Genomic DNA, 72089 nt, shown 5'->3' with positions numbered 1-72089 from the left:
CTTCCTATAGATACAGTCATTAATAAGCACTTTTTTTTTAACTTTCAAGGAGAGAAATAAAAATATATGCAGGGTCCATTTTCTATTACTATGTAAGAACAATAAGATGCCATAATGTAAGTTCTCAGCATTTTAACAATAAAAAGCAGTGAACAATAATAGTCACTGTAAACAGCAGTCCACTGGCCTATGATTCTTAATAGTTATTCGTAGGGTACAACAGAATACAGAATAGACTATTCTGGTAGAGAGATTCCTGTGATTCATTGTTCAAAACCAACATGGAGCGCAAAGTGAAGCTTGCTAGGCTGTAGTGGAAATAGCATAAGCAGATTCTATTGGCACTGGTTTAAAGAGGAGCAAGACATATCGGGATAGAGGCTTTAAGGATGGTCACACTTGCCCATGTGGGGTGCGAGAAGAGATTGGTTCTTAGAGGTAAAGTGTCTACCCTCTCATATCTGTGGGTCCAAAACCTTGAGAGATAACTTACTTAAGGATAATCGAGCCCATATAATTAGTTTAAAGCATTCTAAATCTGAACTGAACCAAAATCCAAACCTGGATGTCCTGTTTTCTATACAGGATAAATTCTTCTTTTGTTGTTGTTGTCGTTGTTCAGTAAATATTTATTAAGCATCAGTCTATGTCCTATGAATACAGAGTTAAGTCAGATGTACTTACTGCCCTTAAGGAGTTTAGTTTACTTAAAATAAGATAGAATATCATAGGCGTTATTACAAAGAACTAGAGATCTTCATAACTATAACTCTTTATCCTAAATCTCTAACATGAATTGCAGACAACTATTCCTTCAATTGTCTACCTAAGATCCCCACTGAAATACATAATGTGCAGCTCAAATTTAATATGTCCAAAACTGAGTTCCTTATTCACTGCTCAAAGCTGCTCCTTCTGCTGGATTCCACATGGCAAGAAATTGCAACTCCAATCTCCCAGATGTTCAATCTAAAACCTTGAAATTATTATTCTCCCTCTCTTCCTCACTTCTTTTTTGAACTTAACTTTATTGGGGTAACATTGGTTAACACAATTATATAATTTTCAGGTGTACATTGAAATTTGACATCTGTATATCCTATTGTGTTCACCACCCAAAGTCGAGTTTCCTTCAGCTACCATATATTTCATCACCTTTACCCACTTTACCCTCCCCCTGAACTCTATATTTGACCCGCTTTACACCATCTACCTCCCCAGTCCTAACCTACCCTGCTAGTAACCACTATAGTCTTTGGTAAACACTAGCCTATAGTCCATGTCCATGAGTCTCTGTTTGTCCTGCTCATTTGTTGCTTTTAGGTTTATATCCCACGTAGAAGTGATATCATATGATTTTCACTTTTTCTGTCTGGCTTATTTTGTTTAGCATGATATTCCCAAGATCCATCCATGTTGTCGCAAGTGGCAGCATTTCATCTCTTCTTATGGCTGAGTAATATTCCATTGAGCATATGTACCACTGCTTCTTTAGCCAATCATCTATCATAGGAAACTTCAGTTGCTTCCATGTACTGGCCACTGTGAATAATATTGCTATGAACATCGGTGTGCGAATATCTTTTCGGATATGGGTTTTCAAGACTTTGGGGTAAATACCTACTAGAGGGATTGCTAGATCATATGGTAGATCAATTCATAGTGTTTTGAGGAAACTCCATACTGATTTCCATACAGACCGTATTACCAGTAATTTATGAGGGTTTCTTTTTCTCCGCATCCTCTCCAACATTTGTTATTACTTGTCCTGTTGATTACAGCTATTCTAAAAGGTGTGAGATGGTATCACATTGTGGTTTTGATTTGCATTTCCCTAATAGCTACCGATGTTGAGCATCTTTTCATATATTTGTTAGTCATTTGTATGTCCTCCAAGGAGAATTGTCTGTTCAGGTCCTCTGCTATTTTTTGATTTGATCATTTGTGAGGTTTTTTTGTTGTTGTTGTTGCTGTTATTCATTTGTATGAGTTCTTTGTATATTTTGTATATTAGGCCCTTATTGGAGGTGTTGCTTGCAAATATATTTTCCAATTCGGACAGTTGTCTCTACCTTGTTGATGATTTCTTTTGCTGAGCAGAAGTATTTTAGTTTGATGTAGTCCCATTCATTAATTTTAGCTTTTACTTCCCTTGCTTTTGAGGTTAAATTCATAAAATCCGCTTTAAGTCCAAAGTCTTTTAGTTTCGTTTCTATGTTTTCCTCTATATATTTTATTGAATCAGGTCTTATGTTCAGGTCCTTAATCCATTCTGAGTTAATTTTTGTGTGTGGTGACAGACAACAATCTAGTTTCATTCCTTTGCAGGTGGCTATCCAGTTTTCCCAGAACCATTTACCGAAGAGGCTTTCCTTTCTCCGCTGTATGTTTTTGCCTTCTTTGCCGAAATTATTTGCCTGTATGAATATGGGTTTACTTCTGAACTCTCGATTCTGTTCCACTGGTCTGTGTGTCCGTTTTGCTGCCAATAACATATTGTTGTGATTATTGTCACTTTGTAGTATAATTTGAAGTCGGGCAGAGTAGTGCTTCCAGCCTTGTTCTTTTTTCTCAGGATGGCTTGACATTTCGGAATCTTTTGTGCTTCCATACAAATCTGATCATTTTCTGTTTTATTTCCTTAAGAAAATGCCGATGAGATTTTGATGGGGATTGCATTAAATTTGTATAATGATTTAGGTAATATGGTCGTTTTAACTACATTGCTTCTTCCAATCCAAGAACATGGAATATCTTTCCATTTATTGGTATCATCTTTGATTTCTTTTAATAGAGTCTTATAGTGTTCATTTTATAGGTCCTTCACTTGTTTCATTAAATTTATTCCTAGGTATTTTATTCTTTTTGTTGCGATTGCAAAAGAAATTATTTTTTCCACTTCCATTTCTGACATTTCATTATTAGAGTACAGGAACGCTATGGATTTTTGAATGTTGATTTTGTGTCCAGAGACTTTACTGTATTTGCTTCTTGCTTCTAGTGGTGTTCTTGTGGAGTCTTTAAGGTTTTCTATATAGATAATCATGTCATCTACAAATAGTGACAGTTTGACTTCTTCATTTCTTATTTGGATGCCTTTTATATCTTTCTCTTGTCTGATTGCACTCGCTAGGACCTCCAATGTTATATTGAATAACAGGAGCGATAGTGGACAGCCTTGTTCTTGATCTTAAAGAGATGGTTTCTAGATTTTTACCATTAAGTATAATGTTGGCTGAGGGTTTGTCATAGATGGCCTTTATTACATTAAGACATTTTCCTTCTATACTGATTTTGTTAAGTGTTTTGATCATAAATGGATGCTGTATCTTGACGAAGGCTTTTTCTGCATCTATCGATATGATCATATGATTCTTATTTTTTAATTTGTTTATGCAGTGTATTGCATTAATCAATTTGCGCATGTTGATCCATCCCTGTGCCCCTGGGATGAAGACCACTTGATCATAGTGTGTAATCTTCTTAATATGTTGCCGCATTCGGTTCGCTGGTATCTTAGGTAGGATTTTTGCGTCTGTGTTCAAGAGAGATATTGGTCTGTAGTTTTCTTTTTGTGTGTTATTTTTACCAGGTTTTGGTATCAGGGTAATATTGGCCTCATTGAATGAGTTGAGAAGTTTAAGTCTTCTTCGATTTTTTGGAAGAGTTTGAGAAAAATAGGTGTTAAATCTTTGAATGTTGGTACAATTCATTGGTGAAGCCATCTGGTCTTGAACTTTTGCTTTTTGGTAGGTTTTTGATGATTGTTTCAAATTCCATACTGCTGATTGGGCTGTGTTGATTATTCAGATCTTTTTGATTCAGTCTAGGAAGGTTTTATTTTTCTGTGTACTGCTCCATTTCTTCTAGGTTATTAAATTTGGTGTTATATAATTTTTTATATTATTCTTGTAAGATCCTTTGTATATCTGCGATGTTAGTCATAATTTCCTCTCTTTCATCACTGATTCTATTTATTTGTATCCTTTCTCTTGTTTCTTTAGTGGGTCTAGCCAGGGGTTTGTCAATTTTATTAACCTTCTCAAAGAACCAGCTCTTTGTTGCATTTAATTTTTCTATTGTTTGTTTTCAATTCATTTATTTCTGGTCTACTTGTGATTATTCTTTCCTTCTGCTGACTTTAATCTTAATTTGTTCTTCCTTTTCTAGTTTTTTAAGATGAAGTGTTAGGTGGTTTACTTGGGGTCGTTCTTGTTTTTGGAGATAGGCCTGTAATGATATGAACTTTCCTCTTATGATCACTTTTGCCATGTTCCAAATATTTTGATATGTTGTACTATCATTATCATTTGTTTCTATGTATCTCTTGATCTCTCTTTTTATTTCTTCTCTGACCCAGTTATTCTTCAGTAAGTAGCGCGTTGTCTAATCTCCATGTATTTGCGGTCCTTCCTGATTTCTTTCTGCAGTTGATCTCCAGTTTCAAAGCATTATGATCAGAGAATGTGGTTGGTATGATTTCAACCCTCTTATATTTGTTGACGACATCTCTGTGTCCCAGTATGTGGTCGATTCTTGAGAATGTTCCATGTACCTTAGAGAAGAATGTATAAGCAACTGTTTTAGGAGGGAAGGCTCTGTAAATGTCAACTATGTCCAGTTGGTCTAAAATGTCATTTAAGGATGCTATTTCCTTATTGATTTTCTGTTTAGATGATCTGTCCATATCTGAAAGTGTGGTATTTAGGTCCCCTACTACGATAGTGTTTTGGTCCGTTTCTCCCTTTAGTTCTGTTAGTAATTGCTTTACATATTTCAGGGCTTCCTGGCTGGGAGCATAGATATTAATAAGTGTTATGTCTTCTTGGTGCATGATTCCCATTATCATTTTGAAGTGTCCCTCAGCATCTTTCTTTACCTTTTTAATTTCGAAGTCTATTTTGTCTGAAATTAGTACTGCTACTCCCACTTTTCTCAGAATGCCATTTGCTTGAAATATCATTTTCCACCCATTCACTCTGAGTCTATATTTGTCTTTGGAGCTGAGATGTGTCTCCTGGAGGCAGCATATGGTTGGGTTTTGTTTTTTGATCCATTGTGCAACTCTGTGCCTTTTTATTAGTGAGTCCAATACATTTCCATTTAGGGTAATTATTGAAATATGAGGTCTTCTTATAGCCATTTTACCTTTTGATTTCTGGTAGCTCATTTTTTCCATTGCTTCCTTGTCCTTGTTCTTGTTTTCTTTATTTTGGTTGGCTTTTGGGGGTTTTCCCTCTGATCCTCCTTGTTTTATGTTACATACTTCAATCCTGAATCTTTGGCATGTGATTACCATTTGAATATGTAAAGGTTAGTTATATGTATACAGTCATCCATTTTCTTCTTTGCGTGCCTTATCTCCATTTCCCTTTGTGAATTTGGATCTTTGAGGCCTCCCCTTTTCAGTCATTGTTATCTTAATTTGTCCCTATGTAAGCTGAATGTTCATTACTATCTTCTTATAACAATTCTCTTCTTATTATTTAAGCTTATAATGCCCTCTTCTTAGTAAGGGTTGCATTCCTCTGCTTCTATTTGCCCAATAGTCACTTTTCTCCTTATTATGTATTTCTTTTTGTCATTTTGTTTTAGGTGAACTGACCCCTTTCAGTATTTCCTGTAGTGCAGGCCTCATAGTGGAGAATTTCCTCAATTTTCATATGTCTGAAAAACTCTTAATTTCTCCTTCATAGCTTAAGGAGAGTTTAGCTATATGCATTATTCTTGGCTGGTAGTTCCTTTCACTTAATAGTTTAAATATTTGATTCCATTCCTTCTAGCTTGTAGGTTTAGTGCTGAGAAGTCCGATGATGATCTATTGGGTTTACCTTTATATGTTGCCATTTTTTTTTCTCTCTGACTGCCTTGAGAATTCTGTCTTTGTCATTGATTTTTGATAATTTTAATACAATGTGCCTTGGTGAAGGCCTTTTTGGGTTGAGATAATTGGGTGTTCTGTTGACTTCTTGAATTTCAAGCTCCAGCTCATTCTTTGGTTTTGGAAAATACTCATCAACTATTTGTCTGAAAATCCTTTCTAATCCCGGTTCTTTTTCCTTGCCTTCGATAATGCCTATTATTCTTATGTTTCTTCTCTCGATGGTATCAGCTGGTACTTGAATTTCACTTTCATTATTTTTCATTCTTCGGTTTCTCTCTTCTTCCTTCTGATTTATTTCTAGATTTCTGTCTTCGATATCACTGATCCTTTCCTCCACTTGGTCCACTCTATTTCCCAAGCTTGCTTTTTCATTTTTCAACTCTTGAAGTGTGTTCTTCATCTCCAAATGTTCTTTTTGGTTCTTTTCAAGGGTTTCAATCTTCTTGCTTTGCCCATCTAGTTGTTTTTTCAATTCCTGAAATTGTTGATTTGTTTTGGATTTCACCGAGTTTTTTCAAAAGTACCATCTTGAATTCTCTGTCATTTAAGTCACATATTTTTATGTCTGTAAGCTTATTTTCTGGAGATTTTTCTCTTACTTTCTGAGATGCCATGTCATCTTGGTTGTTCATGGTGTTTAATGGACTATTTCTCTGCTTAGGCATTAATGGAAGTGTATTACTGTTTTTCCAGAAAGATTATATATAAAGGTCTCTCTTTTGCCTGTTGCAAAGATGGCACTTTTCTTTTGGTTTCCAGTAGGTGGCTGTCTAAGCCTCTCAGATCTCTGCTTTATATAAAATCTTAATAACGCTTTTTAAATTTTCTTGTAGATATTTAATCACGCTTGTTACTCTCAGTTTCAGTCCCTGTCAGTGTCAGTGACAGTCTCGGTAGCATTTGCTCAGGTTCCCCTGGGGCTCCGTGGTGATCTGTCTCGGAGGGTATGGGGAGAGGGGCCCCCTGGATTGGGGGTTCGAGGCTGTGGCTCAGCCTCAGGTTTGCAACCGCGGCTGGCAAAAATCAACTGTTGTTCCTCTGAGGTTCCATCCCACTTCTCTGCTTTCTTCCCTGATTACTGGGCCCTACAACTTTCCCAGGTAAGGCTGTTTGGAGAACTTGCCGCAGGAACTTGCCTCTCCTTCTCCTCTTCCCTTCATCCTGCTGGGAGTTCCAGGGGCTGCGAGATGCAGCTACTTCATTACTCCTGGTCCACCGCCCAACACCCAGGTTCTGACCTGTGGTAGCTCTTATGAACAGATCTCACGCTCAGACGTGCTGCATGCGGTTTGGGTATTTTTTGTTGTTGAGTTTTAGATACTCAGCTTATTGTTGTTTCAAGGGGAAAGATCTGGGGACGTCTCTCACTCTGTCTTATGTCTAAAGATCTCTCTTTATGTTTTAAAAGCACATACCATACCATAGCGTCTTTCACATAGTAGATGTAATGTGTGTTAATTCACTTCTGGTCTTATTAAACACAGGAAATATTTGGATAACCATAAGTCAGGGAGGTAAACAAAAGAGAGGAACTCAAATACTTAAACACAATTAAGTCATATTGAAGGGCAAACACAAAGTTAATATTACTATTCTTAATCACCTTCCCCACTTCTCACTCTCCTTCGTGTCCCCGCTCCACCTTTGAAAGTCATCCAGTTTGATCTTCAAATCAATGCATTAGAGCTGGCTGCCTTCCTGCCTTAGGACTCATCCAAACCTACACCCACACAAGCCACATGTGTCTACTCCCTCCTGTATCTTATTAAAGGTCATGTTGATGATCCAAATAGAATAGGAAATTTATGTTTGGGAAGAAGAGTGTATGCCTGGATACACTTGGCTAGGCCATAACTTGCTTATCTACAGAAGTTTTCTGAGGATCCCTCCAATAAAAGAGTGAATTCTGGTTCCTAGCCTCTCAGCATATAATCTGTAATAAAGTTGCATTTTGTTGCACTTTATACTCTCCAAAGAAGTTTTGAAGATGTTATCACATGTGATACTCACGAGAAATTTGTCAGCTAGACAGACCATTCATTCAGTGAGTATTTAAGGCATCCTACTATATGCCAGGCCTTATGCGAGGTCTTGGCTTAAGCATATAAATAAGGTTAACTGCTACTCGTCCTTCCAGTCTCAACACAAATGTCATTTTTTTCAGAGAGAACTTTGCTTCCCCCCCTCCACTTATCATATCTTGCTTGTATCCATCACAGGACTTATCATAATTTAACTATAGATTTATTTGTTTATTGTCTGGCTTCCCTATTTGCACTATTAACTTCAAGAAGGTTGAGACCGTCATATTCTCCACTGAATTCCCATACATAACACAGTGGAGAAGAGTTCAGAGTCTGGTAAAGAAAAACAGGCAAGCATACACATAAGTATAATAGACAAGTGCTGATGCCTTGGAAAATGACTGTTTAGAGTAGGGGCCTAATAACAGGAGGTACAAATTCTATTTTTATGTGTCAGAAAAAAACTTCCCTAATGGGGTTCAACTTGAGCTGAATGTTAAAAGATTATTAGAGAAAAAATGGGTAAATACTGAAAGCAACATAGACAATAGCTTGGAGGCATAAAGCAGCATGCCACATTCTAGGAACTATATATATTTTTGTTATGGCTAGAGCATGTAAGAATGGAGTTAAGAGTGTGAGATGGTGAGATGAGCTTGAAGAAGCAGGAGCCAGTTTAGCAAGAGGACCTTGAATGCTGTACCACCCAATTTGAACTTTATTCCATTCACAATAACAACAGCTGCTATTTGTTTACTACTTCCATTCATAATAATAATAGTTACTATTTATTGACTACTAATTTTGACCTGAGCACTTTATATTTTCTTTACAAAAGCTATTATGGAAAATTTGACACACATATAAAAGAAAGATATAATGAACTTCCGTGCATCTATTACCCAACTTTAACAATTATTAATTCATGCCAATTGTTCCAGTTATCCATTGCTGCATAAAGAACTATCTTTGAAACTTAGTATTATAAAAACAACCAGAAATTTGGGCAGAATGATTCTGCTCCTTGTAGTGCTAAGTTGGCTGATGGATGCACTAGTATGGAAGGTCCAAGACAGTTTCTCTCCTAGGTTTGGTGGCTGGAAGATTGAGATGAGTTAGAACATCAACTGGAAAACATAAATGTAGGTTCTCTGGTATGGCAGTCTCATGGTAGTCAGATTTCTTGCTAGTTTCTCCCTGAGCAAGTGTCCCAAGAGAAGGTGGAAGCTTCATGACCTTGTCTGACCTCACCTTAAAAGTCATAATATAGCATCACTTCTGCCATATTGGTGATGAGTGAGTTATAAGACTTGCTGAGATTTAAGGGTAGCAGAATTAGATGCAATAGCTTAATGGTTGCCTCTGGCAACCACCAATCTGCTTTCTGTGTCTATGGTTTTACCTATTCTGGATAATTCATAAAAATGGAATCACGTGGCCCTTTTTGTCTGGCTTCTTTCACTTAGCATAATGTTTTCAAGATTCATCCATCTTGTAGCATATATGAGTGCTTTATTCTTTTTTATAACAATAATATTCCATTGTATAGATGTATTACTTATCTATATTTTATCCATTTATCAGTTGATGGACATTTGGGGTTTTTTTTTCCACTTTTTGGTTATTATGAATAATGCTACTATGCTCATTTCTTCTATCTATTTTTTGTGACCTTTTGTGTCCGGCTCTTTCACTTACCATGTTTTATATATCCAATGTGTTTGTTTAGGCTCTCATCTTAAAGTAGAAAGATGGCAAGGTCACACTGTAGAAGAGCATGTGGAATGGGAGGTATCATTGCAGTAATATTTGGAAAACACAGTCTGCCACACCAATCTTGTTACATCTATACCCCTCTCCACACCCTATCACTGTCATGGATTATTGGGAAGTAAATCCCAGTTATCATATTTTCATCTTGAAATTTCTGCATATAAACACTCATTTAATCTTCACCCTGCCCCTATGAGGTTAGAAATTTGTATTGCCATTTTATGAATGAAAAAAACTGAAACAAGTTTGATTCACTTGCTAAAAATCACAAAACTAGTTAGTGGTCCGGGAAAGACTTGAACCCAATATGTTTGATTCTAGTACCTATGCTCTTACCGTATTGCTAGCTAAAAATCACAAAACTAGTTAGTGGTCCGGGAAAGACTTGAACCCAATATGTTTGATTCTAGTACCTATGCTCTTACCGTATTGCTATTTCATAATGGGAAGCTTCTGGGGGATTTTAAACAGAGAACATAATCAGCTTGGCCTATTGAAAAGATTTTCCTAGTCACAATGCAGAAGGTGGATTGGGAGGGGCCACAGCTGAGACAGAGAAACCAGCTAAGAGGCTGTAATCGGTCTAGGCCACTGCTTCTCCAATTTTAATGTTTATATGATTCACCTAAAGATGTTAAAAACGCAGATTTTGTTTTCATAGATCTGGGGTGGAGCCTGAGATTCTGAATTTCTAGCAAGCTGCTGCTTGGCTATAGACCATATTTTGGTTTGGAAGGGCCTAGGCTAAGGATGATGAGAGCCTGAGCTAGAGAAGTGATATTGGGAAAAAAAGGGGTAGCAGAAAAAAAAAATGGAATCTACAGAAATTTTTTATCAACAGGTAAAGCATCCCCATTTTCCAATTGATTCACTGGGAAAGTTAAGATAGCTCAAAAATTATATACCCAGTTAGCAATTAAAGCTATGACCAGACCTCAAACCTGCCAATTTCTCATCCCATTTATCTGGCCACCCAAGAGAAATCACACAATATAGCCACAAAGCATTAGTGCTCCAAGTAAAATCAAACAATGAATGTCTTTTATCAATGAATTACACACAAAATATAGTTTACATTTGTTCCATCTTAAATTCGTCTCCCTCAGAATGATTTATCATATGATTTACTTATCTATGTTAAATTAAAATACTGGAGCATTGTATGGTGTTTAATTAAGAGTACTATGATATCCAAGAGTTATGCTACTGAGTCACGGGGTGCTTCTATCCTGAGTTTGACGGAGGGAAGTCTTCACAAAGAGGGTAATATTTGACCTGGATCTCACAGGATGAGAAGGATCTAGACAAGACGAAAGTAATGAGGAAGGCATTTGCAGGGGCAGAATGGTGGGGATGAGATCCAGAGGAAGGAAAATAAATACTGTGAACTGTACATATAAGTTACATGGTAAGGCTATGTTCACTTTTCCAAAAACAAAATCAGTTATCACAAAAAGGTGAAATCACAGGTGGCTTTTTCTTCACCAGTTATTTGGGAGATAATTCCTATTGCAGTAGAATGCCTACTATTTAGAGAGGTGAGAGGTGAAGGTAGGGTTGGGGACAAGACAGGAAGCGACACCAAAGAGATGAATATCATATTCATATGTCTATCCGTCTATCTGAATGGGCGTGTGTTTAATGAATGACTAGCCCACCCCTGGGAGAGCGGGGAGGCCCTCTTTCTATTCTGTTCATACCCTAAAAACTCCCCACCCCAAGCCCAGGAAACATTAATAAATATAGGGGCTCTATGTTTAACTATCTGAGGAACTGCCAGACTGTTTTCAGAAGCATCTATACCATTTTGCAATCCCACTAGCAATGTATGAGGGCTCTCATTTCTCCACATCCTCACCAACACTTGTTATTGTCTTTTTGATTATATCCATCCTGGTGGATGTGAAGTATTATCTCACTGGGGTTTGCATTTACTGTTGGGTAAGGTCATTAAGACGTGACCACTGGTTTGACCCACAAGGTAGACCCAGGCAATTGGAAGCTCCCTACCCACTGCTCTGTGCTTGAAATGGACACTCTGCTTGCCTTCCTTGCTCCCAGAGGCTGCTCCAAGGACACAGCCTTGAGATAGAAATCTGGTGTTGAGACCATCTTGACTGCATATGTGATTAAATCCAGTTAAGGCCCTCTGTGTAAGTGACTGAACCAAGTTAAAGACTCTGTACAAACTTTTAAAATTTGGCCAGTGGATATGGAAAACTACATCTTAAAGTTGCCCAAGACAAAACTCGTAAGTTCCCTTGCTTATTAAAACTGCCACCTACCAATTTGAAGTGGTTTGCCTTTTTATTCAGTCTCTCCTTGACCTCAGCTATGGGGGCTGGTTTCAGATTACACCTAGAAAGCTCCCTGCCATGACACTGGGGCCCAACATTTGCATTTCCCTGATGGTTAATGATGTTGAAAACCTTTTAATGTGCTTATTTGCAACTGGCTCTTGAGAGCTGATTATAGGCATCTCTTCCCACTTCTGGTAACATGGAATTACCATGTGACCCAGCAACTCTACTCCTAGGTACATACCCAAAAGAACTGAAATGCCCACACACAAAAAAAATATATATACAGGAATGTTCATGGAAGTATTATTCATAATAACCAAAAATAGAAAAAGCCCACTCAAACATCCATTAACTGAAGAATGGATACAAAAAACTAAGGATTGAATTACCATATGATCCAGCAATCCCTCTACTGGGTATTTACCCAAAAACCTGAAAACATTTATCCACAAAGACATAATCATATCTGAATGTGATGTCAAAGCAGCATTATTCACAGTGGCCAAGACATGGAAGCAACTGAAGTGTCCTACAATAGATGATTGGTTTAAGAAGTGGTGGTACATATATACAATGGCATAATACTGTCATTTGCAACAAGATAGATGGACCTCAAGATAACCATGCTAAACGAAATAAGCCAGACAGAAAAAGTTGAAAATCACATGACATCACTTATATGTGGGATATAAAGCTAAAAGCAACAAGTAGACATGACAAACAAACAGATACTCACGGACATGGACAGTGGATTATTGGTAACCAGAGGAAAGGGAGACACGGGGGAGGTAGATATGAGTAAAAGGAGTCAAATATTTGGAAGGAAATCTATCTATTATCTATCTATCTATCTATCTATCTGCAATACATATATGACATGTGGTTGAATTGTACACTTGAAATTTATTGGATTTTGATCAATGTGACCCAAATAATTTTTAATTAAAAAAATGGATAAACAAAATGTAGTATGTGGCATATCTATCCAATGGAGTATTATTCAACCATAAAAAGGAATGAAGTACTGATATATACTATGAGATGGATGAATCCTATAAATATTATGCTAAGTGAAAGAAGCCAGACACAAAGGGTCACAGGATTCCATTTATATGAACTATCCAGAATATGTAAATTTATAGAAACAGAGAACAGATTGGTGGTTGCTAGAGGCTAGGGGTAGGCAAAAGTTAAGATAGCTCAAAAATTATATACCCAGTAAGCAATTAAAGCTAGACCCAAAACCTGCCAATTTCTCATCTCACTTATTTGGCCGCCCAAGGGAAGTCACACAATATAGCTACAAAGCTGGATGTGAGGTTTTATTTTGGAGCGATGGAAATATTTTGGAACTAGATACATGTGGCTGAATTGTTCACTTTAAAATGGTTAATTTTACATTAAATTCACTTTGAATACAGTTAAGAGCCAAGTGGAGCTGGCTTCAGCATACCACTGCCTAAAGACTTTGTCTCTCCAAAGTCAGGAAGATCCTACTGTTTATGCCTTATAAAAGATACATGTGGCTGCTTGAGGCAGTGAGTACAGAAATGACTAGCAACTTAAACAGGAAAAGGTGAACCTCTGGAGAGTAAAAATTCAATATTTCAAACATATTATTCCATAACTTCTGTGTCTATATTCCTACTCACATTTATTGTTCTTATTTCTTACAATTTTACACATGAAAAAATTGAGGACTAGATATAACCTAACCAAGACCATACACAGCTAAGAAGTGTTAGAGATGAGATTTAAACTTAGGTCTAATACGGCCTGTGTTCTTACATTCAAATGGAAGTCTAGGGAACCCACTGGGATGGCACACAACCATGCTCCTTTGGTAACCCCAGGCCATGCGGAGACCTCTACAGTGAGTATGGCTGCTTGCCAAAGACTTCGGTCTCATTCAAGAATTGGTGGCCTTGGGACCTTCTGAGGAACTGTAGGACTGTAGAGCTACTTAGCTGTAAGAAATGATGTGATCAGGACCATGGGGCTTGCTCTGAGTCTTCCTTTGGCATTTTTCAGAAAATTCAAAGAATTTAAATAGTTCAGGGTGTTGCAGGTAGCTGAAATATATATCACTTCCGGGGGCCTAAAAGACTATCTTTTCTAAAGAACTCACCTGATTAAGAAATGGAAGCTTATAGAAGGGAACTGACTTGCCTAAGATCACAGAGCTGGTTCAGTCAAGAACCAAGACTAAATGAAAAATAACTGGAAGAAGTTTGTCCTCATCCTCAATTCCCCATTTCCCATTTTTCCTTTTCTCATGCTCCTTCCTCAGTTCTCTAGTCTGGATATGCTTTAAATAGAGAGAGTCTAGTGTGCTTATTCAAATCAAGGTATAATAAGGTATGCCTAAAAAAAATCTTTATTATAGAATTTTCACGCATATTATTTATTTACAAGTTTATCATAGTTATATTTTACTTATTTGCTTGTTTGTTGCTAGAATATTTTAAAGCAAGTTCTGGACTGCAAGGCATATATTCTTTTTAAAAAGCAGTATGATATACACTGGGCTGAAGATAGGGAACCTAGGCCTTGTTTTACTTAGCTCTGCCACTCACTAGCTATATATAATCATGGGAAAGTTGTTTAATCCTTTAGTCTAAGACCTCTTTCCCTAAGAAAGAACAAAGCTATACTTTACAACTTTAAAACATTACAATTCCATAATTATTAGAACTCTTCTAAGGAAATTTAAAAGGAGACAGATGTTTAATATGCCTCAGTTATCTGGCAAAGGAAAATGGTTTTGAGGAGCATTAGTTAGAGCTGTGGGGATGGGAGAGGAATTGTTTAGAGGTCTTCAAGTTACTCTTTGAAGGCAGCTGCCAGAGAAGGCTGATCTTGACTACAACCATGAAGTGTGGCTCTAGGAAATACAAAATTATGCCATCATTCCTCTACTAGTGGAGTTTCAGGATTAGTCGTTTAAATAGCCTGACTTAAACTGAGGAACTGTGCTGTAAGGAATGTTTTCCAGCTTCAGACAAATGTCCATTTTCTGAAATACCTAAACACTCCACAACTTTTTAACCATAAGGTTTCTTCCTTCTTCCCTTTTTTCTTTCCTTTCCTTCTCTCCCTTCCTCCCCTTTTCTCCCTCTCACCCCCTCCCCACTTGTGTGGTTTGTAGGTTAGTGAAAGACAATTTTTTAGAAGTTGAATGCTGCCATCTTCTGGTTGAGCAGCAGTACTGAGCTGGAACAGGGAAGTTTTTCTGCCAGATCTGCAGACCCACAACAACGACAACAACAAAAACCACATCAATCTGCAGTAAAAGGGGTCAAAGATGTGGTGACAGAAAGAAATCTAATTATGAGTGGCGAACACACAATGCTATATATATATATATATATATATATATATATATATATATATATGCGCCTTGCTGTTGAATTGTACACTTGAAACTTACTGAATTTCATTAACCAATGTCACCACAATAAAGATAAATTTAAAAAATGTTAATCACTTAAATTTAATTGGTTAATTTAATTAAAAAATTTTAAAGCCCCACACAACTAAAGGCACTGGATTTACAAACCAAAAAACAACTTAAATACGAAAAATTACATTATTTTAACCATAACTGTATTTATTTTTCAATAGAAATGTAATTATTTCAGAAAATTTGTAAAATCTGAAAAAGTGGATGTGGAAAAACACCAATCTCTAACAAAATTCTTAGCTCCCAAATTCTAACACATGATGGTGCATTTTTGCCAATCTGTGTTTAATGCATTTTTTTGTAATACTTTTTTATTCGAAATGCACTTTTTCATGACTGACTTTCCCTTAATGACAAATATTTATCACCACCTTCTATATGATAGGTATTGTGTTAGGTACTGGAGATAAAACAGAGAAAAAAAGAATCCAGAAAGTCCCTGCCCATTCCCTTGTGCTTACAATCAAGGGAACGGGTGACAATAAACAGATGAAGATATAATTAAATGTTAGACAATGATAAATGATATTTTAGATAGGGTGGTCATGGAAGGTCCCTCTGAGTTGTTGTAAGAAATGATATTTGAGCAGAAACCTGAATGAAAAGAGGGGCAAGAGTCTTCTAGAGGGAAAAGTGTTCAAGGCTAATGGAAAGGCAAGTGCAATTGCTCTGAGGCCAAGACTATGCCTAACTGTGTTAGAGGCATAACAAGGAAGATGGTGTGGCTAGAAAGACGTATGGGAGGAACTGGAAGGAAATAAGAGAAGCATAGCCAGTGATCAAATTATAAAAAAGCCAAATAATACACACATAACTTCACAGTGTTTCCCCTTTTTAAACCCACGTAACATAACACAGCTGAAACAAAGGACCAAAATAACAATCCCAGAAGAGACAATATTAAGGCAAAGGCATGAATGCTATAGAGGGTAAGAGCATGGGCTCTGGAACTTAAGAGATCTGGGTTCAAATGCCAGCTCTGCCACTTCTATGATCTCCCTTTCCACAACCAATGAATAGCATGTAACAAGTTGGTACATCCTGAGCCCTATGGCTAGGAAACCTAAGATCAGATACAGGTGCCTGCATTGAGAGTGCTGCAGGTGAACAAAGCAGAGGGTCCTCCACTATTATATACAGGATAGAGTATTAGAGTGGGAATATAATTGAGGGGAGAGATGCAAGGCATCTGACATATGTAAAAAGTAACAAGTAGAAAGATTGAAACAGACGAAGAGAGACAGGAATAGGCTCTTCAGTTTCACTTGGTCTTGGGTAGACTTTTAGTTACCACTAAGGAGCAGTATGCTATATAATCTCAGACTTTAGCATGAATTCCACAGATTGATGGGGCCTACACCCAGAGCTTCTGTTTCAGTAGGTCTAGGATGAGGCTTGAGAATGTGCACATTTCCAGGTGATGCTGATGATGCTGGTTTGAGGCCCTCACTTGAAAAATTAATGGTATGATTACTGCCAAATGAGGCAAACTGGAAAGTTCAGTCAGCTCGTTTCTTTGTTCACATATTGACAAATGGCCAGAGTGTTTATCTTTTGGCATTGACCGAACCGGCAGTTTATACTCTTGCACTTCTTATGTTATTCAAGGTAGAGAGGAAGAGAGTTCTGAGTTATATGGCCAGTGTTTAATATAGAAAAGAGACAATTTGAGGCTTGGAAAATATTGCTAGGTTCATTGACTTATGCTTTTTCTCTACCCATTATTATCCATTACCAAACAAGGCATTGAAAACAGCATCTGTCTCCTATATTCTCTGTTGATGAGGGTATGAGAAAACAAGGCTTTCATATTCTGTACAGCAATTTATAAATATGTGTAACATTCTAAGTAAGTACTATTTTATCTAGCAATTCTTCTAAAACATGATCATATGGAATGAATTGAAGATGTACTGCAAAGATACAGGTACAAGGATGCTGATCTTGAAGCTGCAGCTTAACTAAAAAAGATAACATTTAAAGTTAAGGACAGATATATGGAAGCTTGTATATTATTTGTAGTTAAGCTTTATGGTTCCTTGAGATGAAATCTTGGTCAATAATCTGCTTTTGTAAGCAATATCCAGTTCTCAGAAATGTAAGGATAACAAAGAAGCTATACTAGAGTGATTTAAAGATAGTGATTTTACAAAAACAGTCATGAGATATTCATTTAGTTTTTTTGCAGGAATCAGGAGACCAACTGAATCTAGAGATAACATGAAGGAAAGACCCTGACTTCAAGAAGTCTATAATAACAGGAGAGGACTCCTAAGATACCATGGCAATTTAGAAGAATTGATGCAAGATTCCTGCAAAAAAACTGCCCTCTACCCCAAACCATTAATTTCCTTTATCAAAATTTAGAATTACTTAGCTCCTCTCTCTTTGCAAGGAAAGGTTCCTTTCAAACCCTTAAAACCCATCATCTTTTCCCCCTCAGGGACATGGATTTGGGCTTCCTCTTCATCTCATTTGGCTCCCTCTAGAAACAGACTCTTTGCTTGTTACATACTCAGTGCTTTCATGATTGGTCTTTCTGCACTCGGCATACAAACTTGGGTACAACTACAGTCACGGTTTAATTTACAAAAATTCAAATTAGAAATAGCCTAAATGTCTAGCAAGGGGGTACTGGAAAAATACTGTGGAAACCTTTGCTGTGGAAGAAATATCAGTGTCAAGAAAGTAAATATGAAGGTACATATTACAGTTGTTATATGTGATTGGGGGGGGGCATTTTGTGTTTTGGAAAATTTCTTCAGTGAATAGGTACTGTTTTTGTAATCTGAAGAAACACTGTCTCTCCAAACCACTTTACACAAATTACATTATGAAGCTTCATGTACATTGTCATTCTCTGTATTCAAGATTAGGACTTTGCAGCAAAGCTAAAGTATATAGACCTTAAATCAAATTGAATATTGTTTCACTCCTCAACACAATGTAATTAATAAAAAAGAGTCTTTATCATCTGTTAATTTGGTTCAGAAAGCACTGGTATAAATGAGCCAGACTAGAATCCAACTTTTATTATATTTCTATACTGTATTTCATGTTCCTTGCACAAACAACTCTTAAATGTAATGACTTGAGTAAATTAGGCTAAAACCCACCAGCCTTACATGGAAGTATGAATGGTTATAAATCAATGTTTCCAGTATACTTACAACAGGCTTAGCTGGACACAGTTGAGGTCCAAGCTGTACTTTGATAATCTGTACCATGATCATTATTACTTTGGACTCCAAGTATCAATGGACAGGAAAAAAACCACGGTTTAATTTAAACTTTATTAACTTAATGTGTTCACAGAAAATGACAAAACAGTTTAAAATTTGTATTAATTTATGTCAAAAGTAAAAGCATAAATTCCTAAAAAAATATAAAAGCTTGGATACAAATTCAGCATTTTAATAATCAAAGAGTAGAATTTAATCTTACTAACTTTTGAGGCACAGTATGTTTAGCCATATAAGATGCTTATCAATTACCTTGCTCTACTGTTGAAATAAAATCTACTTAGGATTCATATGTGGCTTCTAGAGCTCAAAGAACAAATTTAAACAAGAAGCAAATTCTCTAATATTGAAAAGACATGTAATTCAAAAAAATAGGTGTTTTCCTAAAATCTCACATTCTAAGCCAGCTTCCTTCTTAATTTTCTGTTCTTTTATGCAAACAAAGCTAAACATTTTTTTCTTTTATGTAAACGCATAGTTTTGACAGATTACTTACATCAAAGCTTACATAAGAAAAATATATAAACAAAATCAGTAAAAAGTATTGAAAGAATATATATATGCTCTTGAATAAAATTCAGTGCAGTATCCCTGTTAACAGCAAACCTTTAAAAAGAAAGAACTTTTTGGTCTTCAGAATGGCAACTGATCCTGGTCTTCCTTTTCAGCTTAGAGAATCTCTCATTGAGTGAAAGTTTAGTCTATGAAGGAGAGAAAAACTATGAGCTCGGAGGATTAACAATTTTATAAAATACTCATGAAACTTAGTGACTAAAAGTAGACAGGAGACGGTTGAAGACTGTGAGCAACAGGAGGAAGACTATGAGTTTAAAGAAACTGCACAGAGCTCTTCTCTGTGACCCTAGAAGCATGAAGTAGTTGCCAGATCTATAGTATACCACTGAGGCTACTTCTTGGTTCTTACACGCTAAACAGTGGCATCAAAGGGTTTTAATTGAAGGTGGAGGGAAGAAAGTGTACTGTTACCCGACAGAGTTAAGTGGGTAAGCTTCTGGGGTGGGATGAGGGTCAGGCTTAGTTTAATGGAGTGGAGATTAAATGCCTCGACTATGCCCAGGAATGTGACTTCCAACTGGCATTATTAATCTACAATAAGCTGAAACACCTATCTCGAAAACCTCACGAGACTTAAGTTCCAGCTCCATCCTTATTTAGACTGCCACTGAGCCTAAGTTTCTTCAAGAAATACTCTTTTAAATATCACCTCAAAATCTAAATCAGAAACCAGATTGATACTGTTTTGAGGCATAGGTGATCTATATCATTATTAAATTACTACATCCATTACTATATATTATAGCCTATTTTCTGCTTATAAGTCATATACTTTTATGCAGAACACAATCAGAATACGGATGGAATATGATGCTCTGGTTAATTTAATCTGTTGCTAACTTAACATTGGCAGGTAATTCTTTTGGTTTCAACTTCTGCTGTGAAAAATTTTTTTAAATATGTTAGTATATTTATATGCTTTAGTTCATAATCTGGTAAACATAGCTGTCTCCTTGGCAAATGAGAACCACGTTGAGCCTTAAGGCCTCCACAGATGTAAATGTATAGTAGATTGAGCTAAATCCATGTTTAACTTGAAGTTCATTTAAAAGATAAGTAATTAAGGTTGGCTTATTGTCTTGACCATTATGTCTTTCACAAAGGTGGAATACAATGAAGAAATTCCTTGTGTATTAAGGACTCCAGATAGATTCTGGTCAACCACATTTTTTCCTATAAATAAAAGGTGCCATTGTATATACCTAAAATAAGCATGAACTATTTAGCATCTCATGAATAAGCTTACCGTGCAATTCTATTACATTTACCTGATTACCCATTTCTTGAAAGTTGAATTTCAGGTATATTCCTCTGGGCTGGTGCAGAGAACTCTTGGTTGTAGTATATTTAGTCTTTATGAATAAAGCTTTAACCTCCTGTTTTATGTATATCGATTAAGCATAATATTTAATAAAAATATATATTTGACTAATTAGATGAGCAACATTGAACCAATCAATTTAATCTCTCAAGGTCTCATTTCCACCAGCTATTAAATGAAGATGGTATATTCAAGAATCTTCAAGTTTCCTTTTAAGATTCCAAGTAATGAATCTGGGAATATTTATATAACATTCAAAGGATCACATTCATGCACTAATGTAGCCTTTTTTATATTCTCACTTCAAAACCAGTAGATGAGTTGTTATACTGTTTAAATACCAAAGCAGTCTCACTATTATTTAAGTATGGTTGTGCCTGTATGCATTTTGGAACAGAAGTAGCCAGAGCCTTCATATATAGAGAAAATGGATTAGTAGTTGCCTTGGGCTAGGGGTAAGGAGGGAAGGGAGTAAATGGGGAGTGGCTATCTCCCCCTACTAATGGCTATCAGGAGTTTCTTTTGGGGATAAAAAAATTTTTAGATTATGATAATGGTGGCATAGCTCTGTTAATATACTAAAAGCCACTGAATTATATACTTCAAATGGGTGAACTTTATAGTATAAAAATTATATCTTAATAAAGTTGTTACAAAAAACATAGCTGGAGCACGTAAGGCACTAATACAAAAAGCGACCTGGCTACCCAAAATTTTTTTTCTGCCAGGTTGCAAGGGTATCCCTTATATAGGGTCTCCTCATTGGCTGCTAGTGGGTCTGTTTTTTGCTTTGTCTTAATATAACATCTCTTCAAGGAAATTAACAGTACAAATTTTTTTAAAAAATGGTTAAATAGTTCAAAGGAAATGTTTACCACATATAGTGTCTTGGTCCGTTCAAAGTGCTATAACAAAATACTATAAACTGGGTGGCTTATAAACAACAGAAACTTATTTCTCAAGTTTTGGAGGCTGAGAAGTACAAGATCAAGGTGCCAACATGCTCAGGTTCTGATTGATTCCCTCTTCTGGATTGCAGACTGCCAGCTTCTGGCTGTGTCCTCGCATGGTGGAAGGAGCAAGTAAGCTCTTTGGGGTCTCTTTCATAAAAGCACTAATCTCGTTGGCTCCACCCTTATGACCTAGCCACCTCCCAAAGTCCCTACCTCCTAACAACATCACATCAGGCATTAAGATTTCAACATATGAATTTAGGGGATACACACTCAGACCATAGCATGTAGTCACACTCTATCAGATGTAGAGAACAACAAAAGCCCAAATGCTGTGTGGTTATCTTGATATTGTCAATAAAGTTGCTGTAAAACCACTTATTTAAAAGTAGTTTTAAATAAATCAAGTACTTTTTCAGTTTTTTTTTCTGGTTATAAATATTGTTCCTACTAAGACTCAACTGGACCAAAATCAGTGTTTGATTTGGACAAGAGAGAGAGAGTGCTCTGAGCAATTAAATAAATATTGGTTTCTAACTTAACTTTTAGTCATAATTCCTCTTTCTTTTTCTTCATTTTCTTTGACAACATAGCATAGAACATGTTCATGTTTTTTGATTTACTGAACACAATATATTACGTTCTTATTTTAAAAGCAGGTAAGTGTAACATTCTATATGTGGTAGGCAGAATTCTAAAAATGGCTCCCAAAGAGTTCCTTCAGGACATGATACTGTTTTGAAGGTGGAAGGGGCCGCATGAACAGGAATTCAGGCTGCATCTAGAAGCCAACAGGGAAATGGAAACCTCATTCCCAAAAACTCAAGGAACCAAATTTTCCCAATAACTAGAATGGGCTTGGAAGCTTCTTCCTCAGAGTGTCCAGATAAGAGAGAAGCCCAGAGCTAGGACCCTCATTTCAATTCCATAAGACCCTAGGTAAAAAGGCAGCCAAGCACACTTGGACATCAGAATTATAGAATTGTGAGATAATAAGTGAGTGCTGTTTTAAGCTGCTGCTTGTGGTAATTTGTTTAAGCAACAATAGAAAACTAATACACTAGGCTTTTAAAGAATTTAACTTTGTCTTTACCTGTATTTGTGAAGAGATAATATGGTAGAGAGCCCACAGGATTTTTAGCCACGCAAACCAAATTTGAATATATCATTCAAAATTTGAATTAGATTATTAGTTGTATGACTTCGAGGAAGTTAATATACTCTATTGAGCTTATTTTATTCATCTGTAATATGGAAATATTCATACCTTACTTCAAAGAATGCACAGAAATCTAAAATATAAACATAAAATCGAGCCAGGTAGTTTAATGAATTTTCTAGTTCTACATTAGGATTGTTTACAGAAATTGTTATGGATTGTTGAGAATCGGCTTCTAGAAGCCCTCTGCTGGAAGTTACATTTATTCATTTTTTCTTTCATTTTACCCCTAAGAATAATTACATTTAGTTATACAGATGTTTGTATGCAATTACCTTTCACGTCTTCGATAATTTTCACAGGTGTTACGATTATTTTCTGGTGACATCTAAATGGGAAAGGTTGAAACAAATCATGCAAAAGCCTTTGTTACTCGGTACAAGGTGCTTACTTTCTGTACTTTAAATTAACATTTTCAATGACACAATTCGCTCTGCTTGATCCTTAGTCAAACATTCAATTTCAGGTTGTTTTTCCTTTTTCATAGATCAAGAATGTCAAAGCCAGCAGACCCTTAGATATCAAGCAGTCGACCTCCTCACATAAAAATAAGGAGATGGCGATTCAGAAAACTCAGATGTTCTCCCCTAAGCCTTGCAGTAGCAGTGACCTAGAAGAAAACTCTCAAGATCTAGTTGTGGCCTGGATCCACACACCATTTATCTGAATCAAGGGGAAAGGTAATAATTGTAGATAAAATCCACAAAGGGTGTCCTTCTACTCTTTATATAAATAGGCCTGTGACCTGACTCTATTCAAGATAACTAAGTGAGATAGAGAACTAACTGTATTATCCTAACAACTTAATTTTAGAAAGTCTTATTTCTAACCCAATCAGGTATTTCAGATGAATGTTAGGATTTTTTTTCAATAATTAACTTAAATCCTTATTCCTGTAATTATTTTATAAGTGACAACATAGGTTATACCTACATGTGGTCAATGAAACAAACCAAAGCATAATTAAAACACTCCATCCAAATGTTAATTGGCTCAGATAACTACATAACTGAACTGGGTTCAGTACATCCAGTTTTATGTAGCTGGTGGTTGCTGGTTCAGCTGTTTTTATATAAAGTCCTGACCACAGTTAGAGTCTGCAGGTGGATTTGGTATTAACAGCCTTACAAATAATATAATAGCAGCCAAGATGTCTGTATAGCCAGTAGACTATAAAAGTACAATAACACATGAAGGTATTCTTAAAAGTTAATATTTTCATATCAAATATTCTCTTATTAGAAGGCTCTTATTTAGGTTGGAAGCACATATTAGTGTTTACAAGTAGAGATGCTTCAGAAGGCAGCCTTGAATTCAAGATGGATGTGTGTCTAATGCAACAACTTCATGAATTAAACAGTTTCATATACCCTCTTCACCCCATACTCTACTGGTAACATTAGTCAACAGGGTCCTTGCCAAAACTAAAGAAAGATAAGGGTGCCAAGAGAATGGAGGTATAGTTTATATGGATATTATGGCAGATTATCCAGGAGCTTAACTAGGTGATACATAAGCCATGGAAATGGGGAAACAAGGGCAGGAATCTGAACTAGAAACTATTAGAAGAAAGGGATTTGAGCTAATGTGGTTATTTCTAAAATATATTGGTCAATATAATTTCTTTCCTTAAAGTCAATAGTTCTGCATTACCCTCAATATAGAATCCATACTCTAGCATGACACATAGGCCATCAGTCTCCTGACTTTCTACCTCTCTACACTCACCTCTCAACAGTTCTGACAACACACTTTACACCTGAACTCAGTGAGTTTCAAACTATTTTTAACAGCGGAATAATCCTTAGTTCTAACAAAATCTTACTTGGTATCTCAATATGCAAAATACTTAAAAGCAAAACTGCCTTCAATGGCCTGAGATACCTCTTCACAACCCCTAGAACTTCGCAGTACACAGTCTGAAAATGATTGCAGTCTGGCTAAACTAATTGCAGTTTATTAAATATGCCCTACTTTCTTTCACTTCTATAATTGTTACACATGATGTTTCCTGTGACTGGAAAGCCTTTTTCACCTTTTTTGCTTTGCTTACTCCTACTCAGCCTCTAGGACTCAACTCAAAACACCATCTCCTCTAGGATGCCTTTCTTAACCTCCTTAGCTGGTTTGGGATTCCCTCCCCTATGCTCACTGCCTTACATCTAAGTATATATGCTATGCTTTCCTTTCTCCCTTCCTCTCTCCTTCCTTCTTTTCTTTTTCTCTTTTCTCCCTTCCTTTCCCTCCTCTCCCCTTCTCTTCCCTTCCCTTTCTTTTTCTTCCTTCCTTCTCTTCTTCCTCACTCTTTCTCTCTCTCACTCCCCCTCCATCCCCTCTCTCTCCTTCCTTCTTTCTTTTTTCCCTTCCCTCCCTCCTTTTCTTTCCTTTCTTCCTTTATTTCTTTTTTCCCTTTTTTCTGTCCTTTCTTCCTTCTTTCCTTTCTTCTGCCCTCCTTCTCTCTCTCTCTTTCTACCTCCTTTTCTCACCCTCTCTCTTAGAGTAAAGATTCTTAAGTACATAGAACATTTCTGGCATATAATAAGAGCTCAGTAAGTGTTGAATGAATAAATGAAATACTACGAAGAAGTAGCAGAAAAAGGGGACTAAAAAGGCCATTGAATTTGACAATAAGGAAGTAATAAAAAATGTTTGATAGCAAAATATAGAATGGTAGGAACTAAAGTCAGACTCAAGAAATGAATTGGCAAATAGAAACAGCTATGAGATTCTAACTGTATCTGGAAGCCTATGAGAAGAGATTTTGTTCCTATTTAAAGGATAATCATATTTGCCCCTCTATTACCAAGGGGATCTTGGTAATCCCCTGAATAATGAATGACATGCATATATATGTATGTATATATGTATATGTAATATACATTAATAACTGAATCACATAATACTTATTAGAATATAATAACTTTTAAAAAGGCATGCATTTAAAAAATAATCACATCAATATGGCCATAATGAACATTTGGTGATTATGATGAATAATTTCACATAATAATCATCAGGAATGATAAAATAATAATAACTCCAATGTATAGAATGCTTACCACAATCCAGTCTCAATCCTAAAATGTTTATATGTATTTCAATTAATCATTACAGCAACCTATGAGGTCATTATTCTCATTTTATAGCTGATAATCCCATTTATGGGCCAAAAGGGCCTTTCCCAAGGTTCCTCGGCTACCATGTTTCATTAAATCTAAGACATCATGATTGTAAAATGTAGTTATTTTATGTAAAAAACGTTTTCAATTTAATTATGATAAATTATTAAATGTTAGACACTTTCTGATTTTAGATAAGTTGCAGCCTGAAAAAAGATGTGTCTTAGAGTTAGTCAAATATGGTATTAAATGACATCAATACGATTCCATCCAAATGTGAATCCAAAGCCTCTGTTATTAACCATTACACCATACTGTTTAGATCTCTTTTGACGTCTCATAGATGTCCTTCATTCTAACCTCATTTACAAGGGAAGAAAAGTAAGATTGATGATTATCCAGGAAAGAAAGCCACGTCTCTCAGACCCACACTAGACCTCTTTACACTGTATCACATTGCTATTTAAGCTAATCTTTTTTCCTGTGGGTAAAGAGGTATTGAAAAAAATAGCAGGTGTCATGTGTAAAAATAAGTATTAGATGTTTCACAAAGGAACTACATGTACTTGATAATATATTTCATCTAAATGCTTGCTTATGCCAAACAGACGTGTTCTGTACTAAAGATGGAAATTTGCAACAAAATAGACTTAATGGGCTTAATCAATATACTAGTCACTTCAATTTCTTATAATTGCTGTTCACAGATCATTAGTAAATAAATAATAAATAAAATAAAGACAATGCCCTAAAAATTCAATGGTTATAAAAGACTGTTTAAAATAATACATGCTATTAAATTTTATTTGTACCATCCTTTTCTCAGTGTTGTCTACTGTCTGCTTAGATGCTAAATAATATAAGATAGATTGGGGGCTAATGGAAGGCAAGGGAGAAACTTTTGTAAGCAATTATACTATAAAGCTGGAAAAACTTGACCTATGTAGATATGTATGACATATATGCTTCTTCCTACATAGATGTGGGTAAATAGGTTTTAAATTGTATTAAAGTAAATACCAATATAAATAGATGCCAAAATTAGAACAAAGGCTGCAAAAAGGAAGTCTATTCAAATTAAATATAAAATCACACAGATTCTGTGCTATCAAGTTGAAAGTGCTGATGCTTACTCTTCGATGCATGTTCATTCGATCATTTCTTTGCTGCATCTGTTTCTGGGAGTATTCATTCCTTGTTCTTGTTATAAAAGACCTGATATAAATAATAAAAGGTGATACTTTAAAAAACGATCTTTTATATTGAAAGAAATTATTATTTAGAATGTATGTCTTCAAGCAATATTATTTTATTATACATATTTAAACGTCTGATTTAAGACTGAACTCAAGATACAGTTAAAACCCAGAACAGTGTTCTGATAAGCAATTTTCAGCTTGGGTGTGAATTATTACTTTCTGCATGCATAACAAATATCAGAAGTTAATAAGCCATACGGCGGAATATTCGTTTAAATATTTTTTCAGGATTGACATTAGCAAGATTGACTGCATGTTTTTGTTCTCCCAAAATTCATATATTGAAGCCCAACCCAACCCCCTAATGTAATGGTATCTGGAGGTGGAGCCTTTGGGAAGTCTTGGGGGTAGGACCCTATGATGGGATTAGTATCCTTAGAAGAAGAGTTCACTCTCTCTCGATCATGTGAGAACAGACAAAAGGTGGCCATCCACCAGCCGGAAAGAAAGCTCTCACTGGAACCCAACCATGATGACACCCTGATCTCAGTCTTCCAGCCTCCAGAACTGTGAGGAATAAATTCCTGTTAAGCTACCCAGTCCATGGTAATTTGTTATGGCTGCTCAAGCATCCCAAGACAATAATGAACTAGGAAGCTACAAGTCCTCCTTCCCTGCGAGAGTTACAAAGGTAACAACAATATACGGACTAGAATCCCTCTGTGTGAACTGTAGAGACCAGGAGAGAAGCCAAGCGCTCAAGTCATTATAAAAACAAAAAGGGATTCCAGTGAATGGAGTCGGAATATTCATGGCATTTAGTGCATCCATTTGTGTATCTCTCTCTACACAACACAGCACAGAGCAACCAGAAGGAAAGCCCCATACTGGGGCACCGCCCTTGGGATGGAAACTAAAAAGTGGACCATGTATCAAATGTTCTGGTTTCTCCAGGGGCTACCTAGGGGCTGCCTGGGGGCTGCCTGAGGGCTGCCTGAGGACTGATATATGTCTCTCAGACCCTCAGCATTGATGAAACCAGTGCCAGAGTTTGGAAGCCATTGAATACAGATGAAAGCAGCACATTAGAGCTGCATCTCTGCAGGTAGATACCAAAAAGAGCAAGAGTTCATAAAATGTTTGAGAGGTCCTAGAACAGCAAATTGGTGATCTTCCCCTAAATGAAGCCAACGTGCAGAGATTGGGGAAAAGGTGTTTAATTTTCCAAATGCCCAAATCTGATGAAAAAATTAATGACAAGGTACACAAAGAAATAGAAACAGTCCAATCAAAAGACCAAAATAAAAGTACACAGAAATTAAACTTAAAGAAATACAGATCTATGAGCTGCCTATCAAAGATTTTAAAATAACAGAAAGATACTCAATGAGCTAAAAGAGAACACATATGCACAACTAAATTAAATCAGGAAAATGACACATGACCAAAATGAGAATATCAGCAAAGAGATAAAAAATATAAAAGAATCAAACAGAAATCCTAGAGCTAAAAATACAATAACTGACCTGAAAAATTTCTCAGAGGGGTTCAACGGAAGACTGGATTAGACAGAAAAAAGAATCAGCAAACTTGAAGACAGGTCATGTGAAATCATCAAGTTGGAGAAGCGAAAAAAAAAAATGAATGAAGAAAAATGAAGAGTGTTTAAGGAACTTATGGTACATTATCAAGCAGGCCATTATATGCATTATGAGACTCTCAGAAGGGGTGAAGAGAGCATATATGAAGCAGTGGAAGCAACCCTAATGTCCATCAATAGATAAATTAATAAACAAAACGATATATACATAGACTGGAATGTCATTCAGCCTTAAAAAGGAAATAAGAAAAATACTAACAACTAGGTAAACAAATGGAGCGAGGGAAAAGTGAAGAATTTGGAAATAAAAATAGGGAAATCAAATAATCAGTCTGAAAAGACCTCTGTTTTCAGAGTGATATACAGTATATTAGGGATTTTAGACTCAAAGATCTGATTTGTCGATTACAGGCAGGCTTGAATCTATTTGAAGAATTATTTGGAATGCTGAAGTGGTGAGGACATATCCGTTGTCACTCTATAATTGGAGTTTAAATGGCAAGCACTCTAAAATTCAATAGAGTCATGGGTCGCTTAATTACAGGGACACATTCTGCAAAATGCATCATTAGGTGATTTTGTCATTATGCAAACATCATAGAGTGCACTTACACAAACCTAGATGGTATATCCTACCACACAGCTAGGCTATATGCTATAGCCTATTGCTCCTAGGATACAAACCTGTACAGCATGTCACTGTACTGAATTCTTTAAGCAACTACAGCAAAATGGTAAGTATCTGTATCTCAACATATCTAAACATAGAAAAGTACAGTAAAAATACAGTATAAAAGATTTAAAAAGTGGTACACCTGTATGGGGCGCTTAACATGAATAGAGCTGACAAGACTGAAGTTGCCCTGGGTGAGCCAGTGAGTTAGTGGTGAGTGAATGTGAAGGCCTAGGATATTATGTGTACAGTATTAGAGACGTAAAGCACTGTACACAGGCTATACTAAACTTTTTAAAGAAGTTTTTTCTTCAATAATAAATTAACCTTAGCTTACTGTAACTTTTTTTCTTTATGAACTTTAATGTTTTTTTGAACTTTTCAACTCTTTTATAACACTTAGCTTAAAACACAAATACACACAAGTAAAACACACACATTGTATAGCTGTACAGAAGTATCTCTTTATATCCTTATTCTATAAGCTTTCTTCTATTTAAGATTTTTTTTTAAATTTTTAAACTATTTTTGTTTAAGAATAAGATACAAACAGACACACATTAGCCTAAATCTACACAGGGTCAAGAAAATTAAAACACTGTTTTCCACCTCTACATCTTGTCCTCTGAAGAGTCTTCAAAAACACTAACAACTGTGGAGCTGTCATCTCTTATAATAACAATGCTTTCTTCTGGAATATCTCCTAAAGGACATGCCTGAGGCTATTCTTGAGGAGGTGCTACTCTTTTCAGAAAGACATACATGGTGATTTTCTTGTTTGTTTCTTTTTTCATCATAAGTTTTCTTGTAAGCAGTAGTGTACCATGAACATTCCTCTCTATTAATGAAAACCTTTAGGTGTTGGGGTCCATGTTTGCACTCTTTTTTAAAATAACTTTTTATTTCTTCAATTACAGTTGATATACAATATTATGTTAGTTTCATGTAGACTAGACATTTATATCACTTATGAAGTAATCGCCCCAGTAAGTCTAGTACCCATACAACATCATACAGTTATTACAGTATTATTGACTATATTTCCTATGCTATATTTTACATCCCCATGACTATTTTCTAACTACAAATTTGTACCTCTAATCCCTTCTGCCCTTCCGCTATCCATAAGCCCCTCCTATCTGGTAACTATCAAAATGTTCTCTGTATCTGAGTTGGTTTCTGTTTTGGTTGTTTATTTTGTCCTTTAGATTCCAATGTAAGTGAAATCATATAGCATTTGTCTTTCTCTGTCATACTTCATTCAGCAAAATACCCTCTAGGTCCATCCATGTTATTGCGGATGGCAAGATTTCATTCTTTTTAATGGCTGAGTAATGCTCCATTATATATATATATATATATATATATATATATATATATATATTCATTCTACCTCTTCTTTATCCATTCATCCATTGATGGACACTTAGGTTCCTTCCATATTTTTGCTACTGTAAATAATGCTTAAATGAACATATGGACTCGCATGTCCCTTTAAAGCAGTGTTTTGGGTTTCTTCAGATAAATACTCAGAGGTGGAAGTACTGAGTCTTTCTATGCCTCTTGTGATAGCCTTTGTTTTAAAATCTATTTTGTCTAATTTAAGTATTGTTACTCCTGCTGTTTTTGTTTCCATTTTCATGAAATATCTTTTCCGTCCCTTTACTTTCAGTCTGTATGTCTTTCCATCTGAAATGAGTCTCTTGTAGACAGTATATGTAAGGTTCTTGCTTTTTTATCCATTCAGCCACCCTATGTCTCTTGACTGAAGCATGTAAGCCATTTACATTTAAAGTAATTGTTGACAGTTATGTAACTATTGCCATTTTCATATTTATCTTTTTTTTTATTCCTTGTCTTCTTAAAGAAGTCTCTTTAACATTTCTGGTAATACTGGCTTAAAGGTAGTGAACTGCTTTCCCTTTTTCTTATCTGGAAAGTTCTTTATTTGTCCTTCAATTCTAAATGGTAGTTTTGCTGGGTAGAGTAATCTTTGTTGTAGGTCTTTGCTTTTTATCACTTAAAACTCATCCTAAACTCTGGATCAGGGGAGACAGATTTGTGCCTTGCCTTCTGTTTCCTGGCTGTTTGATTTGGCAATAAAAGCCTCTTATTTTCTCAAAAGACAATATAATATCATAGCATTAGCTTCTATGTGCATCAGGTATTGAGCCCTTGCTCAGTAAGAAGTGCCTTAGTGGAAGTATTATACTACTTAACAAACAATGATGTGTAAAATGAAGTGCTAAAGACAATAATATTAATAACTATGTATAGTGCCAGGCAGGTACTAGACTAATCAGGGGATCACTCTGTAAATTACATAAATGTCTAACCATCATGCTGTATACCTGAAACAAATATAAAATAATATTGAATGTCAACTGTTATTGAAAAAGAAAAAAAGAAAAAGAAGAAAATGAAGTAAATCCTGAAAATCCCTGATAAATGAAGATACTCGAATTTCTTGTTATTACTGTTAAACATATTTTAATTTTTTATAGCAAATTATTTGTATATTGCTAATATTAGTCTGGGGCATTTAGCATTAAAATGGTACTTACATGAGACATTATCTAGATATACAATAACCTATGCATACATTTTGTGAATAATTTTTAGCTGAGATTAGCAATTCTATAGAATGGTTAATATAAGCTGAAATATTTCACTAGACATTTACAGTCAATGCAAACTGAAGACAATCACTGAGATTTTCAATCTAAAAGTAAATTTGTATTCAATTGCCTCACTGACGACAATAAAAACATCCTGTGGTTTTAAAACTCTAACAATCTGCAATAATATTAAATTACTCTGGTTCTTTTGCTAGGGCAGATAGACTTGACAGTTTTACAAGGCAACAGTGAATATATACAATATATTCAAATTATACTCCGAAGGTTAGGGTTGCATCTATAAACAGAATAGCATCCTCTCATTTGAGGAAAGCAGCAAAGTTCAGCTGCCCAAAGATACACCTATCATTTGTCTGATGAGGACTCTCTGAAGACTTTTTAGGAAGAATATAGAGGAGCAAAACAAACAAAAAAAATTCATTATTAGAGATTCCATATTGATCTAGCACAGCTTGTTTTACATTAGCCTGCCTAGTAGGTTGAACGATTCAGATGGAATGAGACACTGAATATATATATTTTGATTGTGGAGAAGGCTCAGTAGCAAAAGCTGAGTATATGGGGTTTTGCCTGGAAAAGTGGACCTAAGATAGAACAACTTAATTAGGGTACACTGAGAAACTGGATGATAGCTAGAAGACATCAGCATGTTGAAAGAATATTGAGGTCAGAAGCACACTGGAAAGAGAGATGACTGCAAATCTCTCCCCTTGAAATAACAATAAGCTGAACATCTAAAACTCAACAAATAACACCTAACCTTTACACAAGCATGTCTGAGCTAGTGATCTGAGCCTAAGAGCTACCACAGGACAGAACCACAGGAGGCTGGCAGTAGACTGGGAGAAACAAAGAAGCTGCTTCTTGCAGCCAGAGCTTCCTGCAGGAGGAGGGGGAGAGGAGAAGATACAGTGGGTTCCCTGAACAGCCTTGCCTGAGAGAGTCGTGAGATCCATGCAGCGGCAGTAGGTAGGCATCAGGGCAGAAAGCAAGACAAAGTGGGATGGCAGAGAAGAAACAGCTGAGTCTTACTAGCTACAGTTACAAAACGCATGCCTGGGCCTCAACCCCCATCCTCCAACCCAGAGGGTACCACCCCATATACTCCATGACCAAATACTGGGGATCTGCAAGGGAACATGAGCAAACACTACCACAATTGGTGCTAACACTGACAGGGACGGGCACTGGGACCGAGGGTAGCTATCGTGATTTAATATTTATTAAGAAAAAAATGATATTATTAAGGCTTTATATAAAACAGAGATACAAGAGGCTTAGACGCCATCTACTGGAAACCAAAAGAAAAACTCCTTAATAACAGGCTAAAGAGAGACTTTTATATAGTAAAGCTTTCTGGGGTGGTGGGGGGGCGGAGAGGAATAAAAAAACAGAATGCACTTCCATTAAAGCCCAGGCTCAGGCTCAGATATAGGTCATTAAACACAAAGAACAGCCAAGGTGACAAGGCAGCTCAGAAAGAAGGAGGTAAATCTCCAGAAACTAAGATTAAAGACATAGAAATATGCAACTTAAATGACATGGAATTCAAGGTGGTACTTTGGAAAAAAAACTCAATGAGATCTGCAATAATTCATACCAATAATTCTGGGAACTGAAAAAAAAAAAACAACTAGATCAGCAGAATGAGTATTTTAGCCAGAAGACTGAAACCCTAAAAAAGAACCAATTACAAATTCTGGAGGTGAAGAACACACTAAAAGAAACAAAGAATGAAATAGCAAGCTTGGGAAATAGTCGACCAAATGGAGGAAAGGGTCAGTGATATTGAAGACAGAAATATAAAAATAAAGCATAAGGAATAAGAGAGAAAACAAAGAATAAAAAATAATGAAAGAGGAATACAGGAACTAGTTTATACCATCAGGAAAGGAAACCTAAGAATAATGGATACTCCCAAAAGTGAGGAAAAGAAACAGGGACTAGAAAGCATTCTCAGACACACAGTTGATGAGAATTTCCCAAATCTAGGGAATGAGCTGGACCTTGGAACTTAAGAAATCAACAGAACACCCAATTATCTCAACCCAAAAAGGCTTTCTCCAAGGAACATTGTATTAAAATTATCAAAAATCAACGACAAAGAAAGAATTCTCAGGGCAGCCAGGGAAAAGAAGACGGAAATCTATAAAGGAAAACCCATTAGATTATCGTTGGACTTCTCAGCGCAAACCTTATGAGCTAGAAAGGAGTGGAATCCAATACTCAAACTATTAAATGAAAGCAACTACCAGTCAAGAATAATGTATCTAGCAAAGCTCTTCTTTAGATATGAAGGAGAAATAAAGACCTTTCCAGACATGCAAAAATTGAGAGAATTCTCCACTACAAGGTCTGCACTACGGGAAATACTGAAAGGGGTCAGCTCACCTAAAACGAAATGATAAAAAAAAATACATAACTAGGAGTAAGATGACTAACAGGCATATAGAAGCAAAGGAATGCAAACCTTAATAAGAACAGGGCATTATAGGCGTAAACAATAAGAAGAGATATGCTATTGCAAGATAGTAATGAATGTTCAGCATACATAGGGAAAATTGAGACAATAATGACTGAAAAGAGGGGGGATTCAAAGATCCAAATTCGCAAAGGGGAATGGAGGTAGAGCACATGGGGAAGAAAATAGATCACTACATACATACACATACATACATACATATATGTGTATAACTATCTATTACATATTCATAAGGGTAACCACATGTCAAAGATTCAGAATGGAAGCACATAACATAAAACAAGAAGGACCAGTGGGAAAATCCACCAAAAAAAAAATTAAAAAAAAAAAACAGGTAGAAACACAAGGCCAAGGAAACAATGGAAACACCAAGCTACCAGAAAGTACAAGATAAAATGGTTATAGGAAAACTTCATGTTTCAATAATCACCCTAAATGTAAAGTTGATCTAGTGTGTCATCTAAGGATGTTATTTCCTTATTGATTTTCTGTTGGAACTGAATTCACCAATAAAAAGGCACAGAATTGCAGATTGGATCAAAAACACAACCCAAATATACGTGGCCTCCAGGAGGCACACCTCGGTTCCAAAGGCAAATATACACTCAAAGTAAAAAGGTGGAAAATGATATTTCAAGCAAATGGCATTCAGAGAAAAGTGCGAGTAGTGGTACTAATATCAGATGAAACAGACTTCAAAATAAAAAAGGTAAATAAAGACACTGAGGGACAATTCATATGATATAGGAAATTATACACCAAGAATACAAAACACTCAGTAATATCTATGCTCCCAATCAGGGAGCTCTGAAATATGTAAAGCAGTTACTAACAAAACTAAAGGAAGAAACAGAACAAAAACTATCATACTAGGGGACCTAAATACCCCACTAGCGGATATGGACAGATCATCCAAACAGAAAATCAATAAGGAAATAACATCCTTAAATGACACATTAGACTAATTGGACATAATTGACATTTACAGAGCCTTTCATCTAAAAACAGCTGCTTATACATTCTTGTCTAGTGCACATGGAACATTTTCAAGGATTGAACACATGCTGGGATGCAGAGATAGACTCAAAAAATTTAATATGGTTGAAATCATTCCAACCATTTCTCTGATGATAACGCTTTGAAGCTGGAGATCAACTGTAAAAAAAGAAGTGGGAAGAACCACAAATACATGGAAATTAAACAACATGCTACTGAAGAATGACTGCAGCAGAGAAGAAATAAAAAGAGAGATCAAGAGACACATAGAAATGAAAAAAGTACAACATATCAAAACTTTTGGGACACGGCAAAAGTGGTCATAAGAGAAAAGTTCTTATTATTATAGTCCTATCTCAAAAAACAAAAACTAGCCCAAGTAAACAACCAAACGCTTCATCTTAAAAAGCTAAAAAAAGAAAAAATGAAGCCTAAAGTCAGCAGAAGGAAAAAAATAATCAAAAGTAGAACAGAATTAAATCAAAATGAAAACCAAACAAACAAAAACAATAGAAAAATAAATGCAACAAAGAGCTGGTTCTTTGAGAAGGTTAATAAAATTGACAAATCCCTGGCTAGACTCACTAAAGAAAAAAGAGAAAGGACACAAATAAACAAAAACAGGGATAAACGAGGGGCAATTATGACAGACACCACAGAAATACAAAGGATCATACAAGAGAACTATGATAAAGTATATAACACCAAATTTAAAAGCCTAGAAGAAATGGATCAGTACTTAGAAAAATACAACCTTCCAAGACTGAATCAAGAAGAACTGGAAAATCTAAATAGACTGATCAACAGTACGGAAACTGAAACAATCATCAAAAACTTAGCAAAAAATAAAAGTCCAGGACCAGATGGCTTCACCAGTGAATTCTACCAAACATTCAAAGATGATTTAATACCTATTCTCCTCAAACTCTTCCAAAATATCGAAGACGAGGCAGTACCTTCTAACTCATTTTATGAAGCCAATATTACCCTGATACCAAAACCTGGTAAAGATAACACACATACACATACACAAAAAACTACAGACCAATGCCTGTCATGAACACAGATACAAAAATCCTAAATAAGATACCAACGAACTGAATACAGCAACATATTTAAAGATTATATGCTGTAATCAAGTAGGCTTCATCCCAGAGGCACAGGGTTGGTTCAATATACACAAATTGATTCATCTGATACACCACACAGATTAAAAAATAGGGATCATATGATCATATCAATAGATGCAGAAAAAGCCCTCAACAAAATACAGCATTCATTTATGATCAAAACACTTAACAAAATCAGTATAGAAGCAAAGTACTTTAACATAATAAAGGCCATCTATGAAAACCCTCGGCCAACATTTTATTTAATGGTGAAAACTAAAAACCTTCCCTCTAAGATGAAAAAGACAAGACTGTCCACTATTGCCACTGCTATTCAATATAACACTGGAAGCCCTAGTGAGTGTAATCAGGCAAGAGAAAGATATAAAAGAAATCCAAACAGGAAACAAAGAAGTCAAACTGTAACTATTTACAGATGATGTGATTCTCTATATAGAAAAACCTAAAGACTCCACAAGAACACTATTAGAAACAATAAGCAAATACAGTAAAATCTCTGGACACAAAAATCAACATTCAAAAATCCATAGTGTTCCTATACTCTAATAATGAAGTGTCAGAAAAAGAGGAAAATAGCTCATTTTTCAATTGCAACAAAAATAAAATACCTAGGAATACATTTAACGATACATGAGAAGGATCTATATAATGAAAACTGTATGACTCTTTTAAAAGAAATTGAAGATATAAAGAAATGGAAAGATATTCTGTGTTCTTGGATTGGAAGAATCAACATAGTTAAAATGACCTTATTACCTAAAGCATTATACAGATTTAATGCAATCCCCATCAAAATCCCATCGGCATTTTTTAAAGAAATAGAACAAAAAATCATCAGATTTGTGTGGAAGCACAAAAGACTCTTAATTGCCAAGGCCATTGTGAGAAAAAAGAATAAGCTGGAAGCATCACTCTGCCCAACTTAGCATTATACTACAAAGTGACAATAATCAAAAGACACGGTATTGGCAGAAAAACAGACCAGTGGTACTGAATCAAGAGTTCAGAAGTAAACCCATGTTTATATGAACAAATTATTATCAACAAAGGAGCCAAAAAATACAGTGGAGAAATGAAAGTCTCTTTAATAAATGGTGCTGGGATAACTGGAAACCCTGCAAAAGATCGAAACTAGACTGCTGTCTATCACTACACACCAAAATTAACTCAGAATGGATTAAGGACCTGAATATAAGACCTGAAACAATAAAATGCATAGAAGAAAACATAGGAACTAAACTCAAGGACCTTAGACTTAAAGAAGATTTTATGAATTTAACCTTAAATGGAAGGGAAGTAAATGCAAAAATAAATGAATAGGACTATATGAAACTAAATAGCTTCTGCACAGCAAATGAAACTGTCAACAAGGTAACAAGACATCCAAATGAGAAAATATGTTCGCTAGCAATGCCTCGGATAAGGGCCTACTATCCAAAATATATAAATAACTCATACAACTCAATTAACAACAACAACAACGAAAAAAAATCCAATTAAGAAATGGTCAGAGGACCTGAACAGGCACTTCTCCCAAGAAGACATTTAAATGGCCAACATATGAAAGGATGCTCAATATCGCTAGCTATTAGGAAAATGCAAATCAAAACCACAATGAGATACTGTCTCACACCTGTTAGAATAGCTATTATCAACAGGACAAGTAATAACAAGTGTTGGAGAGGATATGGAGAAAAAGGAACCCTCATACACTGCTAGTGGGACTGCAAATTGGTATAGCCACTATGTAAAACAATATGGAGGTTCCTCACATACTAAGAACTGATCTACCAAATGATCCAGTAATCCCTCTACTGGGTATTTACCCCAAAGACTTAAAAACCCATATCTGAAAATATATTTTCATATTGATGTTCATAGCTGCATATTCATGGTGGCCGGAATATGGAAGCAACCAAAACGTGCAAAAATAGATGATTGGATAAAGATGTGTGCATAGATACAATGGACTATCAATCAGCTATAAGAAGTGATGAAATACTCCCATTTGTGACAACATGGATGGACCTTCAGATAATCATGCTAAGCAAAATTAGCCAAATAGAAGATGAAAACAATGTGATATCACTTATATGTGATATAAACCTAAAATCAACAAACAAACAGAAACTAATGGACATGGACAAAAGACATATGGTTACCAAAGAGTGAAGAGTGGGGTGAGGGGGCAGATAGATAGGATGGAAGTGGTCACATATATGGTGACAGAAAGAAATATAACCGTGGGCAGTGAACATACAATGCAAAATATATATGACTTACTGTTGAATTGTAAAAAAAAAAAAAAAAGAAAATTTACAACATATAGGAATATACCACGTTCATGAATGAGACTAATTAGCATAATAAACGTGTTACTGTTTCCCCTCCTCCGAAAAAGAAAAAATATTGACGCCATCTATATATTACCTCCATTCTATTAGTATCTTTGTCCCAATATGTGTTACAACAAATACAGTCATTAAAATTTAGATATAAAATTATGCCTTTATATTTGCATATCACTTAACACATTGCACTAATGATTAAGTATTCATTAAGTTTTTACCTGTCAAATCCAGACTCAATTTTGAGTGAAGTTCTGAATCTTCCTACTGGTGAGTGTCTTCGATATCTCCCTGACTGTCCATAAGATCTCCCTGACTGTCCATGAAATCTCTCTGATTGTTCATGATATCTCCCTGATAGGACATAAGATCTCTCTGATAGGACATGAGATAGCCTCAAGTGGTCATAATATCTCTCTGAGTAACCACGATATCTCTCAGAGCGGATATAAGATCTCTCTGATTGGTCACGATACCTCTCAGAGTAGCCAAAAGATCTCTCTGTCTGGCCACGAGATCTCTCTAATTGGCCATGAGATCTCCCTGATTGACCATGAAATCTCGCTGACTGGTAATGAGATCTCTCAAAATAGCCATGAGATCTCACTGATTGACCATGAAATCTCTCCGATTGGCCATGAGATCTTTCTGGGTGGCCATGAGATCTCTCCGACTGGCCATGAGATCTCTCTAATTGGCCTCGAGATCTCTCTGATTGATGATGAGATCTCTCTAAATGGCCTCGAGATCTCCCTGAATAGTGTCGATTTTCTTCTGATTGGCTTTGAGATCCTTCTAATCGATGCTGGTTCCTTTTTGATTGGCCTCGATTCCTCTCTGCTTGGGTCTTAGAATTGTCATTGCACTTCCCCTGCAAAGAATCACAATTTCACAAAACCAGTAAAACACATACCCCGTGACTTCAGTAAGTCACAATGATATTTTGTCAAGGCCATTTCTATCATCCTTTTTATTTTCATTTTTTTTTAAGAATTCTGCTGCCTGCACTTTTATAAGGTAAACAGTTTCAGCACTAATTTGCAGAAAGCTCTGATGCCTAATGTCTTTGGCACAAAGAGTATTATGCATGTAAAATTCTAATGAAATGTTTTAAGTATAGGAAATTAGTTGCATTTCAAATTTGAATATATTTCACGGTCATATTCTACCTACTATTTTTTGGATCTATTTTTTACCTAAATAAACAACAGATTTTGTGACTTTGTAGTTAAGAAGAGACAGACTATTTAATAATAGTTTCTAGTACAAACCCTTAGAACCAAAAGAAAGTGTTCAAAGTCATACTATTTATTCTTCAGCTGTTCAGGATCATTAGAAAAGAAGCCATCTCTTCAATATAAATTAGTATTTAATTCTAGAGAGAAAGACACGTAAGTGAGGGGAAAGGTGGCTATAAAGAAAGCAGAAGTTTGGCTTAATGCTGTTTAAGTAAATTGGCCTGGCGACAACACAGCCTTTCTACCTTTTCAATTTTTAAACCAAAAGAGCAGTAGAGTGAATCAGTGAAACTGAAAGAATGAAATCTTAACAGAGTTCTATGATACTACATAAATGTAAGGGGATAAAGTTATATGGACCATGAGGAGAAGCTGGAAGCAATTGTTAATGATATAAAGAATACAATTCCCATAAAATTTCAGTAAAGTAAAAAATATGACAAATGTGTTGCTTTGCTAAAGCATAAAGCCATAGTCATTCTCCTACTGTAAAACATAAATAAAGAGATTGGGTAGAAAGCATTTGCACTTCTCTTTTCAAAATGACTATTGTTGGGAGAATGGTGGGTCAGCACAAAATATTGAGACCCATTTTCTAAAGATCATATACACCCAAGTCCCTTTCCAAAGGAGTTTGTAGCATTTTTCAAATGTTTATACAAGAAACATTTTCATCAACATGAACAGTACACATTTCTAGCTTTAGAAAATAAAGTGCATGTTAGTTTTTTTCCTTGTAGAAACTCTTTATCAAACAGAATCTATCAAAAAGAATTATGTTGAATAAATACAATAGTATCTTACTAATATGAGGATTAAATTTTGTGAAGTATAACACTAGCTTATTAGAATTTTCAAAGCATGATTGAAAACAAATTGTTATTCAATTTATTGGTGAAATAATTATTCTTAATATATTATATTGAACATATAATTATATTAAGTATATATATTATTTTTAATATATTTCTTTACAGCAGAGTACTTTTCTCTGATGAGTTGTGCTATAATGACAGTCTCAAAAGTATGAGAGAAAGATGCTTTCAATTTGAAAATGTTGTTTTACAAAACTCTTAGTTCATTTATGCATCATGTAAACTCATACAGCAGACGTAAGCTCATGTCCATTGTTCCAAATTTTATGAAAAACCTCTTCACCCTACAGATGAAATGTCATCTCCTACATCAAACTTTCTCAATCAGAATGAATTACTGCATCTCCACAATATATAACTTATACTCCTATTAGAATATGTATTGATACCTTCCTGGCATTAAATTTTTCTTTTTTCCCTCCTGTCATTACATATAATATTTGAAGCAGGGCTGTTCTGGTATCTTGCATAGTGCCTGCATAGAAAACATTTAATCAACATTTACTAAATCAATTTAAATTAATACTCAAAATAATGAAAAATGCAACAAGTTCCTCTCCAAAAAAAACTGCATTTACATAATATGGCAAAAATTATTTAAGCTCCCAGAATCACTATTTTTACTAAATGAGCATATAACATCTTAAGAAGGATCAGGTTATAGGCTAAAACAGTAGCATCAATGGTGGCTAATGAATCTGGATATGAGCACCTCTCAGATTCCTGTCCAGTGACTGGCTCACCTATGAAAATTTAGAAGTGATAGATTTGTACAACTATAGTATATCACGACAGCAAAAATAATGATTATACAAATCACAAAATCAATAATCTCTTTTGGCATGTTATAAATTCAAAATTTCAAGTAATGATTGAAAATAGTAAAAATTAAATGTTTATTAAAACAGTTACAAAAAATATTAACAAATATTTATGTTCAAGGAATCATGAAGGAATAATAAGAAACAAACTTTGCTCTCAACAGAATTTAAAATTTTCCTTAAGAAATATATTAAATTTAATACCTTTTATATTGATTAATTCTTGGTATTTATTTACCTGTTTAGTTAAAGGCTGACTGTTTAAAGGGCTTTGTCCAGACTTGAATCCAGAAGTTCCTTGGTATGGTTTTTTATCATTTCTTTCCTTGACGTTGTTTTTGAATCTTGAGTATTCTTTGAAAAATAATTATTTTCCATATTTTCAGTCAGTAAATTAAGCATATCTTTTAGAAGTATTACCTGTCATCTTATTGTTTTAAAATTATGTACTGGGTTTTGCAAAATTTTTGATTTCATTAGTCTGATATCATCAAGGAGTCTCACTGAATTTTAGAAGTCTTTGCCATACTATTTCTATTTGCACACCTTTTTTTAACTTTTTCAAAACTAGTTTCATGTATACAGTACATTGGTTAGACATTTATATAGTTTATGAAGTGATCCCCCCAATTACTCTATCACCCATCTGGCTCGACCCATAGCCATTACAATACTGATGATTATATTCCTTACGCTGTACTCAATATCCCCATGACTGTTTTGTAACTACTAATTTGGACTTCTTCATCCCTTCACTTTTATCTCCCAGTCCACCAGCTCCCCTCCCCTCTGGCACTCATCTGATTGTTCTCTGTGTCCATGAGTCTGCTTTTGTTTAGTGTTCCTTTTGTTCCTTAGATTCCACATAGAAGTGAAATCATATGGTATTTATCTTTCTCTGATTTACTTCACTCAGCTTAATAACCTCTAGGTCCATCCATGTCATTGTCTATCAGTATATCTTGATATGTTAATATTCTTTGTATACAATACCTTATATACAATATATAATGTATATATAATGAATTTGGTTTTAGATGCCACCAAAATTGGGGCATATTATTCAGAACTGAAAAAACACACTAACAGAACAAGGGGAGATGGGGAGAACTATCTGCCTTATATTAATCATGTGAATATTTGCCTCATGTGTTTTGCTCTGGATGTAAAGAAAGCTTAAAAAATGTTCGAAAAATTCAGATCTCCAAAAGGCTCATAAAGATCAATTTTATGTTTAGTTAGAAACATGAGAATGGACCACCTCATCATTCTTAGCATCTATGCCTTTATAATACCTACTATCTCTTCCTTTACTCAGAATCTGCTAAGCCACTGAAGGATTCAAATAAGGACTCTAGTGAAGCTGGTAGGCAACTGGCATGGGCTTAAGAGTATGTACAATGTAAAGATGGTTCTGACCTGTTGACTAGACCATGAAGAACCTTAATCGTTTAAAAGACTTCTCTACTATGGCAATCTACAGTGCATTCATATTAAAATATGCACACTGCACTGACTAATGTGGTTAGGGTTGCAATCAACTTTCTTCGTGTTCTTCTACACTCTCTATGCCCTACAGCATTTATTTTTTCAAAATGTGGCTGCCAGGGGCTTCTGGTCAACATGGTGGAGAAGGTAAACGCTGCGCTGTGCTTGCCTCCTCTCACAACCATATCAAAATTAAAACTATACTACAGAACAACCATCATTGAGAAGCACCTGAAATCTAGCTGAACAGAAGTCCTACAACTGAAGATACACAGAAGAGGTCACCACGAGACTGGTAAGAGGTGAGGAGACATGGAATGGAGAGGTCCCACACTCACATGTGCTGGTTGAAAATTGGGAGGAATATCTTAGCTACAGAGACTCCCCCTAAGGAAGCAAGAAGAACCGGCTCCACACTGGGCTCCCCAGCCCAGGTTTCCAATGCCAGGAAGAAAAGTTCCCACAACTCCTGGTGGTGAAAACTAGCAGAGATTGTGGCAGAGTTAGATGGAGGGGTGCGGGAACTGCAAATGTTTCTTTTAAGGGGCCTGTGTATGAACTGACCTGCTGATGGATTCACTCTCTCTAAGCTCAAGCACTGGGGTAGCTACTTAAAAGATTCCAGAGACATACCGGGAGGAAGTACTGGGAGAAACCATGGTTCCTTTGTTGAACTCTCCTTCACCAGGCTTGCAAACAGAGGTGGCTGCCATATCTGATTCTCCATCAATCTGATTAAAACTCTGGTTCCTCCACCTGGTGATTTCCTTAGACCCCACCCCAACTCAACTTGTGAGCCCACTTAAGCTGCTTGCAGTGGATTTTTCATACAGACTGTCTTGGCTCATGCTGTGGACTGTACTAAAATCTCTCAAATGTTCATATAACCTAAACAAGCAGCACCTGGCCTCGTTGCACCCCACCTCTTGCTGAGCAGCCTCAAGCCTAGCACTAGTGGCAGCCAGCCTCAGTTTGCGGCTTGGCCTCTTGAGGCACCTCCAAGCTCAGCATGGTTGGTGGCCATTGGCATATTGCTTGGTGACTGATTCCAGGTGGCTCCAGGCAGGGCACAGGCTGCGACTAAACTTGGCCTGCAGTGGGGCCCCTTTTAGAAAGCCCCAGCCTGCATGCCCAATGGCCGGCTTCAGTCTAAGCTGGAGCACTACCTGGGGCCATAGCCCAGGACGATGCACTCAAAGGGCACTCAGAGCAGGCACCAAAGCCCTGCTAAAGTGAATCATGCTCTGTAGGTTCAGCCCCTGCACAATATCCTCCCCCCTCCCACTGCAGTCATGGCAAGTCCTCCTAACCAATCAGCCCCAGAGTCAACTCTCCATCCCACTGACATGCAAACAGCAACCAAGACTCAACTACTACAAGAGGGCACATACAATCTATATAAGGGACACATCTGGAGCACCCAGCTCAGGTGACCAGGTGGACTATGCCACTGGACCTACAAGACACCTACTCCATATGGCCACTCTACTAAGACTGGGAGACATAGTAGCCCTACCTGATACATAGAAACAAACACAGGAAGTCAACCAAAATGGAGAGACAAACAAAAAATGTCCCAAATGAAAGAACAAAACAAATCTTCAGAAAAAGAACTAACAAAATGGAGATGAGCAATCTACCAGATGAAAGTTCAAAATGCCAATTATAAGGATGCTCAGTGAACTTTGGGGAAGAGTAGATAAACTCAGTGAGGACTTTAAGAGATAGAAGACAAAAATTAAGATGGAAAACATAAAAGAAAACCAGTCAGAAGTGAAGAATACAATAACTGAAATGAAGAATACACTAGAAGAAATCAACAGTAGATCGAATGAAGCAGGGAATCAAATCAGCGATTTAGAAGACAAGATGGCAGAAAACACCCAATCAGAACAGCAACAAAAACATAAGTCCAAAAAACTGAGGATAGTTTAAGAGACCTCTGGGACAAAATCGAGCACATCAATATTCTCATCATAGGGATATCAGAAGGAAAAGAGAGAGGACAAGAAATTGAAAACTGATTTCAAGAAATAATGACAGAAAACTTCCCTAATCTGGTGAAGGAAATACACATACAAGCCCAGGAAACAGGAGAGAGTTCCAAACAAGATGAATCCAAAGAGGCCCACACCAAGACACATCATAATTAAAATGCCAAAAGTTAAAGACAAACAGAGAACCTTAAAAATAGCAAGAGAAAAGTGTCTAGTTATTGACAAAAGAACTCCCATAAGAGTGTCAGCTGAATTTTCAACAGAAATATTGCAGGCCAGAAGGGATTGGCAGGAAATATTCAAAGTGATGAAAAGGATCTATAACGAAGATTACTCTACACAGCAAAACTATCGTTTAGAATTGAAGGACAGATAAAGAGCTTTCCAGACAAGAAAAAGCTAAAGGAGTTCATCACCAACAAACCAGTATTACCAGAAATGTTAAAGGGACTTAAGACCACATAGGTGACTAAATGGATAAAAAAATAAGACCCTACATATGCTGCCTACAAGAGACTCACTTCTGATCAAAAGACACACAGAGACTGAAAGTAAACAGATGGAAAAAGATGTTTGATGAAATAGGAAACAAACAAAAAGCTGGGGTAGCAATATTTATACCTAACAAAATAAGACTTTAAAACAAAGACTATATATAATGAGAGACAAAGACCCAGTCATGCCATTTCTGGGTATTTCCCTGAAGAAATCCAAAATACTACTTCGAAGGGACATGAGAATCCATATGTTCATTGCAGCATTATTTCCAGTAGTCAAGATATGGAGGCTACCTGGGTGTCCATCAATGGATGAATGAATAAAGAAGAGGTGGTACATAGATATAATGGAGTATTACTCAGCTGTAAAAAAAAAAAATGAAATCCTGCCATCTGCAACAACATGAATGGACATAGAGGGTATTTTGCTGAGTGAAGGAAGTCAGATAGAGAAAGACAAATGCCATATGATTTCAATTACATTGGAATCTAAAGAACAAAATAAAACAAAGACAGAAACCAACTCATAAGATATAGAGAACATTTTGATGGCTGCCAGATGTGACGGGGGTTGGGAGGGTGGGTGAAAAGGGGGAAGAGATTAAGTACAAATTGATAGTTACAAAATAGTCATAGGAATGAATAGTATAGCCTAAGGAATATAGTCAATAATATTGTAATAACTATGTATGGTGTCAGATGTAGATTTGTCAAGGTGATCACTTTGTAAGTAATATAAATGTCTAATCACTGTGTTGTAAACTTTAATATATATGCCAACTGTAATTAAAGTAATTTTAAAAAGCAAAATAAAAGCAATTTTTATGTGTATTTAGAAAAAAATATGGACCCCATGGTGCCCAGATTATTAACCATCCTTCTCTTGTATTGCCTCCTAAATGTGGAATTGGACCAAACAGCCAGGCCCATGAACAACTATGAAACATTTCTCATTTTATCAAGCTCTCCTTTAAGGAAGTAACTTACATAAATTTAAAATTTTTTTCATTTTTTTCATTTGTCTTGGTATAAACTATTACCAATCTGTAATAGTAATTAATCTGTAATATAAACTATAATTAATCTGTAATTAATCTGTAATATAAACTATTACCAATCTGTCTCAAAAGTAAATTTGAGACAAATTTGCAACTTCAGAAAACACTCCAATTTTGTAAATTTGCTGACCTGGTTACTCACAAATTTTTCAGACTCTTTTTACAACATGTGATTTTTTGTATACTTTACCTCTCTGCTTATGATGCCTAGAAGCATTTGGTTGACATTTTGAAACTGAATTATTTTCTCTCTCATTCTCTGTCTCCATTTCTCTTTCTTCAGTGCTTGTATTTTCTATCTTTCTCAGGATTATGATGTCATCTGTATGAGAAAACAAAAATGATGACAATGGAAAAAGCCAAATTACAACATGTTTCAAGTGAATAATCTATATTGTACCTCACCATATTATAGTACATTTTAAAATTTAGTAACCCTAAGAAACAAAAATAATGGTATAATTATAATAATAATGAACCTGTAAAACCATAACAAAGACCAAATAATGCAGATATTTTAGTATTACTTTCCTGGAACAAGAGACAAATTTCCTGTTAAACAGATTTATAGTAACTTCATTTATGCAAACATAAAATGCCTTCAGAGTAAAGTAGCTTAAGGAGGAAATCAAAGAAATGATTCTACTAAATATTATTTCAGTTTTAAAGAAACAGAGCAATAGTGTCAACCTGATTAAATATAAGTACTACAAAATTAGTTGCATTTTTCTTTTTTCTTTCCCAGCTTTATTGCAATATAATAGACAATTAATTGCTCATACTTACATTGTACAATTCAATAAGCTTTTTTTCAATTATAGTTGACATACATAATGTATTAGTTTCAGTTGTACAGCATAGTGATTAGAGCTCAAGTGATCACCCCATTAAATTTAGTACCCCTCTTCCCCCTTACATATTACATAGTTGACTATTTTCCTTATGCAACACTTTATATCTCCATGACTATCTTGTAATTATTCATTTGTATTTCTTAATCCCTTCACTCTTTATCACTGTCCCCTCAAAACCCCTCCCATCTAGTAGCCCTCAAAATATTCTCTGTATCTATGAGTTTGTTTCTGTTTTTGTTGTTATTGCTGTTTATTTTGTTCTTTAGATTCTGCATGTACATGAAATCATGTGATATTTATCTTTGTCTATTTGACTTACTTCATTTAGCGCAATACCCTTTAGGATCATCAAGGCAATATCTTTTTTCATCCCCTTTCTTTTAGTCTGTGTGTCTTAATCTGAAGTGAGTCTCTTATAGGCAGCAAATGAAGGGGTCTTCTTTTCTTATCCATTCTACCATCCTACCTTTTGGCTGGAACACTTAATTCTTTTCCATTTGACGTACTTGTTGATAGGAATGTAGTTATTACCATTCTTTATTCCTGTTTTTGATGAGTTTTTTTTTTTTTGTCTTAAAGAAATCTCTCCAACATTTCCTGTAATACTGGCTTGGTATTGATAAATTCCTTTAGCTTATTTTTTGTCTGGGAAGCTCTTCATCTGTCCTTCGACTCTAAATGATAGCTTTGCTGGATAAAGTATTCTTGTTTGTAGATCCTGGGTTTTCATCACATGGAATATTTTGTGCCAAGCCCTTCTGTCCTGCATGGTTTCTTTTGAGAAATCAACTGCCAGTCTTATGGGTGCTCCCTTGTAGGTAACTGCTTTTCTCTTGCTACTTTTAAGATTCTGTCTTTATATTTAAACTTTGGCATTTTAATTATGATGTGTCTTGGCTGTAGGCCTCTTTGGGTTCCTCTGTCTTGAGACTCTCTGAGCTTCCTGGGGTTGTACATCTATTTTCTTCACCAGGTTAGGAAAGTTTTCCATCATTATTTCTTCAAATAGCTATTCGACATCTCGTTTTCCTTCAGGTTCTCAAAGACACAGATATTTTTACCTTTAATCATGTTCCGTAGGCTTCTTAAATTATTATTATAGCCTGGGCTTTTTTTTCTGCCATTCTGATTGAACGTCTTTAGCTTCTTGATCCTTTACATCAGTGGTTTGATCCTCTTTTTTATCCACTCTGTTGATTCCTTCTAACACATTCTTCATCTTCATCTTCATTTCTGACTCGTTCCCTTTTATAATTTCCATTTCCATTTTTATGTTTTTTTATCTCTTTGTTAAAGTTCTCACTGAGTTCATCTACACTTCCCTTAAGTTTATTGACCATCTTTATAAACAGTGTTTTGAACTCTGCATCTATTAGATTGATTGACTCCATTATTTTTAGATCTCTATTCTGTTCTCTCATATGGTTTCTGCTTCTTTGTCTTCCCATTTTGGCAGTTTCTATGTACTGAGAAAAGCTCCTAAATCTCTTGTTCTTATTAGCGTGGGTTTGTGTAATAGGAGTTCAGTGGCACAATCCTGAGAGGGGTTCAGCTGCAGGCCAAGTTTAGCCCCAGCCTGTGCTCTCCAGAGCCCCCTGTTAAGATTCAGCAAGCAATCCATTGATGCTGTGCTTATAGTTGCCTCAATAGGCCACACCAGAATCTGAGGTCAACTGTGACCAGTGTGAGTCTTGGTTCTGCTCAGCAAAGAGGATTGGACTTGCCAAGGACATAACTGGATGTGGCTTGGGTGGAGTCATGAGTTGGAGATTACAGAGTTTCAGGGAATCCTCTGAGTGAAGGGACCTCTGTTATCCAGTTTGATGATGTCTCAGCTATGGCAGCATTATTTCTGAACACTGAGTGGGGGGTAGGGCTCAAAAAAGGAACAATGGAGTCCCCCAGCTCTTCTGCCTGGGAGAAAGCCTCATCTTTAGCCCTCACTCCGACAACTCAGTGTCCCCCTGTAAGTCCCTGGTGCCCCGCCCCCCGCACCGGCCTCAAGCAGCCAACCAAGCGCTGGTGCTCAGAACGAGCAAGTCCATCTGCAAAAGTCTGCTCTCAAACACAGCCTCTTTAAGAGGCATCTGCAGCTGCCATAATCTCTGTCCCACTCAGCCTATGGGAACTGGGCAGCCTCACGTCCTCACTCCCTCCTACCTCCTCCTGATGCAGGGTGATTTCTTATCTCTTTGAAGTTGTAGGGCTTTTGTTCATCTAGAAAGCTAAAGATGAGGCTACTCTGCTTGGTGTTTAGTCCATGTTTCTGTCGCAACTTTGATGTGGTTTTAAGAGCAGATGAACAAAGCCTCTATCATCTATGCCATTTTGTCCAGTGTTACATTTATTTTCTTGACAGCTAAAAAAGGAAACAGTGGTGGTGGATGTTCACAGGAAATATCAAAGAAGCAAAGAACCAAGATTAGTGTAGTAGCAGGAAGCAATCAGACTTTACTTTGTAGTCAGGCATGTTTTAAGGCAGTTAGTAGAGAGAGCACTTACATGGCATGATCTGAAGGGTGAGAGACAGGTACAACCTGCTCTAAAATAGCTCTCCTAACATCTAGAATGGAAAGTTATAAAGGCTGGATGTTCTATTAATAGATGAAAACTTTCATGGGTCAAGGTATCTTTAGAAATAAGCACAAGTTAGGCATTTGGAAGAAGCTAGAGATACTAGGAAAAAGATAGAGAGCTGAGAAGGGTGCAAAAGAGGAGGCAGTTGGATACCAAAAACCATTTCTTTATGATTTTGCTTAGTACTAATCCTCCCTCAGGTCTCCAAAACTCTGATTTTCTTTGAAAAGACTGTCATCTCCCAAGGTAAAAGTCAGCATAGAGCTCAACAATCAATTGAGTATCATTAATTGACAATCCCATTTTAAGCCTTTGTTCTTTTTGCCTCTCTGCAGCTAATGGCTGTAACATCTCCTGCAGATGGTCTTTAATTTTTGTTATGCAATCCCTTTTCTTCTCACTTTTTTTCCTCTGTTGTTTCCCCTGCATTCTACATTTAAAGTCTGTACAAATCTCCGTACAGATTTTTTCCTTATTACAGTATAAGGGAGTGCACTAACAGAACATCTTACAAGATACCACAGGAAAACTTTTAAATCTCCAACCTCTCCCCCTCATCAGCCCCTGAAACAATCACTACCCAGTTTACAGGGACCCAATGAGATGGGCAACTTCCTAAATAGGAGAGCAAAACTTCAGAGAAGAGAAAGAGCAAGCTCTTTCATAAGCTGGTACTTTTCACAATGACATGAGGAAATGCTCTGGGACCAGTTTGTCTTGTGGCATTTGTAAACAATTTACAGTGACTTTTAATTTTTCCTGTCCTTGGAGTCACCAAATATAATAGCAAGCTCTGTCTTAAAATTTTGTAAAGTTTAAGTAAAACAGAAAATTTCTCATGTAGACCTAAAGTTACAGTTGAGAAACATTTGTCTAATGCTTTATGACAGGATGAATGGATCAACTATGTGGATTAATAAAACAACTTTAAATTGATAGTACTTTAAATTTTACTAAGCACGTCCATATAAAAGCTCTCGACACAGTACCAGACATACATGAGACACTCAATACTTGAGGTAATAAATGAATAAATGCTTACTGTCTCATATATGCCAGGTAATACACCCCCATGATTAAAGGTCAGGAGAGATTATCCTCACTTTTTAAAGGTGGAAAAAGACTCAGGAAGGTTATAAAGAAGGAAACAGAGTTACTCAAGGACATAAAATTAATAATGTTAACAAGCTGGGGAAGATTCTAAGTCCGAGATGCTTACTATTACATTACACTTCCTACTTCAGAAGCACAGTTATCCCAAAAATTACGACAGCAACACCCAGGCTAGTAACCATTTATAGTTCACATTCAATAGGTATTCCTATTAACATAGCATTTTCCTTTAAATTATTTTCAAAAGTAATTGAACAACATCAAAGTTAGCATTCAAATATTATAACAGCAATATCTAATCCAGTATAAGAGCACCCACTTTGCCATGTCCCCTTGATTCTTTCAGCCTAAGATTTGGTACACCACCATTATCAAGCTTGTTCTGAACCATACAGTACCATATAGCATAGCTCTAAATCCTGCCAGTGACCTCATTTGCCCAAAAAGACTTAAGTCATTTGAACTTTCAAACTACTCTACAATTCACATAATCCTTTTTAACTCATGAGTAAAATATATAAAACGGCTCCAGGAATGCCTGCACTCTTCTTCCTCATAATCAAATCTTTCTTAGTTTACTTTTCAGCTTACAAATATTATAGACTTTAGTCTTAGTACCATCTTGACAGTGCTACAGGATTTTTTGATTCCTCTCCTTTTGAATACATTACTGCATGGAAGCATTTTGCCATCTCAATCTGACCCAATCCAAATATCACATAACTCCCTAGTACTATGAATGAGCAAACATCAGAGAAAGAGTAGCAAACAACAGTATTATAGAAAGCAAAACATTGTATTTTTCACATACAAAGGGGTTTTGATAAAAATGACATTCCAAAATAGGCTTTACAGAGAATGACTGTCATAGTTCACATTCAGCAAAGGGGTATAAATGTCATATCTGCTACCTGGCCAATAGCATCAAGATGTTTTGACTCACAATAACTGTTCTACAAGACAGAAGGTAAAAAATACTCTGGTATTCATCCAAATCTATAATAAGAAGGCTCTTAGTCAATAATACATCATTTTTATACTTATTTTGCCTTACTCTAAGGCTGTTCATTACCCTAAACTACAAAGTATTTTGTTATGGTGTTGAAATTTAAATTTTCTTAACAATGGGCCACTACTTTCATTCTATTTAGACTCATAAGTAACAGTACTGGCAACTCTTTAATATATCAGCATTTGATCCCAAAGCGACAGAATATACATTCTCTTCAAGTGCACACGAAACATTTTCAATGATAGACCACATGTTTGGCCACAAAACAAGTATCAGTAAATTTAACACAGAAATCACATCAAACATCTCCTCTGACCACACTGGTATGAAAGCAGAACTCAACTACAAGAATAAAAATGTAAAATACAAAAACACATGGAGGCTAAATAATGTGCTACTAAACTATGGGTTATCAATGAAATCATGGAAGAAATCAAAAGATACCTAGAGACAAAGGAAAATGAAAACACAGTGACTTAAAATCTATGAGACACAGCGAAAGAAGTCCTAAAAGGGAAAGTCATAGCAATACAGGCCGACCTCAAGAAACAAGAAAAAGCTCAAATAAACAATCTAACCTTACACTTAACAGACCTAAAAAAACAACAGCAAACAAAGCCCAAAGTGAATAGAAGGAAGGAAATATAGATCAGAGCAAAAATAAACAAAATAGTCTAGAAAAACAATACAAAAGATTAATGAAACCAAGAGTTGGTTCTTTAAAAGGATCAACAAAATTGATAAACCCTTTACCTGACTCATCAAGAAAAAAAGTTAGGACCTATTAAATAAAATCATTAATGAAAGGAGAAGTAACGACAGACTCCACAGAAGTACAAAGATTATAATAAAATACTATGAGAAATTATATGCCCATAAATTGGACAATCTGGAAGAAATGGATACATTCCTTAAAGCATATAATCTTCCAAGACTGAATCAAGAGGAAACAGAAAATCTCAAGAGACCAATTACTACTAATGAAATCAAATCGGTAATCAAAACTCTTCCAAAAAACAAAAGCCCTGGAACAGATGGCTTCACAGGTGAATTCTACCAAACATTCAAGGACGAATTAACACCTGTTCTTCTCAAATTATTCCAAAACATTCAGAAAGAGGGAAGGCTTTATGATTTTTATGTGGCCAACATTACCCTCATTCCAAAGCCAGACAAAGACACTACAATAAAAGAAAAGTATAGGCCAATATCCCTGATAAACATTGATGCAAAAATCCTCCACAAAATATTAGGAAACTGAATTCAGCAATATATTAAAAATATTATATACCATGATCAAGTTGGATTAATTCCCGGGATGCAAGTTTGGTACAATATCTGCGAATCAATTAATGTGATATATTGCATTAACTGATTGAAAGACAAAAATCATATGATATCAGTTGATGCAGAAAAAGCATGCAACAAAATTCAGCATCAGTTTGTGATCAAAACTCTCAGCAAAGTAGGAATAGGGGGAACATACCTCAACATAATAAAGACCATATATGACAAATCCACAGCTAACATCATAGTCAACAAGGAAAAGCTAAAAGTGTTTTCCTTAAGATCAGGAAAACAAGATAAGGATGCCCAGTTTCACCACTTCCTTTCAATATAGTAGAAGTCCTAGCTATAGCAATCAGATGAGAAAGGGAAATAAAAGGCATCTAAAGTAGAAAGGAAGAAGTAAAACTGTCATTATTTGCAGAAATGACACTATATATAGAGTACCCTAAAGATTTCACCAAAAAAAACTGTCAGAACTAATCAATGAATTCAATAAAGTAGCAGGATACAACATTATTCAAAAGTCAGTTGCATTTTTATATATAAATGATGAACTTTCAGAAAGAATTAAGGAAACAATCCCATTTACAATTGCACCAAAAACAATAAAATACCTAGAAAGCAATTCGACCAAGGAAATAAAAGACCTGTTCTCAGAACATTATAAGTCATTGAAAAAAGAAATTGAAAAAGATATGAATAAATGAAAGCTTATACCCATATGCTCATGGGTGGAAAGAATCAACATCATTAAAATGCCCATGCTACTCAATGCAATCTATAGATACAATGCAATCCCTATTAAAATAACAATGGCATTTTTTCAGAGAACTAAAACAAATAATCCAAAAATTTATATGGAACCATAAAAGACCCCAAACTGCCACGGCAATTTTGAGAAAGAAGAACAAAGTTAGAGGTATCACATTACCTGATATCAAACCATGCTATAAGGCTATAATAATAATAGCAGCATGGGACTGGCATAAAAACAGATACATAGATCCATGGAACAGAATAGAAAGCCCAGCAATAAATCCACGCCTATACACTCACTTAATATATGACAAAGTAGGCAAGAATATACAATGGGGTAAAGACAGTCCCTTTAATAAGTGGTGTTAGAAAAACTGGACAAAATCATGCAAAGAAAATGAAACTTGACTACCTTCTTACACCATATACAAAAATAGACTCAAAATGGATTAAAGACTTAAATGTAAAGCCTGAAACCATAAAACTTCTAGAAGAAAATGTAGGCAATAAACTCTGATATTGCTATTAGTAATTTTTTTGGATATATCTCCTTGGCAAAGGAAACAAAAAATATACAATAGGACTACATCAAATGAAAAAGTTTTTGCACAGCAAAGGAAACCATCAACAAAACAAAGACATCCACTGAATGGGAGAAGATGTTTGGTTATAATACATCTGATAAGGGGTTAATACCCCAAAATTCATAAGAAAACCATACAATTCAACAACAACAAAAATAAACAATCCAATTTAAAATGGGCAGAAGACCTGAATAGGCATTTATCCAAAGAGGATAACCAGGCGGCCAATAGAAATATGAAAAGATGCTCTACATTACTAATTATCAGAGAAATGCAAATTAAAACCACAATGAGATATCATCTTACACCTGTCAATATGGCTATCATTAATAAATCAACAAACAAGTGTTGGTGGGTATGAGGGAAAAAGGTAACCCTCGTGCACTGTTGGTAGGACTGCAAATTGGTACAGCCACTATGGAAAACAGTTTGGATGATCCTCAAAAAATTAAAAATAGAACTACCTTTCTATTTCTAGGTATTTATCCAAAGAAAAGCAAAACATTAATTCATAAAGATTTGTGCATCCCTATGTTCATGGCAGCACTATTCAAAATAGCCAAGATATGAAAGCAACCTAAGTGCCCATCAATAGATGACTGGATAAAGAAGTTATGGTACATATATACAATGGAATATTACTCAGCCATAAAAAATGAAATGTTATCATTTGCAAAGACATGGATGGATCTAGATGGTACTATGCTAAGCGAAATAAGTCAGACAGTGAAAGGGAAATACCACATGATTTCACTCAGAATCTAAGGGAAAAAAAGATCAAGGTAAATGAAAACAGACTCACAGATACAGAGAACAAACTGGTGATTGATAGAGGGGAGCGGTCTTGGATGGCTGGGCGGAAAATATAAAAGGATGAAGAAGTACAAGTTAGTAGTTACAAAACAGTTATGGGGATATAAAGTACAGCATAGGGAATATAGTCAATATTATTGTAATGGCTATGTGTAGTGCCAGATGGATGTTAGAGTAATTGGGGAGAATCATGTCATAAATTATATAATTGTCTAATCATTGTACGATATACCTGAATCTAATATAAAATTAAAAAAATGAGTTATTGTAAATTATAAAAAAAAAAGATAAAAAACATGTCATGGGTATAGTTTAGACTTGAAAATAATCACCCACACATTTGTTTCTTTTATACTGCCTTCGAAATTAGCTTTCCTCAAGTAAAACTAAAATATAGCACTAACTAAAACATAAAGGTAGGAAGAAGCCTAAAATCATCCTGAATCTGGAAATAGAAACATTAAGCAGGAAAGCACCAATCCCTCATTTTACAAATGAGAAAGCTGAGGCCAAGAGAGTGTTACAGGCCCAAGGTTAGCTAATGGCAGAACTGGGATTTGAATATAAATCTCCAAATGGGGGACTTTTAAAGTCATGCTAAGACTTTTAAATGTTTTCCATGGGTCAGTGGTTCTCTACCATGGCTGTGCATCAGAATCATCTGGAGAGATGTATTTTAAAATATAGAGTCACTAGCTGAGATCACGACTTAGTAGGGCTGGAGTGGGACACATGCATTTGTTTTTTTAAAAAAAAAAAACAAGTAATTCTGATATTTAGCCAAGAATGCAAACAACTGTGTGAGCAATGCAGAACCTTCAAAAAGCACAGGAGTAAGATAATGAAATGGATGGTTTGGGGAAATATCAATTTGCAATTGGCAGTAAATTACAGAATAGAGTGAGACTACAAAAAGGAAGACCAATTACTTTGGGGTAGGCAGAAGGACTGCAGTCGTCCAAGCATGAAGAAATAAGTTTATACTAAGGTAGTGTCAGGGTAAAAGGAAAAGAAAAACACAAAGTCCTCTCTTCATCCACCTCAGATCCAATAGGAACAGTGACTGCAAGGGCCTCCAGAGCTTCACCCTCTTCTACCTATCTCCTTGCAACCACAAAGCTCTCCCCACCCCCCAACCCGCCCCAAGAAAGAAAGGGTGTTTTTAACTGCTCTAACTAAAAACCAGTAACTAAAAGAGTGTACAGATCCTTTCAAATTCCTTACTGAGTACATTCCATGGGGATAATCATATATACATTTCAACAGTTTCAACATTAGAGACATGATTCTACAAAGCAGTGCCTGTTCCTTCTACAGCCTGATAAAAGTTTGCCTTGAAGAATAATTGTTTTCAAACTATATTCTCAGACTCCCTGATGCTAATGGGGCATGATGACCTAACCTTAGCTGTACATTCTCTTCACCTGATATAAAGCTGTTAATTATTGAAATGCATGTACCCTAACTGAAACTTCTAAAGAACTAGATATATTACTCTCACTCGTTTATTCTATATAAGCAGCTCTCACTTTTCCAAGTCAGAGTACTGTTTCAAGGATTCTTGGAGCTCTGCTCTCGGCACGTCCTTTTGTTTGGCCCAAATAAACACTAATTTCTTAACTTTACAGAGGATCGGGTCTTCTTTTCATTTATACTCCAAAACTCATAGTATTCTTGCTGAACCAATAGTTATCAAAGACCTCCCCAGGTCACCAAGGAAATGAGGCTGAACCCATAGAAAGATGTCCTTAAACTGTGACATGAGAGATACCTTTTAAGAATTCAAAGTTTGACCTTGAACTACATTGCTTCATAAAATATTATTAGAAATGATTGCTGAAATCCAAATATCAGTGCACCAAACAGACATTTGTGCATTGCCCTAGAAAAATACTCATCCTTTTAAATATTGTTTCTACAGGAAAAATTACATATCCAACAGCTGACATACGAATGAGGCATTTGAACATAAGAGTATATTTGCCGGCTGCGACTTGCCTGTATATGATTAAGTACCAACTAACTTAGACTAAATTCTCCAGGACTGCAGCAAAAAGACAGACTACTGTGTATAGGAACAGCTGCAAAATCCTGTGCAGAGGTGGGTAAAATGGATAGGATTTGAATGAGGGGAAAAGTTGGGGCACTTCAAGAAAGGGAAACAGCAAAAGAAAAGGCTTCGAGCCAAGAATTAATAAAGTATATTCAGGGAAAAGATTAGTTTGAATACAATGGAAGATTAATGCTGGAGAGTTCTGGGGCGAAAGGTTAGACAGATAAGGTAGATGATGAAAAGTCTTGAGTGCCAATACCTCAGTAAGTTAGGAGCTAAGGCACAAGTAGTGAAGGTTATGGACAGGGGGTGAGGGGAGAAATCCATACAACATCTGGCACCATGCCATGTCGATCTACCAAATATCAAGTACTTACTGAAAACATTCCATGTATTTGGCAACTATATTAGTTATCACATGAAATCAGGAAATTGATCAATGCTTTTTTAAATAATTTATATTATCACTGCACAGCTATTTGAAAGGAAACCATCTTTTCTTTTACCTAATATATATGTATTTTTAGGCGAGGCAATCCTTGGTTGACTTCACAGATTGCAAGGACCTTGTCAGCTTACAATCCCTTATTTTTTATTTTATTTACTCCTACAGCACCTGGTCTTCCTAGGTGGTCTCCCATCCAAGTACTAACCAGGCCTGACTTTGCTTAGCTTCTGAAATCAGACAGGATCGGGCTTGTTCAGGGTGGCATGGCTGTAGTAATAATTTTTATTTCATTTGACTTTCTTTAGAAATTAAGTCCACATTTTAAAGGAAACTTGTTTTAGCAAAAACTAGACTACCTAGATTACAAAAAGAGGATATTCAAAGAAAAGGTGAATGATAGGCATATTTAATATAACATTCAATCTTTAAAAGCAAATATTTGGGTTTTTTTCAAGTCAAGATCTACATGGCTCCCAATAAAGTAGAAAAGCTTTATTCAATACAATCTTTTATCTCACCTCTTCCTAAATGCTGACTATTGCATTTTCTTTGCACTTAGAACACTGATATGGTGTCACTTTAGGACAAGCCTGTATGGCATAGTATTCATCTAAACTAATGCAGGGTCCAGACAACAGTATTTAAAATACCAACTGTGATGAAAGTCAAGTGAGCAGGAAATTTTAATCTCAAAGGTGTTTCAGATTCAAAAGGGAGAAAATTAACATATTTCAGCTATATAATCTTACACATCCATTCTATGCTAGGTTTTCTAGAAATGAACAGTATTTGGGATTTCATGAACATTTCATTTTAAATTGACAAATATTCAAATTGAAAAATAATTGGGAAAAACGTCATTAGGGAAAGATATCTATGCATGCCCCCAACATAAAAATGTATCATGAGACAGAAAAAAAAAGAATCTCAGGTATAGCCTAAGTAGAAGTATCAATGAATTTAGCAGTGAAATCCCTTTCATTCTTTTCTAAATGGTTCTTTGACTGTTAGGTAACAATATGATCTTGATGCACAGTCATGGAATGGAACAACTGACCTATAGGATATCCTTTACAAGGCTTAGCATGACTTTCAAAACCCTCTATGTTCAGGAGATTTATGTTCTAATCCCAGTTCTGCCATTAGCTAACCTTAGGCATATCACTTTCCCTCTTTGGGCTCAGTCTTCTGATTTGTAAAATGAGGGATTGATGCTTTCCTACTTGATGTTTCCATTCCAATGTCAGGGTGATTCTAGGCCTTTTTCTACCTTTATATTTTAGTTAATAGTATATTGTACTTTCATCTGTTTAAAAAATACTTTAAACTGAATTGACATTTAAGAGTTATTGACACACTAAAAAGCTTTCTCGGTTGTACGCATGCAGCCTGTAAAAAATACATAACTTTTCTATTATGAATTTCTTTTTCCCCCTCTGAGTATAAAGGTGTATGTTAACCCATTTCCTGTTTAGAAAAAAAAATACAACTCACTGCCAGCATTAGTGTAATTTTACATAAACACATTCTCTGAGGCTGAAGCAAATCTGACTGATTTTAAGTATGAAAACAAAATACAAAAACTGTTCTTGGATTTATTTCTAAATAGAACTTGTCTCTAATCCTGATGTAACAGTAATGTATGCATATATCAGATTCATCAAATGAATCTTCAGCTAACAACTGTTCGAGAATGTTGTTAACATCATGTGTAGGGATACTACGTTTTCTAGGATTTGAGTGATTAAGAATTACTATATTTTTCAAATGGAAATACCACTACTAAAAACAGAATGCTCGAAATTGAATGATATCATTTGTTCCCAAAGACTATCAATATACTAGGGCAATGTGAAAATAATAAAAGCGAGACATTTCGTGGCAAACTTTGGGGGTTAGGTTAGGACTGTAATCTGCAAGTTATCCCAGGATAAACACTACAGCTGCAAACATCACTGGTTAGTATTCTCAAGGCTAATCGGAAAAGAATTAAGTGGGACAAAATTAATAATAGATGGGAGGATTCTGGGAAAACACAGAAGAGTGAGAGACATCCTGAGATCTCTCCCCTTGAAACAAAAATAAGCTGAACATCTAAAGCTCAAAAAAAACACCCGCCAGCACATTTGAGCATGGGATCTGCACATTGAGCTACCACAGGTCAGAATTCTGGGTGTTGGGCAATGGACTGTGAGTAATAAAGAAGCTGCCTCTCATAGCTTCCGGAGTTCCTTGCAGGCAAAGGGGGAGGGGTGAAGGTGCAGTGACTTCCCTGATCAGCCTGCCTAGAAGTGCCCGGATTTTTTATGCAGCCTGCAGCAGGGCTCAGTCATCAGGGAAAGCAGAGAAGCAGGTCTGGACGCATACAAACAGCAGTTGATTTTTACCGGCCCTGGATAAAAAACTGAGTCTGAGCTGCAGCTCCCAACACCCAACCAAGGGGGCTCCTCCCCTCATATCCTCTGAGACCAATCACCACGGAGCCCCAGGAGAATCAAAGCAAACACTACCCAAACAGTTGTTAATACTGACAATGAATAAAATTGAGTGTAGCAAGTGGGATTAAATGTCTACAAAAAAATTTTAAAGTCATTTTTAGGCTTTATATAAAGCAGGGATCTGAGAGGCTCAGATGCCATCTACTAGAAACCAAAAGAAAAAATGCTTCCTTTGCAGCAGGCTAAAGAGAGACATTTATATAATAAATCTTCTTTCTGAAAAAAACAACAAAATACACTTCCATTAATGCCCAGGCGGAGAAATAGTCCATTAAACACCATGAACGACCAAGGTGACAAGGTATCTCACAAAAAAAAGAGAAAAATCTCCATGAAATGAGCTTAACAGACATAGAAATGTGAGACTTAACTGACAGAAAATTCACAATGGTACTTCTGAAAAAACTCAGTGAGTTGCAAAAGGAGTCGTATCAACAATTTCAGGAATTGAAAAAAAAACTAGATGAGCAGAACAAAGAGATTGAAACCCTCAAAAAGAACAGAATTGATATTCTGGAGATTCAAAAAACACATTGCAAGAGTTGAAAAATGAAATAGCAAGCTTGGGAAATAGAGTCGACCAAATGGAGGAAAGGGTCAGGATTATCAAAGACAGAAATCTAGAAATAAATCAGAAGGAAGAAGAGAGAAATAGAAAAATGAAAAATAATGAAAGAAAATTCAAGAACTAGCTGATAACATCAAGAGAGGAAACATAAGAATAATGGGCATAACTGAAGGCGAGGAAAAGGAGCAGGGACTAGAAAGCATTTTCAGACAGATAGTGGACGAGAATCTAGATTCCCAAATCTAGGGAATGAGCTGGAACTTGGAATTCAAGAAGTCAACAGAACACCCAATTATCTCAACACAAAAGGGCCTTCAACAAAAAAACATTTTATTAAAGGTATCAAAAATCAATGACAAAGATAGAATTCTCAGGTCAGCCAAGGAGAAGAAAACAGTAACGTATAAAGGAAAGCCAATTAGATTATAATCGGACTTCTCACCATAGACCTTACAAGCCAGAAGGAATGCAATCAAATATTTAAACTATTAAGCGAAAGGAACTAGCAGCCTAGAACAATGTATCCAGCTAAGCTCTCCTTTAGATATGAAGGAGAAATTAAGACCTTTTCAGACATACAAAAATTGAGAGTATTCTCCACTACCAGGCCTACTCTACAGGAAATCCTGAAAGGGGTCAGCTCACTGTTAGGTCGGGCCAGGCAGATGCCTACCTGGAGGCTTCCCCGGCTTGACATCAGAATCCACACAAGGGCCTATCCTAAAACCCTGGTGCCACGCCCTAATCCGGATGCTCAATTGACATTCCCCATTCTGTACCCTATCCCCACATAATCCCATAAAAACTACGCCCTCCCACCCCAGGGCGTGACTTCTCTGGCCCCTCTCCTCTCTCTGGCTTGTCATGGGTTTACCTTAAACTCACCTAAAACAAAATAACAAAATAATAATAATAATAATAATTATTATTATTATTATTATTATTGGGAATAAAGTGACTATCAGGCAAATAGATGCAGAGGAGTGCAACCGTTACTAAGAACAGGGCATTATAGGCTTAAAAAAATAAGAAGAGAATTGCTATAGCAAGATAGTAATGAACATTCAGCATATATAGAAACAAACTGAGACAACAATGACTGAAAAGAGGATTCAAATATCCAAATTCACAAAGGGGGAAGGAGATAAGGCACACACAGAAGAAAATAGATGACTGTATGTATGTGTGTGTGTGTGTATATATATATATATATATATATATATATATATATCACTATCTTTTTCATATTTGTAATGGTAACCACACACCATAGAGTGAGAACTGAAGTATATAACATAAGAGAAGAAGAATCAGAGGCAAAACCCACAAAAGCTAACCAAAATAAAACAGAAACACAAGGACAAAGAAGCAATGGAAAAACCGAGATACCAGAAAACAAAAGATAAAATGGCTGTAAGACCTCATATTTCAATTATCACCCTAAATGGAAATGGACTGAACTCACCAATAAAACGGCAGAATTGCAGAATGAATCAAAAAACAAACAAAATCCAACCACATGCTGCCTCCAGGAGACACATCTCATCTCTAAAGACAAATATAGACTCAAAGTGAAAAGGTGGAAAATAATATTTCAAGCAAAGGAATTCAGAGAAAAGCGGAAGTAACGGTACTATTATCGGACAAAATGGACTTCAAAATGAAAAAGGTAAAGAAAGATACTGAGGGACACTGATAATGATAAAGAGAATCGTGAACCAAGAAGACATAACACTTATTAATATCTAGATTCCCAATCAGGAAGCCCTGAAATATATAAAGCAATTACAAAACTAAAGGGAGATATAGACTAAAACACTATTGTAGTAGAGGACCTAAAGACTCCCTGTGAGATATGGACAGATTATCCAAACAGAAAATCAATAAGGAAATCACATCCTTAAATGACACATTAGACAAACTGGACATAATTGACATTTACAGAACCTTCCATCCCTGAACAGCTGCTTATATATTCTTCTCTACTACACATGAAACATTCTCAAGAATCGACCACATACTGGGACACAGAAATAGCCTCAACAAATATAAGAGGGCTGAAATCATTTCAACCATATTCTCCGATCATAACGCTTTGAAGCTGGACATCAACTGCAAAAGAAATTGGAAAGAACCACAAATACAGATGCAGATTAAACAACATGCTACTGAAGAATAAGTGGGTCACAGAAGAAATAAAAAGAGATAACAAGAGATACATAGAAACAAATGATAATGATAGTACAACATATCAAAACTTTTGGGACACGACAAAAGCAGTCACAAAAGAAAAGTTCATATAATTACGGGCCTATCTCTAAAAACAAGAACAAGCCCAAATAAATCACCTAACGCTTCATCTTAAAAACTGGAAAAGAAAAAAAAACAATGAAGCCTAAAATCAGCAGAAGGAAAAAAATCAAAATTAGAGCACAAATAAAAAAAATTGAAAACAAACAAACAATAGTAAAAATAAATACAACAAAGAGCTGGTTCTACGAGAAAGTTAATAAAACTGACAAACCCCTGGCTAGACTCACCAAAGAAAAAAGAGAAAGGACACAAATAAACAGAATCAGGGATGAAAGGGAAGAAATTACGACTGACATCGCAGAAATAAAAAGGACCATGCAAGAATACTATGAAAAAGCATATAACACCAAATTTAATAACCTAGAAGAAATGGACCAATACTTAGAAAAATACAATCTTCCTAGACTAAATCAAGAAGATCTGGAAAACCTAAATAGACTGATCAGCAGTATGGAGATTAAAACAATCATCAAAAACCTACCAAAAACACTTAACAAAGTCGATATAGAAGGAAAATTTCTTAATATAATAAAGGCTATATAAGATAAACCCTCAGTCAACACTATATTTAATGGTGAAAAACTAAAAACCTTCCAAGATCAGAAACAAGGCAAGGCCGTGCACTATCGCCACTGCTATCCAATGTAACATTGGAGGTCCTAGCGAGTGCAATCGGACAAGAAAAAGATATAAAAGGCATCCAAATAGGATGCAAAGAAGTCAAACTGTCACTATTTGCAGATGATGTGATTCTCTTTATAGAAAACCCTAAAGACTCCACAAGAACACTACTAGAAACAAGAAGCAAACACAGTTCAAAAATCCATAGCATTCTAATAATGGAACATCAGAAAAAGAAGTGGAAAAAATATTTTCCAATTGCAACAAAAATAATAAAATACCTAGGAATAAATTTAACAAAACATGTGAAGGGCCTATATAATGAAAACTACAAGACCCTAGTAAAAGAAATCGAACAAGATACAAAGAAATGGAAAGGTATTCCTTGTTCTCGGATTGGAAGAATCAACATAGTTAAAATGACCATAATATCTAAAGTATTATACAGATTTAATGCAATCCCCACCAAAATTTCATTGGCATTTTTTAAGAAAATAGAACAAAAAATCATCAGATTTGTATGGAAGCACGAAAGACCCCGAATTTCCAAAGCCATCCTGAGAAAAAAGAACAAGGCTGGAGGCATCACTCTGTCAAACTTCAAATTATACTACAAAGCAACAGAAATCAAAACGGCATGGTACTGGCAGCAAAACAGACCTATGTACCGATGGAACAGAATCAAGAGTCCAGAAGTAAACTCACATTTATATGGGTAAATAATTTTTGACAAAAAAGCCAAAAACATACAGTATAGAAAGGAAAGCCTCTTCAATAAATGGTGCTGGGAAAATTGGAAGGCCACCTGAAAAAGAATGAAACTAGACTGTTGCCTGTTACCGCACACCAAAATTAACTCAAAATGGATTAAGGACCTGAATATAAGACCTGAAACAGTAAAATGCATAGAAGAAAACATAGAAACTAAACTCAAGGACCTTGGTCCTAAAGAGGATTTTATGAATTTGACCTCAAAGGGAAGGGAATTAAAGCTAAAATAAACGAATGGGACTACATCGAACTAAAAGGCTTCTGCTCAGCAAAAGAAATTGTAAAAAGGTAAAGAGACAAACATCTCAATGGGAAAATATATTTGCAAGCAACACCTCAGCCAAGGGCCTAATATCCAAAATATACAAAGAAGTCATACAACTCAATAAGAACAAAAAAACAAACTATCCAATCAAAAATTGGACAGAGGACCTGAACAGACGCTTCTCCCTTGAGGACATACAAATGGCCAGCAAAACATTATGAAAAGATGCTCAACATCACAGGCTATTAGGGAAATGCAAATAAAAACCACAATAAGATACCATCTCACACCTCTTAGAATGGCTATAATCAACAGGGCAAGTAATAACAAATGTTGGTGAGGAGGCAGAGAAAAAGGAACCCTCCTGCTGTGCTAGTGGGACTGCAAATTGGTACAGCCACTATAGAAAACAGTATGGAGGTTCCTCAAAACACTGAGAATTGACCTACCACATACATGATCCTGCAATCTCACTACTAGGTATTTACCCCAAAGACTTGAAAACCCATTTCCAAAAAGATATTTGCACACCGATGTTCATAGCAGTGTTATTCATAGTGGCCAAGACATGGAAGCAATCGAAAAGTTCTACAATAGATGATTAGCTAAAGAAGCTGTGGTACATATATAGAATGGAACATTACTCAGCCATAAGAGACGAAATACTGCCATTTGTGACAACATGGATGGACCTCAAGATAATCATGCTAAGCAAAATATGCCAGACCGAAGAAGTTCAAAATCACGATATCACTTATATGTGCGATTTAAATGTAAAAGCAATAAATGAACAGGACAAACAGAGACTCAGGGACATGAAGAATGGACTAGTGGTTATCGGAGTGTAGGGGTAGGGGAGGAGGTAGGAGGTAGACGAGGTAAAGGGGGTCAGATATAGGGAGGTAGGGGGAGGGTGCAGTGGGTAAAGGGGATAAAAGATATGGTAGCTGAAGGAAACTGGACTTTGGGTGGTAATCAGACAATAGATGTCAAATTATAAGGTACACCTGAAAATTGTCATAACCAATGGTACCCCAATAAATTTAATTAAAAAATAATAATAGATGGTTTCATAGCAGAAAGAAAAAACCCTGAGAAAAACTAGAGGTCTTGACTTTTCAAACATAATGGTCTTTTACAAACTTACTGAAAATTTTAATTACTTTAATGTTTCGATTATTTACACCCTTGGAATGTGTAGCAGGTTTGTTTTTGTTTTGTTTTGTTTTAAGTGAAATTATACACAATTTTAAGCCCTGTACTTTGTAATTCCAGAGGCCACCATCCGATTTGTTGAACTATAGTGAAACTATAATAGTAGAGCTAGAAATCAAAGATCTTATCAGCTATGATTTAGAGATGAAATCCAATTGCTGTTCAGGCTCTCCATAGGGAAGAGAAAACAAATGCTTTTGATCCTGGCTACGATGTGTAAGGGCACTTTTAACATAGTCAATGAAGTTATGAAGAAAGTATTCCAAATACAACAATCAATCTTTTCCCAGATTCTCATGTCCTTTCTTTTAGTTCTCAAGATATATCATTACAGAGACACAGTGCTGTATTCAAGCTACTCTCTATAGTGATATTCTTCACTAAATCCATCTGGAAAACACTTAGTCAAATCTCTCAAGGAGAACCATCTGGCCTAGGCCTCACCAAAGAGCCTAAGTCAGATACACCTGGTCTCAGAAATACACTGTCAACATTGAAGACAATATTCCTCATAGAGTTTAAAACAGATCACACTGCTTGAGTCATCATACGAATAATTAAATTTTTATGTAAATTATACAATTAATTTTCTTGTGAAAAATATAATTATATTCCCTTGTATTTTAGAATATGCATGGTTAAATGAAAAAGTACTGGTTTACTATTTGTAAACATTTAAAACATACCTCAGTTTTTGTAAACACTTTTCTCATTTTTTACATACTTAAAATATTAGAAGGCTCAAAAAATGTAAGCGACGGGTTCCTCTCAATTTCTGAGAGACTCTGACTATACATACTTCCTGAACACTTAAAACAACATATAATCGCACATATTTACTTAACTGCCTCTCCAACTAGATTATGAGCTACTTGAGAAGAGACCATTGTTTTTCAGTGTACTAAGGTGCCTAGCATGGTGCTTAATACAGAGTGGATGCTTTATAAACATTTATGGAGCTATGTTCCAATGCATCTAGAAAGAAGAAAGTGTTCCTCCTACAGTACTTTCACTTTAGTCTCCTTTAGCTAGTAGTGGTGAATAGGGAAGTACAGTTCCTATTAAGTTCTTACTGTTGCCAGTTTCAATTTTGGTCTTATTTTTGCCTTTAATTTCTACAAAGACTATAGTACCTTTTGGGAATGTTCACTAGGTACAAGAACAAAAATAAATTTGTACAACCTTTTCCTATTTTAGTACCTTTTATTACAGTGGAAGTAATATTCTTATATTCAAATAAATATTTATATAATATATAAATATTAAAATAATATAAAATTATGTATATATAAATAATAAAATTGCTTTTCTAATACATATGCATAGTTATCCAAAGACAAAGATATGCACTGTTAAAAGTAATATATTCACAATAAAAACATACGGAAATTTACTGGAAAAGTATGGATTTTTCATCAACTCATGGAAACAATGTGTTATTTGCTCTTTATGCTGTATTTTTCTTGGCTTCAAACTGAAAGGGTTTTTCATACTAGTCAAAAGTTTTGCCTGTTCCTCTGAAAAGATCAAAACCTGATCTTTCATTTGTCTGAAATAGTATAAATATGGAGATGGAGAACAAATGTTTAAGAACACAAAATAATGAACTCTTATAATTTTTTACAACCCTGATTACAAAATTTTACTCTCATACGGAACCTCCAACTAACTTACCATACTCATGTCAACATCTTTTTTCAGCCTTTCACATATTATTTGAGCCAATCTTTTCCAAACCAGACTCTCTAATATCCTTCTAGCTGTAATCATCTACTTAAATGACAGTGCCTCCTAAATCCCTTGAATCTGCTATTGTCTAAGTTACATCAAACAACCACTCCCCACAGTCTCCCAGAGCTTGACATTATCTACTGTTTAAACCCCATGTGTCAACCGGATGTTTTCCATCTCTCTTAAGTCTATTATGTAACTAAAGTTCAATATCCAAATCCAGAGAGAGAGAGAGAAGGTAAGTATTCCAGAACTTGCAAAATTGCTAGCTATCCAAAAGGGAGGCTTTAGGTCCACTTTTGGAAGGACATACAACATTTACTCAATTTTTCCATGTCAGGCATGAACAAAATAATCAACAACAAAAAAGACCAGATCAGATCCCATACTTGCACAAACTTGCCTCAACTCTTATTCCTTTATTTACATATTTAAAAAAATATTTATAAGAACAGGTGACCAGCCACAGGGCTATAGTTTGTTCATTTGATTTTTAAATATTTCATTAAAATATTATTTATCTTGCTCACTGAATTTTTGTTGTCTCCTTAAATTCTGCACCCTTGGCAAGTGCCCCACTTCCCTCATCATAGCCCCAGCCCTATGCAGTGACCAATTATTATTTTTTAAAAGTAATTTTTTTAATGCCTACAGCACCCGGTATTACTAAGTGGTCTCCCATCCAAGTACTAATCAGGCCAGACCCTGCTTAGCTTCCAAGATCAGCCGAGATCAAGCACGTTCATTTGAAAGTAGTTTTAAAGTCACAAAGTATTTTGGAACTCATGTTGGAGCTAGGGGTAGGGGGGATGAAGCAGTCTAGAATCACAGGAACTGTCTTAGAAGAATGAAGCCTGTTGATACTGATCATGAAATAGATTGTTAAAAACACCTTAAAGGAAAAAGAAAAACAAGGAAATGTTGTAGGTATTATTCATGGTCATTCCCCCTCAGAGGAGGATTAGGTTACTTCCTCAACCTTGTAAAAGGTATCCATGAAAAATCCATGGTGAAAGACTGAAAGCTTTCCCCCTAAGACCAGAAACAAGTTAAGGCAGAAATAAGTCAAGGATGTCTTCTCACCACATCTATTTAACGTTTCACTGGAAATTGTAGCCAGGGCAATTAGTCAAGAAAAAAAAAAGGCAACCAGATTTGAAAGAAAGAAGTAAATCTATCTCTATTCTTAGATTTCATGATCTTTTATACAGAAAACCCTAAGGACGAACAGGGACACACACACACACTAGAGCTAATAAGCAAGTTCAACAAGGATAAATAATACAAGATCCATACACAAAAATAAATTCTATTTCTATACACTAGCAGTGAACTATCTAAAAATAAAGAAAGCAATTCATTAGCAGAAAAAAAAAGTCTTTTTTACAAACGATGTTAGAACAATTGGACATGCACACCTCGAAGAAGCTGGATCTCACACCATAGGCAAAAAATTAACTCAAAATGGGTCAAAGATGTAAAAACTAAAACTAAAAAACTCTTAGAAGGAAACACAGGGATAAATCTTCATAATTTATTAGCTATGATACTAAAGTATGAACATAAAAATTAATTGTAATTTATCAAAATTAAAAACTTTTGTGCTTCAAAGAACACTATCGAAAGTGAAAAAGACAACTCACAGAAAATGTGTGTAAATCATATATGAGAAGGGTTCAGTATCCATAATATATAAAGAACTTCTACAACACAACAATAAAAAGGCAAAGAACCCCCTTTCATTTAAAAAACTCACCCTCCCTGCTCTGCTCCCTCATCCTTATTTCTAAAATCCACTCTACTTGCTACCTACCACTTATAAGGTCCTCCCTGGCTATAATACTTTGATCATTTCTGAGATCTGCCCTCCCTTTGCTTGTCCAATCTCATTCTTAAGGTCCACTTTCCCTGCTCCTCCTTTCCCCACTTCTAATGATCGCCCTCACTGCTGCTCCCTGTCTCATATTATTGGTCTGAACTCCTGTTCCTTCCTCATTTCTAAACTCCATCCTTCTTCTCCCTTCTCATTTATAAGGTCAACCCTCCCTGCTCTGTGCCCTTCCATTTCTAAGTTCCACCCTCATTGTTCCTCACTAATGTCTAAGATCTTCCATCTTTACTCCACTTCCATTTCTAAGGTCTTTCACCCATGCTCCTCTTCACTCCCACTTGTCTGCTTTCCTTACTCCTCCTTCCTCGCTAATATCCATCTTCTTTGCTTTGCTCTCCCCTCTCATTTTTAAAGTCTGCTTTCCTGCTTTCCTACTCTACCCCTTCATTTTTAAATAACTCCCCCACTCGCCTTCTCTGCTCCTCCCATTTCTCCTATCTGCCTTTCCTGCTCATTGCCTCGGTCCTCACAGCAATCAACTGTATTTCCCCTCTATTTCTAAGGTATGCCCTCCTTACCCTTCTCACCTCTTTTCTATGGATCACCCCCACCTCCGCCACTTCTAGGTTGAACCTTCTGGACTCTGTTCTCCCACCCTGATACCTAAAGAGAAACCTCTTTACACTTCCCAAGTTTCACCCTTCTTGCTCCTCCCCTCCGCATCGAAGGCCGGCCCTCATAGCGCTGCTCCTCCCCCTCTTATTTTTAAAGTCGCTCTTCCAGTTTTGCTCCCTCCCCCACTGCTCAAGTTTCCTCTTTCCCGGCTCTGCTCCCCTCTCCCTCCCCTCTCGTCCGCCATTTCTAAAGTGCATGATGGCACATAGAGATCTGACGTACTAAACTAAAGGGTGCCAGCCGCCAGCAGAAGGGAAAGATAGTCTGAATTGAATAAGCACCATGCAAGCAAACACCCCTTTGCCCCGGCTTGCTGCTGACTACCACTCCTCGCCAGCCAGCCTAAGGCTTGCTCCTTCTACCCCTGGTACCTAGTTATTTGTGCCACGCGCTCGAATTCCGAGGAGCGAGTACGACCTACTGAACGGAGTGTGCGGCTCCACCTCTGTTAAGGGGGCGGGTAGCTTGCTAGCATTCCTCAGAAGAAAAAATATGGCAGCAGCCGGCATTTTATTTCCCCCACCCGTCCGCTCCCAGCAATCCTTAATCCCCGCATGACAGCCAGTTTTCCCACCTAAGAGGAGATGGACAGAGGAGCAGGAAAAATGCGAGTGGTAAAGACGGGCCGGAGCCCGGCAGCCGGCCTTAATGGCGTTGGGGCAGTGACTACCCAACCCACCCAGGGGTGTGGCTCATACCGCCGCAGGCCTGCCCGCCAGACGCGAAATCTCCGGCTCAAAGTCGGCTGCCCAGACTAGTGGGGCCTGGGATCCGGATCTACATACCTAGAGACATATCTAGAAAGGCCATCTTTCCCCAATTCTTAGGGTGTGCCAGCACCTTTCCAGAAACTGTAAGGCGGGAAAGCGAAGCCATCTCCTCTGCGTAACTGCACCGCACACTGAGCTAGGTAGGTGTAGCGCCCCCTCACTGTTCGCTTGGGTCCTAGCTAAACTTGTCCGCCAATCACAGTCTTTCCCTTCACTGTTACTAAGGCCCAAGGGGTGGAGCTTAGTTTAAACCACTTTCCAGATTTCCTATCTGGAACTCCGCTCACAAAAATAAAAATTAAAAAAGAAGAACGGTCGCTGGTTTCTTTCCCACTCTTTCTAAAAGCTGTCTCCGTCTTCTTTGTGCATCCACCACCTAGTCAGTCATGACTGTATTTCTGTGACCTCTTGAC

At 36.1% G+C, this 72089-nt stretch overlaps 1 protein-coding gene and 1 pseudogene across 1 annotated transcript; both read right to left on the bottom strand.

Annotated features, from left to right (window-relative positions):
* Positions 1-18845: 18845 nt before the first annotated feature.
* LUZP4 (leucine zipper protein 4) lies at positions 18846-71793 on the bottom strand. The gene is made up of 7 exons (XM_016137223.2): positions 71692-71793; positions 47109-47240; positions 42117-42232; positions 39166-39815; positions 27011-27092; positions 23034-23086; positions 18846-19390 (listed from the first exon to the last, which is right to left on the bottom strand). The coding sequence occupies exons 1-7, from the start codon at positions 71780-71782 to the stop codon at positions 19354-19356; spliced, it is 1161 nt and encodes a 386-aa protein (XP_015992709.2). The 5' UTR covers positions 71783-71793; the 3' UTR covers positions 18846-19353.
* On the bottom strand, positions 58575-58693 carry LOC118608564 (annotated as a pseudogene).
* Positions 71794-72089: the final 296 nt, after the last annotated feature.

This window comes from Rousettus aegyptiacus, unplaced genomic scaffold (genome assembly GCF_014176215.1).
Source record: "Rousettus aegyptiacus isolate mRouAeg1 unplaced genomic scaffold, mRouAeg1.p scaffold_m13_p_9, whole genome shotgun sequence".
In the NCBI taxonomy this organism is placed as follows: Eukaryota; Metazoa; Chordata; class Mammalia; order Chiroptera; family Pteropodidae; genus Rousettus; species Rousettus aegyptiacus.
Note: the sequence above shows the minus strand (reverse complement) of the source record. Positions and strands in the feature narration are given on the sequence as shown.

Excerpts from the sequence above, each read along its gene's own strand:
- LUZP4 (XM_016137223.2), bottom strand. The coding sequence starts at position 71,782 with ATGGCTTCGCTTTCCCGCCTTACAGTTTCTGGAAAGGTGCTGGCACAC. Across the intron at positions 47,241-71,691 it reads CTTTCTAGATATGTCTCTAG|ATGACATCATAATCCTGAGA; the intron begins GTATGTAGATCC and ends TTTCTCATACAG. Across the intron at positions 23,087-27,010 it reads GAATGAACATGCATCGAAGA|ATGTCACCAGAAAATAATCG; the intron begins GTAAGCATCAGC and ends TTTCCCATTTAG.